General features: G+C 53.4%; 8 protein-coding genes across 8 annotated transcripts; 7 read left to right on the top strand and 1 right to left on the bottom strand.

The window, feature by feature from the left end:
* Positions 1-1,430: 1,430 nt before the first annotated feature.
* LOC113146578 (putative uncharacterized protein DDB_G0274435) lies at positions 1,431-2,480 on the top strand (the record flags this gene model as incomplete). The annotated part of the gene is given in 5 exon segments (XM_026334363.1): positions 1,431-1,434; positions 1,661-1,733; positions 1,835-1,901; positions 2,201-2,209; positions 2,253-2,480. Coding segments are annotated over 5 exon segments (381 nt in total), but the record flags the coding sequence as incomplete, so codon positions are not given.
* Positions 2,481-5,998: 3,518 nt separating this feature from the next.
* LOC34623727 lies at positions 5,999-11,156 on the top strand. The gene is made up of 6 exons (XM_026334362.1): positions 5,999-8,251; positions 8,504-8,596; positions 9,587-9,655; positions 10,015-10,234; positions 10,791-11,002; positions 11,067-11,156. The coding sequence occupies exons 1-6, from the start codon at positions 5,999-6,001 to the stop codon at positions 11,154-11,156; spliced, it is 2,937 nt and encodes a 978-aa protein (XP_026190147.1).
* A 703-nt stretch (positions 11,157-11,859) lies between these two features.
* Positions 11,860-12,519, bottom strand: LOC34623728. Its single transcript, XM_026334361.1, has 2 exons — positions 12,306-12,519; positions 11,860-12,200 (listed from the first exon to the last, which is right to left on the bottom strand). Exons 1-2 carry the CDS (start codon positions 12,517-12,519, stop codon positions 11,860-11,862), a joined length of 555 nt encoding a protein of 184 aa, XP_026190146.1.
* Positions 12,520-25,980: 13,461 nt separating this feature from the next.
* LOC113146577 (UPF0746 protein DDB_G0281095-like) lies at positions 25,981-27,702 on the top strand (the record flags this gene model as incomplete). Its single annotated transcript, XM_026334360.1, has 3 exons — positions 25,981-26,157; positions 26,278-26,457; positions 27,358-27,702. Coding segments are annotated over exons 1-3 (702 nt in total), but the record flags the coding sequence as incomplete, so codon positions are not given.
* Positions 27,703-30,392: 2,690 nt separating this feature from the next.
* LOC113146576 (uncharacterized abhydrolase domain-containing protein DDB_G0269086-like) lies at positions 30,393-35,684 on the top strand. Its single transcript, XM_026334359.1, has 10 exons — positions 30,393-30,750; positions 31,111-31,410; positions 32,161-32,330; positions 33,204-33,257; positions 33,558-34,253; positions 34,307-34,322; positions 34,555-34,609; positions 35,120-35,217; positions 35,302-35,386; positions 35,501-35,684. The coding sequence occupies exons 1-10, from the start codon at positions 30,393-30,395 to the stop codon at positions 35,682-35,684; spliced, it is 2,016 nt and encodes a 671-aa protein (XP_026190144.1).
* A 487-nt stretch (positions 35,685-36,171) lies between these two features.
* LOC113146575 lies at positions 36,172-37,789 on the top strand. The gene is made up of 4 exons (XM_026334358.1): positions 36,172-36,263; positions 36,462-37,170; positions 37,417-37,581; positions 37,748-37,789. The coding sequence occupies exons 1-4, from the start codon at positions 36,172-36,174 to the stop codon at positions 37,787-37,789; spliced, it is 1,008 nt and encodes a 335-aa protein (XP_026190143.1).
* Positions 37,790-37,836: 47 nt separating this feature from the next.
* On the top strand, positions 37,837-39,064 carry LOC34624103. The gene is made up of 4 exons (XM_026334356.1): positions 37,837-38,136; positions 38,271-38,474; positions 38,683-38,870; positions 39,022-39,064. Exons 1-4 carry the CDS (start codon positions 37,837-37,839, stop codon positions 39,062-39,064), a joined length of 735 nt encoding a protein of 244 aa, XP_026190141.1.
* A 14,424-nt stretch (positions 39,065-53,488) lies between these two features.
* LOC34624107 (mediator of RNA polymerase II transcription subunit 15) lies at positions 53,489-58,752 on the top strand. Its single transcript, XM_026334355.1, has 11 exons — positions 53,489-53,541; positions 53,607-53,700; positions 53,802-53,906; positions 54,105-54,503; positions 54,662-54,714; positions 55,003-55,803; positions 56,008-56,302; positions 56,707-56,823; positions 56,956-57,135; positions 57,312-57,415; positions 57,714-58,752. Exons 1-11 carry the CDS (start codon positions 53,489-53,491, stop codon positions 58,750-58,752), a joined length of 3,240 nt encoding a protein of 1,079 aa, XP_026190140.1.
* The last annotated feature ends 3,219 nt before the right edge of the window (positions 58,753-61,971 follow it).

The following is a 61,971-nucleotide window of genomic DNA, read 5'->3' as shown; positions in this document are numbered from 1 at the left end:
AAAAATTTTCAGGGGCAATAGAAAGCCTGACAACACACCGGCCCATACGCAGCAGACGGCAAGACGAAAGAGATATCCATACATAAACAGCCGCAGTGGTGCCGACCCCGTAATCCACTTGCTCACCTGCAGCAACAGCAGCGCGAGCAGCATGCACAAGAATTCGGCAGCAATGCAGTGAACAAACGCAAATTCGTCATTCTATACGAAGTTCTCGTATTACCAGCAGCAGCTGCCTTGTGGGGCTTGGGCGAGAAGGCGAGCTTCCTTCTTTTTCATGAAGCGTTTTGCCCCCCTCTTCCTCTTCCCCCCTTTTCCCCTCCTCCCCAACATATACCTCTAAACACGAGTTAGCGAAGGCTTACGAGGAACGGGCAGACAATACCAAATGGCATGAGGAGAGGTGCGAAGAAAGCGAGCTGCTCCTTCGAGACACCACGTTCAATAATCTTGAGCTGCGTAGCTGCATCCACTGCAGCAAAGCCTACACGAGCCGTCAGGATCACGAGCATCAGTTGCCGCACTGGGGAGAGGAATAGCAGCTGCGGAGACACCCGAAACAGATGCACACTACACTACCCATGCGCAGAGGCCGTGACGAAAGAGGCAACCGCAGAAGCTAAAATCAGAGAGAAGCTGGAGCCAGCAAACTCGCGCAGTCTTTCAAATGTAGACACGTCTACAGAGAAGAACGGCTAAAAGCGGAGGACGAAGGACAAAAAGGTTAGAGGGAGAACATGCACTGCAGAAAGCAGCTGCATGCGGCGGAATCGGCAGAATGCGCGAGCGCAGCAGCACATACACTAGAGGCAGGCACACAGATGAGCATCTTGAGACAGGAAAGGGCAAGGTGCCCCGAGAAGAAGACTGCACTGTTGCAATACCTTCCACAATAGGCGATATGACTCGAGAGCGCCTTTCGGCTCGCAGCTGCCCTCCTCTTCACACCTCGATTCCTCGTCACCCCTGGTAAAAGAAGCACACACACGTACATATACACACACATATACAGACACAGACACGCACATATACACATACACAGACACGCACATATACATACACAGACACGCACATATACAGACACACACACATACATGTATATATATGCACATACACACACATATACACATACACAGACACACATATATATATATATGCACATACACATACACATACACACACATATACACACACATATACACACACCAAGATACATACACACAGACACATCAAGATACATACACACAGACACACATACACGTACACAGACACACATGAAAGGCTGCAAAGCCTGAGAGGAAGTCATGGGTGAAGGGGGGGAATTCTTTGGTGGACACGATTGAGGGAGGGCGCAGTTACATGAACGCTGCATTTTTCCCCTTGCACACAGGCACACCCCAGCAGACATAAGCTGTGAAGGGCATGCCAGCATGGGTGCGCGATCGCGTTTCACTGAGGCGCTGCTGCATGCATGCACGACTCAACACTTTGGATCTTGCTTGGCCTTACCCAGTATCGCCTCCAGCCTGCGCGAGCACGTCGTCTGCGAAGAAATGCATTTCTTCTCTGCCGCTGATGGGACCAACATAATTTGTCGCCTCCACATGAGGGGTGTGGGGCCCCTGGGGGGCCTCCCGCCTCGGGAGTGTCTCGTTTTCAGTCTCCTTGAAAAACAATAGAACCACCGTCGTTGTCACAACAAACACCCACCCCCAGAATCTGCAACCGCAACAGCACAGCAACACGGAAGAAGAGGCAGCATCCCTGAGGCAGCGCACCTTTTGAAAAACACACGGGCAGCAGCACACACGCGCGAGACACCCCGCAGCAAGAGCACGAGGCGCGCTGAAGCCACGGCGATGGCAGCCTCCAAACCAAGAGCCAATGCAGCAACAACGCATGCGCAGTAACATCAGCTGCAGCAATGCTAGTAGCAATGGTAGTAGCAGCAGCAGCAATGGTAGTAGCAGCAGCAACGGTAGCAGCAGCAGCAATGGTAGTAGCAGCAGCAATGGTAGTAGCAGCAGCAATGCTAGCAGCGGCGGCAGCAACGGTAGCACCAGCAGCAATGGTAGTAGCAGCAGCAACGGTAGCACCAGCAGCAGTGGTAGTAGCAGCAGCAACAACAACGGTAGCAGCAGCAGCAGCAATGGTAGTAGCAGCACTGGTAGCAACAACGGTAGCAGCAATGCTAGCAGCGGCAGCAGCAGCAACAACAACGGTAGCAGCAGCAACAACAACGGTAGCAGCAGCAACAACAACGGTAGCAGCAGCAGCAACAACGGTAGCAGCAGCAACAACGGTAGCAGCAGCAACAACAACGGTAGCAGCAGCAACAACAACGGTAGCAGCAGCAACAACGACGGTAGCAGCAGCAGCAACAACGGTAGCAGCAGCAACAACAACGGTAGCAGCAGCAACAACAACGGTAGCAGCAGCAACAACAACGGTAGCAGCAGCAGCAACAACGGTAGCAGCAGCAGCAACAACGGTAGCAGCAGCAACAACGACGGTAGCAGCAGCAGCAACAACGGTGGCAGCAGCAGCAACAACGGTAGCAGCAGCAGCAACAACGGTGGCAGCAGCAGCAGACACAGCTGGACGGACGAAATAAAGGCGGGGAGGTCAACGGCACCCTTTCCGTCTGAACGCTCCATGTTGAGGAAGCGACGAGAGAAGTTGGGATCATTCAGCGCTAAAAATCCGGCGTAAGAAAAACAATACCCCAATGTCTGGCCCACAACGTTGCAAGTCGAGGCGAGGCTGAAAAACAACAGCTGTGGCACCAGAAAAATTGGAGGGGAGCGTCAGGCTATAAGGCTGTATTTGGCTCTAAGGCGATAAGGCTGTATTTGGCTATAAGGCTGTATTTGGCTATAAGGCTGTATTTGGCTATAAGGCTGTAGTTGGCTCTAAGGCTGTAGTTGGCTCTAAGGCTATAAGGCTATATGGCTGTATGGCTATAAGGCTGTATTTGGCTCTAAGGCTCTAAGGCTGTATTTGGCTATTAGGCTGTATTTGGCAATAAGGCTGTATTCGGCTCCAAGGCTATAAGGCTGTATTTGGCTATAAGGCTGTATTTGGCAATAAGGCTGTATTTGGCTTTAAGGCTGTATTTGGCTCTAAGGCTGTATTTGGCTCTAAGGCTGTTTTGGGCTTTAAGGCTGTATTTGGCTCTAAGGCTAAAAGGCTATAAGGCTGTATTTGGCTTTAAGGCTGTATTTGGCTCTAAGGCTATAAGGCTGTATTTGGCTCTAAGGCAATAAGGCTCAAAGGCTAGAATGCCGTATGGCTCTAAGGCTCTAAGGCTATAGGGCTGTCCGTTGCACTTTGGTACCCTGCTGCATCATCTGCCGGCGTCGAGAAATTACCCCAAAGAACTTAGCAGCAGCAGCAGCAGCTGCTGCTGCTGCAGCTGCACGACAAACATGCGCAGTGGGGGCGATGATGCCTTACCCTTTGTTCTCCGGACTGAGTAGCGTCAACGCCCAGCCATCGACAGCTATATCCTGCAGCAGCAAATGCACAGACATGCAGCAGCAGCAGCGAATGCAGCGGCTTTGAGATACAGCAGCAGACTGCTAAAACAGCAGCTAGGAGGGAGTACGCAAGAGCACCTGGGTGGCCATGAGGAAGTACAAGAATCCGAAAAAGATGCTCAATATGAGCACATTTGGTTCTGCAGCGCCTCCTTGGGCTTCTGCAGCAGCAGCAAAGAAAGCAATGCAAAAGGAAAGGCTGCATGTCGGCAGCCGCAGCGGTGAAGGCGCTGCTGTCGTCTGGCCGGCAGAAAGGGCAGCCAGCTGCATGCACAAGGAGGAGGATACGCAGGAGAAGAAAAAGCAACAACAGCAGCAGCGAAAAACACCACCTCCCCCCTCATATCCCCCTTCTGTCTGTTAGACACGCCGTAACAGCAGAAACAGCCCTCCTTTCCCCTCTCCAACAGCAACAGCACCAGCAGCAGTAGCAGTAGCAGCAACAGCAGCAGTAGCGGCCTCCCTATTTCACTCCCTTTTTCCCTATTTCACTCCCTTTTCCCTCCCTATTTCACTCCCTTTTCCCTCCCTATTTCACTCCCTTTTCCCTCCCTCTTTCCCCCTTTCCCCCTCCTAGGGGCCATAAAATGGTGACAAACCCCTTAACCCCTTCCAGCCCGTCGCCATCAGCACACTTGCATGCCACACACACACACACCTCCAATCCACGTCTGCAGCCTGTCTGGGCTGCTGGCTGCCCATATCATGAGGAATCCCGCAACGAATTGCAGAGGAATTAGCCACGTCCTCCTTCTGCCTAGAGACTTTATATAGCAGCCATCCACCAGGGGAGCCCACAGCAATTTCACGCTGCAGAGGCAACGGGGAAACAGCGAACAGCACATCCAACACACAGGAGTCTACGCACGGGTTCTGATCCTCCACAAAAAGTTGAGACGCGTTAGCCGTCGTAGCACACGGGCAGCACTTTCAGCAGAGGCAGTTTCCAACGCGACGCCTCTGCTGCTTTTTGCGGCAAAACGGCAGCGGCGCGTGCTGTTGTTGTTTTCCTCATGAAGGCAACTCGCAAATCTTCTACAGGAGGAGCGCTCGTACCTAAACGGGAGGGACGTGAGCGACAAGAGCGATTGCTGCTTATAAGATATCTTGTTCAGGAGAAGCAGCGGCAGGCTGCCATCCAACCCCATGGGAATGCCCTATCGACACAGACATAGATATATATAGATATATGTGCATTTACATGTGTGCATGTACATATGTGTATACATACCTATGTATACGTGTATGTACGTGTATGCAAGTGAGTAGATAAGTAGATATGCGTATAGGAAGTATCCCATGCATGTGGCACTGCCGCTGCAGAAATACTGAATAGGCACCTATGCGATCCGCCGGGTGTACATACAGCTCTCGCACGCCGTACATTAACCACCCGGCTTGCAAGAGTAAGCTCAACGACAGCTCAGGCCACAGCAAAGCGCTCGCCGCAGCAGCAGCTTGCGTACTTGTAGGGTGTATAGAAGAAGGAGAAGAGAGATGCTCCCTGAGTCTTTGGGTAGCCAGCGACGGCGAGACCCCATTCTCGCTTTTGCGGCTGACGCTGCCGTGCCTGGTGATTCTGCGCGTGTTCGAGCTGTCATTGAAGAGAGGCTAGAGATGCATCTGTCGAGAATTCTTCACTGCGGTTGCCAAGCTGCTCTGCAGCGACTCCAGCCACTCCCCTGCCTGCGTGTCCTCTGCTGCTGCAGCTTTCGCCGCGTTCGGGTGTACGTGCAGCTCCTGCTGCTGAAACGGCGGCTGATTCTGCGCGATTTAGCGGGCAGGAATCTGCTAAGACAATTCAGCGAAGCACCCTACAACGCTTGCCGCCCTCGGCGCCGTTCATGAAGTGCCGTTGCTGGCCGCATTTATGCTCGTGGGGTTGCTCTGGGTGGTGTCTGCAGCAGAAGCAATGGAAATTACACGCGAGAACGGCTGCAGCCGCCGCAGAGAGAGAAAAAAAGTACAAAGGGGAGCAGCAGTAGCCACAAAGGCACCAGCGAGCCTGCTGGTCCACCCCCCTGGTGGCTGCAGTGATGACACCCACGCGCTGCGGCGCTGCTGCATGCATCTAAGTGTTGTTGGAGATACTTTGATCTTGTAATTCAATTTCTCTCTGCTTGCCATTTCTTTCGCAGTTGCACGCGTTGACAAGAGCAGCTCTAGCCACAACAACGGTAGCGACACGCCGTACCCAAGGCTTCCGTTGGCAGACAGCATGCGGCTAGAGCTGCTCTCTGCAGCCGGAAGAAGAAGCCACCGTGGGCAAGCAGGCGCCGCGCATTGAGACAGAAACGGCATTTCACCCTCAAGAGCATCGGGGGACTGGCTGTAGCTGCGCTCTGTCTGCAAGGAGACATCGCGACTGCAGCAGGTGAACAGTACAGCCTGAGTGACACTGCCTCAAAGACTCAGCAGCAGCATTGAGAGCTAGAACGTCGGCAGGCAACAGCAACACCATGGAAGTCGAGGAGGTGTTGCTACACGATGGCGTGGCTTCCCTGTTGCAGCAGCACGCTCAGGAGTTTGCTGCTGCAGAAATCAGCAACAGCAGCAGCAGCAACAGCGGAGGCGAGGCTTGCGGCTGCACCCATTGCCGAACCTCAGCGGAGTCTACAGCCAAGGTAAGAGCTTCTCTCGGCAGGTGCTGCGTGGCTGTGCTAGCGGGAGTCATTGAAGAAGGTGCTGCGGCAGCAACAAAGCAACCTCAGAAGGCGCAGCAGAAGCTGCAGCCAGCCAAGAGAGCGACCATCGTATCGTGCTTCAAGTTGCGGGAGTTCTCCGCTGCCGTTGAGGCTGAAGTCAAGCAGGAGCACCAACATCGGGAGAAGGAATTTCCTTCGCTGCTGCTGCAGCGTCTCGCCGCTGCAGCAGCAGCGCATCACAGCCTCTTGGTGAAAGACATCCGCAGCGTTAGAGCAGCTCTCCCCTTAGGTGTAGATATCTTGGGTGTATGGACACCCGTGCCGCTGCAGCAGCAAAAACAAGAGGAGCAGCAGCAAAAACAAAAGCAAGAGGAGCAGCAACAAAAACAAAAACAAGAGGAGCAGCAACAAAAACAAAAACAAGAGGAGCAACAGGAGGACAGGCTCCGTCCATTGTATCAGCTTGCGTCTGCGCTAAATACGGCGATAGAGAATACCCTAAAGGCAGTTGATGAAGATGAAGGCATACCCGATTTTTGCAATACTGCCAGCGGCAGCAGCTGCCTCGGCAGACACGATAAGGTTTGTTTTGTCGCAGTAGCGGCTGATGCTCCAAAGGAGCCATTGCAGCATACACAGGAAGATGTACTTGCTTCCCAGTTTGCAGCGTTCGATCTTTCGCGCGCGGGATCTTCGGCAGCGGCTGCAGGAGGAGCAGCGGAGGAGGGTGCCTTAGAAGCACAGCGAATACGAGTTCAAGTGGGGGATGTGCTGGTCAAGTGGCAAAGCACCAGAGGATGGTATTTGCTGCATTCGCGGCTGCCACTGCAGCTGATGCTCTCTGCTGAAGCAGCGGCGGGGTGTCTGCAGCAGCAGCAAATCGCTGCGTGCTGTTGCAGCAAGGGGTTGCTGCTGCCCTCTCTCGCTCCTGCTGCAGCGGAGGAGCTGCTGCAGCAGCTGCAGATGCAGACGCAGCAGCTGCTGCAGGAAGATGCTCTTTTCTTTCGTTTGCCAAATGGGGAGTGGCTGGCTCCAGTGGCTGCATCGCGGGGTAGCAACTCTGGCGGCACCGCTGCGGCAGCTGCGACAGCTACGCTAGGAGCAGCCTTCTCCGCTGCAAAGAAAGCTGCAAGACAGAAGCAGTGCGAAGGCAGCAGCGCGAATAGCCGCAGCCACAGGGGGACTGTTGCCAGTGAGTGCTCCGAGTTCGCTGTACAGCAGCAGCACTTCCAGCACGCCTTCTGCCAGCAGGACGATTCTCAAGAGGAGGAGCTGCCGCTGCCTCTGAAGGAGCTGACGATGCATATTCCAGCAGCGCGCAGACTCAGCAGCTGCACAGCAGCGGCAGTCGGTGCCTCCCTAATTTGCGCTGCTGCTGCAGCACCTGCCGCAGGAGGCGATTCGGAGCAAGCCTTGATGCCTGGTTCGGCAGTCGTTTATCCTGAGGCGTCTTTACGCGGAATCGAAGAAGCAGAAAAGCAGCAGCGTGACGTGTCTGTGTCGCAGCACGCCCGGGTGGCTGAACAGCGAGCAGCCGTCACAGCTTGCGGAAGTGAGAGCACCTGCCTCATAGCGTGCGATGTGTGTTTGCTGCTGCGGAGAGACACCCAGCAACAGGCGGCAGCAGATTCGCTCCTGCATGCGCTGCTGCTGCAGCTCCGCTTCCTTGGAGGGGCCTTGTCTCAGATGGCAGCAGCAGCCGCCGCAACTGCGAATGCAGATGCTTCTGATGGTGGCGGCACGCTGAAGAAGGGGGCATATGCAACGCAGCCTTTTCTCGTGCACTCTCTGCTGCTCGCGGACTGTATGGCCCCACACTTCTCTGTCTCTTTCTGCTCCTTTCTCCCCTGCCATTATGCCCTTCCCCTCACGGCATGCAGCACTGAACTGCCAAGTACGCGATCGCAGCAGCAGCTGAGGAGGCAGAAGCGCTGTGTTTCCCGCAGAACTGCACACCTTTTAGAGAGGGCGCAACAACGAGGAGGTGTTTTGCATGCCAGATCAGGGATGGCTGTATCGGTTGTATTTCTTTGCGGGGAGGGAGTAGAAGGGGAGGGGCCTTGTGTGGTGATGTGATGCGCTGCTGCAGCTCTTCGCACCCAGTGGCTCGACTTCTGCTGCGCGCGGGAGCTGCTGCCTTTCTTTGTTGCACAGCAGCGCGTGCTGCATGGCAAGGGCAGTAGCGGCAACAGCAAACTCGTCTCGGTGCGATTTTTCAGGATTCTTTGCAGAATCGAAGAAACACTTGAATAAGACGCAATCAAAAGCCTCAAAAGCCGTTTTCTCTGACTGTCGCTGCTGCTGTTTCTGCGCTCACAGCCTCATCTTGCCCTCTCGGCAGGACCGAAGGTTTTCCGCCGCGCTCGTGTCAGCCTTGTGCGAGGCCTTTGCGATTATTACCATTACATGCAAGTACGCGAGAGTTCAGATCGGCCTGTGTGTTTGGGCTTGTCGATAGCTGTTTTTCCTTTTGGGATTTGTGTGTTTCCCGGTGGCTCGTGCCGTTCGTCGCTCATAACGCTTGCACCTCCTGCCCGGTGTGCTCAAGAGACACTTTATCTGCAAGGATTTCGCTTTTTCTGCTGTTGCTGCGTGTTCCTCTGGCTGCTATCCTTCTCCTCCTCCAACGCGCCGCCTCTCTCTTTCTCCCACTGTTGCTGGCCCTCTGCGCACGTCTGTCTCCTCGCCTGGCACTCGCTTTGCTGCGCCGCAGGACAGCATGAAAGATGAAGGGTGGGGTTGTTGTTACTGCTCCCTGCGCACGGTGTGCTCCTGGTTCTTGAGGCAAGGCTACACCACGCGAGTAAGTGGGAGCGGGGGAAGTGCTCTGGCAGCAAAAGGCAGGGAGAGTTGAACTGAACGACATTGTCGTCTGACGGAGAAGGGCTGTGGAAGAGAAGGCGGGGGAGGGGGGAAAGGGGGGTTGCGGTGGGGAGTTCACCAGAGACATGCAAGCAAGTGCATGTAGAGGCAGCGAGCGAGTGCAGAAAACAGGATATTAGGTGGGAGTTTGAAGCATGAAACGCAGAGGCGCTGCATCGAGAGAAGCGCAGGCCTTGTCTCAGACCGATGTGGGGGCAAACTGATGGGTAGGTGGGAAGGAAGGGAGGTAGGGGAGGGGGGAAGAGTGAAGCGACAAGGGGGTCAGAGAGAGTCGTAGAGCGAAAAGTGGCAAAAAGAAGCAGAGGAGATACATGCATCTGCGGTATAGCACGGGGTGCGACTAGGGTTGCATTGAAAGGAATCGGATGCATTCCTCTTAGGAAACACAAGAAAGGGCGAATCAAAAAGAGAAGGAGTTCACACAGATCTGTCGGGGTAACAGCGCATGAAAGGATGCGAGAGACAGACGGAGGGCGACAGACCATAGAAATACGTTTTTCGCTGCGCTTCTTCTTTTAGCCGGTTCCTACACACTGGGATATCCAAAAGCTTCTCAAGGATAATGATGATGCATTCAGTGATCTACAGGTTAGCTCTTGCCCCACCTTCCAGGCCCCTCATTTTGTGTTTCTTGGAGCATATGTCTTTACTCTAGTGTTGCACCTTAATCTTAGCCCTGTCCGCCTTCCTTGGACTGTTGATGACGCGGCGTGTTTAATTTCTTTTTATCTTCTGGCCGTATATCTCCGTCGTGCAATTTATAACGCTTTTTCCGTGAAAACTAGCTGACTGAGGGGCTTCCATGCCATGCGCCACATGTTACTATGGCCAGTGGTAGCCGGATTCAGGTGTACAGACAGACACCCTGTCGCGACTGCCAAGCCGCTGTGACACGGAACGGATAAATGTTGGGTTCCCCCTTGCCCCCACCTCTTTTTGCTTTGCAGGTTGGATCTCCCCGATGGATTGGTACCATAGAGGCGCAATACGTGCTCAACTGGTACTTAGAGTTCGGCTGCCGCGTGATATACCTGCAGCACATGGAGGAGATTGAGGCTTACATGGGCCTCCTTTTGGCGCACTTTGCGAGGCAACAAACTCCAGTCATTATGGGTGTCGGACAGTTCGCCTATCTCCTCCTCGGAGTTGCACAAGATTTAGACACACGTCAGACAGAGCTGATATCGGCAACGATTTTGCAGCAGCATACACAAACACACACATACACACATACACTGCAGTGGAACTGGAATGCCTTCCTTTCCAAGTTTCTCCAGACTCCTCGCTTATGCATGCGCTTAAGCTTGTCTCGGCATGCGTTTTCTCTCCTGTTGAGTGCTACGTCTATTGCGCTCCTTAGTTTCCCTGCGTCTCGTTCTTCAGCAGCCCTCTAAAGTGTGTGTGTGTGTTGGCATTACTCGTGGCACCTCTCTCTTCGTGGAGTGGGGGAGGACGCCGGTTCACCACTGCCTATCGTGGAATTTTTTCGTTTCGAGGCTGCAGTCTCTTTCCTCCGTGCGCGCTCTATCTCGTTGCTTTTCTCTTGTGGTGGAGGGATGTCTGCGTCTCACAGGAGACGTGCAGTACTTGATCATGGATCCGCATTATGTGGGGCCTGAGGACGCCAAGCTCGTTAGAGACAAGGGATGGGTTGCATGGCAAAAGGCACGCTGAACGTGACTCCTCCCTCTCCCCTGTCCTCCCCTATGTGTATCTGCAGAAGAGTTGACAGCACTCCCATGTCCTCCTCGGTGTCTCTCTGCGATCTGCTTATCTGGAAAACTCCTCTGTGCCGTTATGCTTGTGCATTTTGCCGCCGCGGGGAGGTGCAGTGGGTCTGCGCCCTCTGTCGAACTCGCTGCTCTTCGCTACTCCGAGCATTCCATGCATGCATCCCGTGCATCAACGTGGCCTCATTGCATAGCTTGCGCAGACGTGGCTTGCCGTCGCTTGTGTATGTCGTCTGCCTCTCAACCTGTCTTTTCTCCCTCTGCCGCAGATAGACTTCCTCGAGAGAGCAGCGGCGGGCAGCTTCGTGAATTTGCTGCTGCCGCACACATCCACAGAGGACGGTCGCCTCGTCTTCTGAATTTATGCTGCTACGACAGCTACCCTGGCCGTCTCTCAGCTACTAGAGGACCTTGCAAACGCAAAGACGCGTCTTCAGCAGCAAGTGCTGCACAGTCGCACCAGGTGTTGCGCGACTCTAGTCTGCAAAACTCTTAAACTCAATGCCTCGTGGCCTTTAACATTGCCTCTACTCTTCGGCAGAAAGGCCTTAACGGTGGCTGGCCCCTGCTCTGCCATCCGCCTCCTATTCGGTTCCCCGAGTAGCGCACTAGCATCTAAAGCCTCACTGCCCCTTCCTACGTATTCTGAAATTCATCTCAAACCACATGTTTAAAAAACAGATTTACAGCAAAAAGTAGTGTTTCGAGATTCGAAGCGCTGCTTGATTTGTGACAAGTGCGGTGGTGCAAGCACTCTTCCAATTCTTCGCGAGAGGTGTACGTATGCATAGACTGTATGCATACGTTAGGCCTCGTGAAGCCAGATAGCTCGAATCAGACGACCCTACTTTACATTATGACTAGCCTTTGCGAAACTGTTTTCCCTTTGGGAGCCATGCGGAGCCACCCACCATCCACAGAACTCGAAAAAGAGACCCATGCTGTTGCCCCAGAGAAAGATCTTGCTAGAAGCAGCTTCCGATCAGTGCTGAGCTCCCCTGCATGTCAACGTTTGATTTGCTGTCCTTTGCACTGAGGAGGAGGGGATGTCGCTTTTCAAGCTTACAGCCCCTTAGACTTATGCTGTTTAATCCAATCTCCTATACGCAAGCGCCTTTTTTCCGCATCTTTATTTAGCTCTTCTTTCTTCTGCTGTACGTCTGGTCTTTCCATATACTCCTTCAGAACTATCTCTCTGCGCGTTTTCTCGTCCTTGGGTCCCGCTTCTACAAGACCATGTATCCTCTGTCTGACCTGTTCGCCCCTTCCCGGAGTTCTTGGTACATTCGGCGGTCCCTCTGCTGATCGACGATCTTGCTCCCTCTGCTCTATATCTCGCACCACCGAGCCGACTAGTGGGCCTAGTGCGCGACGGCCTAAGAGTCCTACGGCAGGGGCTGGGCCTGGGGATGGAGCCGGTGGTTGCGCCGGAGCGGGCTGAGGCGCACCTCCACCCAGTCCCTCGAAGTAACTCCGTAGACTCGGAACGCTAGAGGGGGGCGTTGGACCCCCGACCGCCCCCCCTGGGGGTGTGGGAGGGCCGTTGCCATCCTCATCCGAATCAGCAGGGTTATTAGATGCCTCTACGAACGAAGACTGTGACGCATTGGGGCCCCTCAGGGGCCCCAGGAGGCCGGCGGGTTTGACGCTAATCGCTGCCGCCGGAGACAGCAACTCGAAGAGCACGGCCGCCTCGACGGCCAACAAGCAGGTGACCCGCATCATTGTGAAATTGCTTCGTGCGGCGTGTGTGAAGGATTAATCAAACTCAAATGCTTCGTGCAGCGCGCGAATGCTTAATCTGACTCAAGGCTTTCAAAACTTCTCGCAAAATAAGAAGATACGCCGCACTGCAACGGCCGCGTCCATTGACAGCGCCGCCGCGGAGGCTTTCCAGCGGGTAGGAGAAGGCTTGCCGGTCTCGCAGCTGCCCGGAGAGCCGACAGGGCGGCTCTTCTTGAGCTGTCCTCTGTAAACTTTTACTAGCAATCCTAAAGCTTTTCTGGGCCCAAGTTTTCGTGGTATTAAAAAGATTAGACGGTGCACTTCCGGAGGCGGGGAAGCTACACGGCAACCGCAGTTCCCGGACCAGAACCGCTGACGAAAAAAACCAACGCACCGAGGAGGGACGTGGATCTCCCCCTAAGTGCCGGGAAACTTGTATCGTCCTTCACCAATCAACTTATTCCAAAACCACTCACTCAATTTCAAATAACTGTACTCACTGCGCAAGGTCCTTCCATGGGCACATCTACACGGGGCATTTTCTGCCTCTGGATTCTTGTTCTTGGTAGGCGCACTGAGTGCCAAGCAGTACTCGTGATAACTGAATCAACACCTTCCTGCTATTTGCAAGAATGTCTTTTTAGGCTCAAATAATCAGCATTGTCAAGCTTCAATTTGACAATTTGTAGGAAGAACTGTGAAGAGCCTGTGGCCCTTCGAGGTCAGTAAGGAGGACGTTCCAGGTGTGACGCTGCATGGTTCGGCAAAGCTGTTATCCCCTCATCCGCTTGCTGTACACGGGGTGGAATGCTCGTAATGTTTAATCTTCAGCATGTATATACATCTTTGAATCTCGGATCAACACATACTAAATACAAAGTTTTGAGTTTTTCAAAACACTACCTGCTCACCCCTAACGGCGCCCCTCTCTGTTACCCCCATGGACAAAAGAGGGAAGGCTAGGGTGCACGTTGCTGCACGCTCTTTGAATTCCAAACATTCACACATAGTTGTTCATAGCATCTATTGCACACACACACACACACACACACACAGACACAACAAAACATTGAGTCTTCTGATTCCGAGGAAGTAGTGCTCTGCAATAAACTAGACGTACATACAGACAAGAACTTTGTCAACTCTCCACGCTTTCTTACCTGTACATACCTTACCTAGTGTAAAGGCTCGAAGTGCAGCGAATCCCGGTGCACCTCCCCTGCATTATTTCAAAGCAAATGCCCGCTTGCTTCGTACCTGTCATTGAGAACAACTGCGTGCCAGAGAGCGAGAGAGTTTCCGCCCTGTCACCACTACCCAGACACCCCAAAACAGTGCGTATCTGAATGCGAAGTGTGCGTATTCCAGTACGGAGACTTAAAAGAAGAAAAAGACTAACACACCAACCAACATGAACAAGGGAGCAAGCCAGCACGGCCTCGGCGGCGCGACAGCTCGCTGTTTTTGGAGCCCTGAAACGTGTGAGCCTCCTGCTTGAGGCAGCCGAAGGCAGGGAAAATGTGTAGAGGGAATTCAAAATCCATGCTAATACAGAATAGCCTCCGCGCCTCACCGAGAAGTCTCTGCAAGCAAGTGGAGCCAGTGAATGCAGCACAGTTCATCTCTAGTCCTGAAAAGACACATTGGGAGTATCGTTGGGCCAAGATACCTGGAAGTGCCTGGGTACAAATTTGAGAGCGGAGAACACACAGGCAGTATTTACAAATGAAGGCCGCTATATCGGGCAGAACCTCCTTCGGGGTAGGACACTTACCAAGACCTGTGGGGAACCGTCCATGGTGACTAGTGCTGTAAGCTAAACAAACAGCCTGCATTCTGCATCAGACAACAGAGCTTGTAAGGGCTCTTCTGGCAGCCACTGAGCTTGACGTTACCCACCCCACTTCACCAAAAATCCCCCTAAGGAGTCCTATAACCCGTCACATTTAGGACGCCACCCTTCCACTCCCACAGAAGTCATATGCCTGCGTGGAGAAGTCAGCAAATATCCAGGCAGTTCGGAATTTTTGTTTCGGAGGCCAATATTCATAGTTCTGTGGAACCTCCAATTTTAGGGAAAAAAAAGCCGGAAAAGAACATTGATTCGTGAGAGGATGGCATGTGGTCCTAGCCACCTGGCCACAAATATCTTTGCTTGGCGGTCTTCCGCTGCACCTTGCAGAACGTGCTGACCTACCACCACCACCAGAAGAACACACCAGGCCGACGCCTTCCGTATGTTCGTGCTAATCTCTCTTGCGCTTTGCGCAAAGATTCGCATGCACTGACCAGCTGTTTTCTGAGTCAAATAGCCATAGATGGGTGATGATCCCACACCACCAAGTGCAGCCTGGATCGGAGGGGAAATGGCCAGAGAAGACAACGGAGGGTGATAGCGGGTGGACGAGTGTGCTGTGGTATCATGAGCCCGCCGAGCACACAGAATATACCCAAACCAAGAAGTTGACTTTTGTAATCATAGAGCCGCAAGTACACTGAGTGGGCTTTGTGTGCCGTTCTGCTTCAGGGTCGTTCGCAGTGATAAAATGTTGGCCATTGTCTACTCGCCGTCATGGAGCATGCTACAATGCACATAGGAACTTCGAACGCCTGTTCATAGTAATACTTACATGATTTTCCTGGAGCTCTAAAATGCGTGTTAAGATTAATTGAGCGACTTGCTGGGACGTGAACGAACTGGAGCAGAGGATAAAATGAGCACATTTGCTGAGTCTGTCAAAACCTACATAGATGAATTCTTGACCCTTGACCTCCAGCAGTCCAAAAGTAATTTGTAGTTGGGTTAGTCAAAAGCACTTTAGGAACTAAATGGCTTTGTAGTACACCGGGGAATACTGCGCTGCATTAGCTTCTATGAATCTGCCCATGGAAGTGCTTCCTCCTCTGCTGGAAGACGCATCCTAGGCCACCAGAAGGACCTTGTTTCCCTTGTAGAGTGAACCACGCCATCGTTTCGAAATACTGAATCATGTGTTTTGCATAGAACGGCATTGCAGGGTGAAGTCAGAATGTGGAACCGATGAAGTCCTGGCGTTGTTTGAACCTCAGCAAGCCACTCTCACGTTGTTTGTGCTTCGCACTTGTACCATTATAGTTATGGATGGGGGTAGATGCATAACAGGCATGCGATTTCAGAAGCGGCCCTGGAGCCTACTACACAAGAGCGGTTGTGATGCACAGTAATGAACCCCTGAGGCATTGCGATAGCGCATTCGCGACCACATTAGTGATGCCCCTAAATGCTACGCTTCATTGCATAGATGTGCCACACCGGGCACCCAATTCAGCGAAGAGTTTTAGATTTATCAAAGCCATGGTATATTACAGACTATTGCTCAGCCCGGACAGCAAAATGGCATCCAGTTAAACAGTGGCAGCATGCTTTTTCATGTCCATCACAACGTAAAAGGTGTCTTGATTCGGCACTGAATAGCGCTGATTGGTTTCGGTGAAGCGATAAAAATTGCGAACAATAGTATGGCGTTTTTGAATCTATAGCCTGCTGAGGGGGAATAGCACCTACCGCTACGTCACTGCACCTTGTACGAAAAAATCAAGCGCACTATCGGGCGGCCCAGATGTGCCTTTGCTGCGATACTAGCCTCTTCTATAGAGCTCATAGGCTGCGATTCCAAAGCTTATTAGTCAAAGGAGCCGCGATCCAAGCAAACATATGAATGAGACGAAATTTCGGTAATAGTATGGAAGATCGCACAACATTGCACTGTCCTTGAGGGGGGCAGAGGCAATTTCTACTGATTTGCATTTCGATTCTCTCTACACATTTTCCCTGCCTTCGGCTGCCTCAAGCAGGAGGCTCACACATTTCAGGGCTCCAAAAACAGCGAGCTATCGCGCCGCCGAAGCCGTGCTGGCTTGCTCCCTTGTTCATGTTGGTTGGTGTGTTAGTCTTTTTCTTCTTTTAAGTCTCCGTACTGGAATACGCACACTTCGCATTCAGATACGCACTGTTTTGGGGTGTCTGGGTAGTGGTGACAGGGCGGAAACTCTCTCGCTCTCTGGCACGCAGTTGTTCTCAATGACAGGTACGAAGCAAGCGGGCATTTGCTTTGAAATAATGCAGGGGAGATGCACCGGGATTCGCTGCACTTCGAGCCTTTACACTAGGTAAGGTATGTACAGGTAAGAAAGCATGGAGAGTTGACAAAGTTCTTGTCTGTATGTACGTCTAGTTTATTGCAGAGCACTACTTCCTCGGAATCAGAAGACTCAATGTTTTGTTGTGTGTGTCTGTGTGTGTGTAATAGATGCTATGTACAACTATGTGTGAATATTTGGAATTCAAAGAGCGTGCAGCAACGTGCACCCTAGCCTTCCCTTTTTTGTCCATGGGGGTGACTTAGAGGGGCGCCGTTAGGGGTGAGCAGGTATTGTTTTGAAAAAGACTCCAGAACTTTCTGGTGAGTGCGTGTTGCGTGAACAGGTAGGTGACTCCCCAAAGGGACTTCTGATAGATTGTTGCAATAGTAGTGGCTTAGTTACCTACACCGAACAAAGTTGCTGTGATATGGGGTGATCCCGAGTGTTACTTCAATAGAAAATTTTTGCAGACACCAGATTCTGAGGTCAATAGTGCAATGAATCTTCATCAAGCCACCGTAGTATTGTAGCTGCTGCGGAAAGGTTTCTTGACGTGTCACAGCATTCCATAGCTTCTCTTGGTTGAGGGCTTAAAGCTCGACGAATTGCAATGACATGCGTGCGATGTGCTCACCCAAGGCGATGGCAGCTGATTTGTTGCTGGCTAGATGCAAGTGGCCATAGAAGCAGGACTCTCCTTCACACCCAATCGTCAAACAGTTTGAAAAATATTTTCCTCTGAAGAGCCACGCAAACTGTGCAGATGCCTAGCGTACCTCTGTTACATTACTCCCAAAAAAGTCAGGGACTGCATGCGAAGAAGCCCCATCCAGGAGCACTCCGCTCACTCCGCTGACCACCACCATGGCCAGAAGAGCAATGTTGGAGGCTAGATGGTCTGCTCTGGCCACAATTGCTTAAAATTCAAGGAATCCTCATCATGACTTCAACACGTCCGTCGCTCGACTGCCTCGAAGGTGTTTCGTCGATTCTCCAGAGACTCTGCTCCGCCACCCAGCCGTCGAATTCGTAGGAAATCCTGAACTTGCGAGTGAAGCGGCAAAACGTGCACGTTGTATCGTAGACATTAGGCCTAAAGTTTTGAGTGCCCCTTCCAGCTCCCCGAGAATGCAGGTTGTTTTGCCATAACCCCGCGTTTTACATGAGGGCCACCCTCTGCCGTATTGGGGGGTTCCCCCCCGCCCAAAGGGCAGCAGCTGAGCTTCGCTACAGTATCCTGGCGCGGCATGGCTGTTCAGCGTCATCTGAAGTCCGCTTCGAGGCGTTTGAACATCCTCTTAAGTATACAGTATCTGCTCCCTGTATGAGGAGGCCCTCGCCACCTTCTTTCTTCTCCGGATTCTCTAGGTTTCCGACGAATGGTGGTGCTTGTGCCCTGCGCACGCCATATTCAAACCTCCTCGGTGCTTCGCGTTGCCCCTCTTCATTTTCTCCTTCTTTTCTCCCCCGTGCCTCTCCTTGGTCCTCTGCTCTCTCTGTTGCCCAGGCAGTGCCTGGTAGGGACTGCTGGCAGCCACTGCACAGTGCGCAGAGCATCAGATGTCTCGTGGAGGTGAAATTCCGTCGGACCGGTGGCAAAGATACTTCCGGTATCCCCTTTAAGGTGAGCGTTTGTCTGAGCGGAGGCATGCCCATTAGCGGCGCGAAGATATTCGGGGTCCACAGCAGCTTTAGCTCTTCGATCGCATCTTTTTTTCTGAACTCCCTTGCCCAGGCTTTTTCTACCGGGATATATATCTCTGTGTGACTTCGCCTGTTGCTATGGGCGTATCTGCAGGTGTTGCGCACCCCATCTGGTAATTTGCCAGTTTACTCCCGCATAAGAAAACACGGAACCGCCGTAACCACGATAATCCGCCACGCAATGGGAGATATAACTGTAAGATGCCAGTCTTGCTACGGACTGCATTTTAGGGCCTCTTCCTGTGCCTTGCCTACTTCCCTCTCCAGCCTTCCGTTTGCAGTTGAGTCATCTACGCAAGATCGTTTCAAATGGATTTTCTTCAAGGCTTGATTTTGTTGGAAATCGAACCCTGAATGTGTGGATGCGCAGGCCCTGAAAAAAGATCTGATGGCTATATGCGAGGCCCCTGTCCGAGAGAGGTGCGGCACGGTGGAGGTTAAGGGTTTGCACGTGCTTAAGATCAAGCAGTGGCTTTCACATTTAGGGTTTTAGCGTAAACTGTACACTGCACTATATGCACTCTGGACGTACCGCGGCTGGACCGGTGTCAGATGCCCTCGAGCGTCCGCCGGAAGCTAGGAAAGACGCATTGAAGAGACGGTTTCGTAGAGAAGACGTGCTCGACTCTGCCTTTCTACTAACGCAAGAAAGAGACGCCTGGGCAGATGCGAGAGAGACATGGAACTTATCGGAGTCTTAGAATACATAGAGAGACTCTGGAGAAAAATGAAATGGGGGCACGTAGGCACGGAAAAAAGGAACAGCTAGACATCGAGAAGGGCCCTTTCAGAAGTGTACCCGTCATCGCATAGTAGAAGGAACCGGAGGAGCCACCCATACGGAGAACAAGGAAATAAATACACCGAAACGATAACACGCTGCATGCCGACACAGACGCCGCACACGTAAAACGCAGAGTGTAGTCACCCTGGATGTGTTGATGTCTCCCGCTAGCATGTCTGTTGCACGGTACTCCCAAGGCTCGCCTCTGAATACATCTGTGTAGGCAACTAGAGATGCAGCGTTCACAGTTAACCAACTAAGCACACGCACACCAGTCGCCCTCTCAGAAAGAAGAGCTGGGACTTTGGATAGGCGTGAATAAATGAATGCAAACCACGATAAGTGAAGGCAGCGGCCCGCAGTGCTGCATAGCAAAAACGGTGTGAAGAATACGCAAGCAGCACGGGCGTGCTGATCAACACACACATGCATACACACATACGCGCGCGCACACTTTCGCTCCTCTAGTGCCTTTTTCTGGTTGCCTTGATCTTCACTCTTTGGGTACATAGCATTGCACCTTGCCGTATGCCTCCGTTCCATCGACTCATGCATGCATGCCTTTTTCAGCTAAATATGTATGTCGACGATCTGACATGATTCCCTCGCTTATATTCCCTGTGTGCAATCGTCTTCTGAGAATTCGGCACGTTTCTGCCGGTTATGATCACTCCTCGGGTGGACGTTCTTGTGTATGCAAGTAGTTTCAAAATTTGAATGCCCCTAACTTAGGTCTTCAAGATTTCTAGGTTCCCGCCAAGACCGGAGTTTGCTGTGTTTCGTTTGCCCGTTCTTTCCCGTCCCTTGTTTTCCTTGGATGTTCTATCCTGTTCTTGTTGTCTTTTGGCGCCGCTGCCACCTATGTCGTATAGGTCCTTTGTGGCTCTGCCTTTATGAACCTCTCTCCAAAGTATGCCCTCCCATCTATCTCCGTTGTCACCATCCCTGTCTCTCGTTTTTCCAAGCTGATTCTTTTTTCTTCACACAGTTGGTGCGAGCTGTGACTCTCCTACTTCGCGGTGCCACAACAACTGACGTTCTTTCCTTTTTCCTCTACATTTCTTGTGCGCATCGCCACATCCGATGCTCTGAATAGCCGAACAAAGCCCTTAAGGTTCCCTGTTCTTCCCGACCGTGCCGCTTGCCGTATTTTTCCAGCCAGGGCGGACAGCTCCGAGATAATGTTGCTTCTCTGCATTTCCAAGTAATAACGTGCGAAAATCGGGGGCCTCCGACTGGCAAAACGGTAGTTTTTTGTTTCAAGTCGGCCACGTACGCGTCAGCGTCTACATTTTGGAGAGCCCCCGGCTCTGTGTGTTAAAATGCGAAGCAGTGCAGTTCAGCCACGGAACTTGAGCCTACACACACGCACCTATTTAGAGGGGCCTTTGCTCTCTTCTAGACTGGTGGGATGCCTGGAGGTGTGCCCCTATCCTTCGGGCCCATAGCAAGAGGCTTGAGCATAGTCGCACTCCTCATGCTCGTCACCACCAGACCTAAACCCGAACCACCAAATGCCAAATCCCAGCGCAACAAAAGCGATCCCACCTGCCACAACTCCCAGATAAGGCAACACATCTATGGACTCCTCGATGCGTTTGCAGTAGGGGCCCTCTGTTTCTGTGGCCTCAACGAGCTCTGCAGTGTCTAGACACGTGCAGTGGTAGGACCCTGAGGCAGTCCTGCTGCACTGTTTTGCGACAGTCGCTGAGTCGCAAGGACTAGATATACACGGGTCCGCTGGTGTACAGCGGAAGTTCTGTCCCACGCCTTTTTTCTGAAGTATATATCCCTCTGAGCAGGTGCACTTCACGCCTCCCTCTTCGAGATCTTCGCATGACTCAACCCGTACTGTTCCGCAAGGCTTATTCGAACAGGATTGCGTGTTGGACGCGGGCTCGCATGTTCTGGTGGTAGGGGTCCTTACCACGGCGTACCCATCAGCACAAACGCAAGTCCAGTCAGTTAGCCTTACATTAACACACTCGAGCACCCCTTCGGGTGGCGCACAAACGTTTTCTATATTCCTGTTGCAGAGTGGAATCTGCTGACAGCTCGTGCCCGTGAATTCATAACCCGATGGGCATTCACATCTTGCCTCTGCTTTCTCCTGGACGCAAAATTCCCCGGTGAACAATCTTAGGACGGGCACTTGTCCCCAAGACAGTCCACTCCACTCTCTCTCAGTCCTTCCTTGCACTTACAGTGTACGCCCCCATGTTCTGCCAGCTCCTCCACGCAGACGGCGTCTTGTGTGCACGATTTTTTGGAGCATCTGCATTTGCTGTGGGAATAGTTGCCTCTATGAAGACTCAGAGTATAGAGTTACTAGTGCATAGGCTGCCGGAAAATAACGCCGCCAAGTGAATATTGCTGCAACACTGCCTACCTAAACAATGCATGTTCGATGGAAACATCGGCACCCTCGAATTGTTGGGCCCGCAAGGCCGACCGTCCATAGAGTACATGCAGAGATAGGTTCTTTCCCTCCAGTTATTCGGGGTGTCGCCAGCCCCACCCCCTGTAAGCAAACCACCTAAGGCTCACTCCGACGGTCTATTCTTCACTGAACGCAGTGGCAGTTGCAGCGATAATGCTTCCTGCATGTTTACGCTCGCGCCGCCCCTTCAGAGTCTTGCCCAATTTACTTCGAATGCCTGCACCATCGGTGATACGGGGTTTCATAGAGCGAGACCAGGACCAGTCAGCGGGGTTTCGTACAACGTGCTGATCTGCCGACAACTCAGGAGCGGCCTTACTGTTTGTCGCTGGAGAGCCATCAGGATGGTCAATGGGGATGGCTAGGGGCCCCTCAGAACCCCCTGGCTGCAGCAAGAATTCCTAGCAACGGGAAGCTGGAGGCACGGCAGTGACACTTGACCCCCAAGATACAGCCAGAAGGCAGAAGAGGCGGCCGGGGCTCCTCATAATACTTCGGAATAAAGGCAACCCAGCGTCGTACGTGTGATGGGCTGAGGCAGAGGAATGGTATGTGCATTTGTCGCTAGAGGATTTTTCCTGTCCTCACACCACAGTGGCACTTTTCACGATCCCACTTGGAATTTACTTTAAGATCACTTCCAATGCAGCAGCGTGTGTGGCCTTTTGCATTTGCCGCCACGCGTTGTGTGAGAGTATCCCACTTTGCAGGGTCTTGGGGTTCTCAGGGGTACATGCTACAGAATAAGATTCTCAAGATTCAGTAGCAATGCAAAAAAACACTATTGCCCTCAAATCTGGTGGCGTTTGTAGTACTGGGCGCTAAATAGTGGCCGCTGCACTGAAACCCCTCGTGGCATTCCGCCAAGTCGGCTCTGGCCTCCAGCATCAGCAGCCGACCCTTGTTCGCATTGCCTCAAGGAGGGTCCGCTATAGAACCTACTTTTTTGAATGAAATATTAGCGTGCGGATTATAGGCGAAATACAGCAACACTTCAAAAACCCTCCTTGCACTCAAGTTCAGTCTAAGAAACGGGGGGGACACGTTGGGCGGAAGGCCTTGCTACAGAGCATGGTCACTGCGATATCCTACGACAATATGCCCTTCTCACACAAGCTCTAGTACTCACAGACACTCCGAAATTACTCCGAAGGCAGTAAAAGGAGGAAGCTAGTATACTCCTGTCGTGCATTCCGAGCCGTCGCAAGGCACCAGGGCCGGAGACGCTAGATTTCATTCACACAAGCAACAGCCCACACCCCAAATCCTGGGTTATCCCCGACAAAGAAGTCTTGCTCATTGCCAAGGTATTGTCGAGAGCATGCTGGTGAGCCTTTGCTTTTTCCGGGGGCTTAGCACAGAAAATGCAGACTGCACCAGAGGCGCCTTTTTCTTTCAGCACTTTTGATCGCTTCCAGCTGAGTGCCACAATGCTTTCGCTTCGCCAAATCGCACTCGGACGTAGATGCCCCAAGCAGGCTGTCTCTCTGAGCGGCGCCTTTTGGCAGCTCAAGAATTTAAAAGATTCGCTGCCCACTTCTTGCTAGTTTGCATTTTGATTAAGGCCTCGTACTGGTAAAGTGGCAAAGGGCCTCGGTAAAAGCACGCACGGCAGAAAGGCACTGTAAGGCTTCACCTAAGATCTTTGTACGGAGACATCGACCTAAGGCTTGATACGACGCTCTTCAGTTTTTCGCATGACAACTCCTCCTTCCCGCGGCAGAGGCGGCCCCAATAGGTCACGACATAAGGGGACAGAGGCAGCTAGGGTACGTGTAGCTGTACTGTCTAAGCAGTCCACACATGACAGCTAGCTGCTCATTACATCTAAAACACATGCACGCATTCATTCATACATGCATACATACCTTCGCACACACCCGAACACACACAGAACAGAGTGCCTTCTCTTGGCAACCTCAAAATACTTTGCAACAAACACCATATCCAAGAAGAAAAAACAGCTTCTCAATCCTTTGCTAACCCCGCAGTCGCCAGCGACGGGAAAACTGGACTACAGCACGCATTATTATCACAAGCTGCAATGATATGCGTTCATCCGGGCGAGGGAAGGTTTTGTCTTTCGCCATTCAATCAATGACGGTAAAAAATCCCAGAAATCGTATGTGTCTAAGTATTAAGGCTGTGATCCAAAGGGGGCTAGGGACCTGGTGCGCTTTTGGGGGCATGCCGCAAACAAATTGACCGCTATCCAGGGACGCAATCGGGGCAGCCTGTATCCAGACTGCGACAAGCCTCCTGAATTCCCTCTATGCGTAGAAAGTCAGAAGCTCTCTTCATTTTAAAAGGGAAAGCTTATGCTCTCAACGAGGATACCCATTTGGAGATTTCAGTAATCTCACAGCTGGAACAATTAGCACCAAAATCCAAGAGTAGCAAGTAGCATAATTTTATTTGCAAGTTACGATGATGGACAGCTTGGGAACAGGAGTCGGAACGGGGCAAACGTTGGAAGCCAAATACCGGTGGTCTGCCTTTGGATACTGCCTTTTTCAAGGGGAATAAACTATTCTTGCTGCTACATTGCACTCCTGCCCCTCACTGCTTGGGTTCGTGCCGGAGGGCACACTCATACCAGCCCTGTCGCCGGAAGGAACAAGCAAAGTCTTGGGAACTCCGCCATCGTTTCCCCTGCAGCGCTTTAAATTGATGGCTACTTCTCCCAACCATTCAAGTGCAGGTACTCTGTCGCGTGATTTAATTAGGAAGACTTGAAGCCTCTCTACTTAAATGAGGCCACCCAGTTTTCCTAGATCTGCATTTAGCCAGACAATTAGCAAAGTAACCTAGTAGCCAGCTAGCTGTTTGGAAAGAGCCAGCTGGTAGTGCGAGCCCTGAAGTTTACGCACTCTGAGCATCTCATGACTAGTTCAGACTACGTTCTGATGCATGTTCTGGGATCTTTTCTTATTCTTCGTTTCTACAGGGTTGAATAACGTCGTATCACGCAGGCTGTCTTACTATTTACTTGCACTGGCGAAAGCTAAAATCGCCACCTCCTTCGCCCCACCCTATAGGTCCTCCAGTCGACCTTTTGCGTGTTTGTAACTCTCCTGCCTTTCGTGCCTTAATGAGGTAGGTGTGCTTCCAAGAGCCGCGAGAGCAAACCGTGGCCTAAATGTAGCGCGTAATATACTCGCGAGCACTTTCTACCATACAAGTCATACTTTACTGGGGAACTAGTAGCGAATAGACTGCTGGGTGTGTCTGCACATGTAACCTATTTATTGCACATGACGGTTAGCTCTAAAAAGTAAGACGCATTGCTTGTTGTGTGCATTAGCTGCTATGCGCAACTAGCTATGAATATCGGAGTGCCTGTAGGGTGTAGGAGTGCGCACCCGGCCTGTATCTCTGCCCTTATGTCAAGACCTCTGCTGGTCACAGGCAGGATGAGGGGGGCAGTGCAAAGACAGCCTGATGAAGTGTGTATCAAGTTGATATTGCTTTTGGAGTTAGGCGCCTCCATACAGCAACCCTAGGCGGAGCGTTGTTCACCAAGAACACCAGCTGTAGTGGCAACCACAGTGTCAAGAGCCATGCCGGCTCGAGCTGAGAACAACCGTAGAATAGCTTTATATGGGTTCTGCAGTCTTTTGAGAGTCAGCTGGCTCTCTACCCCCTAAAGCCTATAGGCTTAGCCATGCTCTGCGCGGAGAGCTCTCCATACCCTCCTTCTGAGCCGCTGTAGCTACACCCCATTGGTTTCCTGAAAGGTCGAGGGCCAATTAGACGGGCCCTCAAAGTTACGCGTCTACTGCGCCTTTATTCTGGGTTAAAGGTAATAAGGGCTGAGTTTCAGCTAAGACCCTCGCTATTAGCCACGCTGACTCGTCTGAAGGACCACAGACGTGCAGAGCTCATCCATAACAAGGGCCCTGTTCCAGTGGATGTGTCTCAAACTAAAACCCGCAGAGAAAGCCTTCCATGTTTCATCGAAGGAAAAAACGAGCAACAACGGGTGGGGTTGTTCAAACACCCAGATCAGCCCCAGAGTCCAGCACTCTTCCATCCAGGGGGGAGGAAGGGGCCCCCCGTCTGCGCGAGGCCCCCCCTCTATAGAAGCAGATTTTGCCCTTCTTCAGCAAATTTTGGCGCGATGATGGATCTGCATGCTTTATTGCAGAAGCAGCAATAGCAGCAGCAACGGGAACGGACGATAGCTGCTTGCTGCTGCATTGAGAGAGGCTGCTGTTCTCTCTTGCGCCGGTGGTGTTGCTGTTGCTATTGCCTTTGCTGGCCTCTTGAGTCTCTTAAAGGCTATGCTGCCAAGATCTCGCATCAACAGCTCCAGCGTCTCTGGTAACGGCAGCGTCCGCTGCTGCCACGCTCGCAGCTAGTGCAGCAGCAGCAGGATGGACAGGAAGCTGCCGCAATTTCTCGTACAATGGCGCACCACCCCGACCCCTTTTTTCGTTTCTCGCCTCCGACGCCCTCTGAGGGCCTTCTAGAGCCCGACGTAGCCGCAGCTCCTGCAATTTCCTCTGCTGGAGAGGCAGCGAGAGCGCCACCCTGTGCATCCCACGCCACTGCCTATGCTCAGTGTATTACTCGCACTTTGGGGGCACTTGAACGGCTGCAGCGCCTTCTGCGTAACCCCACGGCAGCAGCCGCTGCAGCCGCTGCAGCCGCTGCTGCAGCTGCAAATGGAGGTTCCGATCTGCTGAATAGGCCCCAGCAGCAGCAGCAGCAGCAGCAGCAGCAGCAGCAGCAGCAGCAGCAGCCCCTAGAGCAGCAGCAGCAGCAAGTGCGGGAGCAGCAACTCAGACTTGAAAAGCAGCAAAACCAGGTATGTGCGGAGACGTTGCAGCTTCTCGAGCAGCAGCAGCAGAAGGAGGGACGGCAGCAGCAGCAGCAGCAGCAGGTTATTGTACAGCACTTATTTGGGGGGGAGCTGCATGTCTTGGTGTCTACGGCAGCAGATCTTCGCGATCCTGCTGTGCAGCAGGTGCTGCAGGATGCGGCAGCGTGTGCTAGGGAGGATTTTTCGCTGCTTGAGGAGGAGGAGAAGCAGCAGCAGCAGAAGCAGCCCATCGCAGAAGCAGCAGCTCAGTCAGCATCCGAAGGAGTGCGAGACACACTGCTAGCCGTTCTAACGCCCTCTGTCCTGTGTAGCGTCAGCAACCAGCTGCTGCTGCCTCCTTCTCTGCTGCAAAGCCTTTGTTTTCTTTCTCTCTGCGGATTGGGGCTGCGTTCTCTTCCCCCTCTGGCTATGGCTACCCCTCTGTTGCAGCAGTTGCTGCTCAGCGGCAACAAGCTCACTGACGGCTCGCTTGACGCGCTAGAAGCGCTGCAGCACCTCAAGGTGTTGTGTCTGGACAGCAACTGTCTTGTTTTGCCGGGCACGCGCTCCGCCAGGGATCTCCTGACTGCGCCGGCGGAGGATGCTGATGCGCGAACGCAACAGCTACAGCCTGAGCCGCCTTTTGCTGCCCGCGCATGCGTAGCCGCAGGTGCAGCTGCAGCCTCAGCAGAAAGCAGCTTCGGCCGCAGCAGCAGGGAGCCCTACGGTGTCTGCACTCTGCTGCTATCGCTGCCACAGCTGCTGCTGCTGGATGTCAGCTGCAACAGTCTTTGCGGCTTGGGGGAACAGCTGGAGAGTCGCTCGTTGCAGCAGCTGCTCTGCACCCGAAACAACCTCCGCGAACTTCTGCTGCTGCAGCCACTGCCACAGCTGCTGCTGCTAGATGCTCGAAAAAACCCCCTAGAGATCGTTGGAGGCTTCGAGGTCGCGCCAAAGTTGCAGCATCTGCTGCTGTCAGAGCAGCAGAGGCAACTGCAGGCGGCATCCGATGATTTCGAAGTGTGCCACGAATCTCTAGAGCAACTTACTGTAGAATTGCTGCCAAGTCCGTGGCAGCAAATACAGCAGCAGCAAATGCAGCAGCAAATACAGCAGCAAATGCAGCAGCAAATACAGCAGCAGCAAATGCAGCAGCAAATGCAGCAGCAAATACAGCAGCAAATACAGCAGCAGCAAATACAGCAGCAAATGCAGCAGCAAATACAGCAGCAAATACAGCAGCAGCAAATACAGCAGCAGCAAATGCAGCAGCAGCAAATACAGCAGCAAATGCAGCAAATGCAGCAGCAGCAGCAAATGCAACACCAGCAGCAAATGCAGCATCAACAGGAGCCCTTAGAGCGATGTTCGACAACAACTAGTGCTCAAAATGGCAGTTTTAGTCTTGGCAACGTCAGTCGAGACACTAGAAGCAGTCTACCTGCCTGCTGCTGGCCTTCTGTTATGAGGTGGCGAATACCACGACTGCAGCGCCTCTGCATCAGCAATGGCAAGACAGCTGCCTCTCTGCTTCACCTTTCCGAATCCTTTACACAGTACTGCGAGGACGAAAGCAGCACTAACAGCAGCAGCACTAACAGCAGCAGCACTAACAGCAGCAGCACTAACAGCAGCAGCACATTGGTGCCTCTGTCCTCTCCTTGCCTCTTCCCTTGCCTCTCTTTTCTCTCGATCACCGGATGCTGCTGGCCTCTCGAGGCGTTGCATGCGTTTGGCAGAACCCCGCTGCCGCTTCTGCAGTTTCTGGATCTGCGCGGGGGAAATCTGTCGGTGCTTCCCCCCGGCATTTTCGAGGGAAAGGAGAACCTTCGCGTGTTGTTGCTGGATGGCAATCCTTTGACGTCTCTCGAAGCGGTTCTAGTCGCTCTTAAGCCGCTTGTACGTTGCCGCCAAAAGACTGCTTATCCTGTGGTTGCTCCTGCTGCTGCCTCTGCTGTTGCTCCTGCTGCTGCCTCTGCTGTTGCTTTATACGCTGTGCTGCTCCTGCACCATCTCCCCCTGTGATAAATCTGCACTTGGCGATTCTGCTGCAGGCCAAAACTCTGCAGCATCTTTCCCTCCGAGACACCCCAATCTGTCATGGCATGTACCCGCAGCAGCAGGAGCAGCAATCGCCACACGAGCTTGCCCAGCAGGCAGCTTTTGCATCATCAGCGGCGATCGCAATGCGCAGACCGCTTCAGGAGCATGACGTTTTGCGTGGGCATGAGCAGCAGCAGGAGCAAGAAGAGGAGCAGAGGCGGCGAGTGCCTCTCGCTAGCCGAATCGCTACTGGCTCTAGATGGCCGCTTACTACAGCCACGGCAGCGATGGCTGGTGCCGACGCGACGCTGGTATCAGGAGCAGAAAGCGATACCAAAAAAACGCATTCTGACGATGCAACGCGTCTACATTATAGGTATATGCATGCACCCCCCTTTTCTCCCCCTTTTGTTCGTTTTACTCCTTGGTTTGCCCTTGTTGCTGCGCTATTGCGCCTCGAAGATTTTTGCCGGTTGTAAGCAGCGCGCTTTGTCGGACGGCTCCTCTTCGGGGGTGGACGCTCTCTGCCTTCCAGCTTTTTCGCTGCGCCTGGTTTTCTTTTGTTCTGGCTTTTTTGTCGCAGACAGACCGTTGCTGCGGCATGCGGTGCTCTGGTTTCTTTGGACGGAGTGTTGGTTTCGCGACAGGAGGCCACCTCCATGGCGAATACGGCTGCCGCTGCGCTTGCGGCTGCTGTTGCCGCAGCTGTTTTGCCGTTCAGCACGACTCCGACTGCAGCGACGGCTGCTGCCGCATCGACCGATGCCACTGCTGATGCAGGCATGATGACTTCAGAAGGGATACTTTCGTCTGCTGCGCTACTGCCTCCGTGTAGAGACACCTCCTGGGGAGTCTCTCCCCAGCAGCAGCCGCTCATTCCACAGCCGCAGCAACCACGTTCAGCGCGTTTCCGCAGCAGTAGCAGCGTCGTTTTGCATGCAGTCAGGAGTCGCAGCGCCTCTCCCTTTGCTTCTTCGGTGCTCTGCGCAAGAAGGGGGAGGCTACTCAGACGATCGACGCTTGGTGCCGGTGTGATGAGGGGCCTTAGCAGCCTCAGAGGCGGTGGCAACAACAGCGGCGCTGAGGTTGAAGCGTTGAGTCTCTGCGCAGCAGCACTGCACTGCGGGGGGGATCCGGCAACAGCAAGCGGAGAGTCGTCAGAGGCTACAAAAAAAAGCGCTGCTGTTTCCAGCAGCAGACTGCAGTGGCTAGCGGGAGTCATGGGGAGACTGGTGCCTGGCCCTCTGATGAGAAATCCTTTTGCGAAGCAGCAGCAGCAGCAGCAGCAGCAGTTGGACGGGAGTGCAGATGCATGCCAAGAGGCCTTAGCTGCGGCGGGGGTGTCTGCGTGGGAGGAGGGGAGGGAGAGGAACTGCCCTGTGTTCTCCAGTGTCGATACGCCTCCTCCTGGGAAGGCTGGTTCTCCTACTGGCAGCATCGGTGCGTTATCTCTGGATGCGTCTCTCGCTTTGACAGACTCTCCGGCTGTAACAGATCCAGTCCCCCTTCCGGAGGTGACGCGTTCAACTGCGCATTTTGCAGAGGCAGTGTACGGACGCCGCAGACGTTGGACGAGGCCTCACACTGTGCCTCCTTTAGGGCTGAAAAGCAGCAGGAGCAGCCGCAGCAGCGCTGTGCTCTCGTCCTCGCCGCAGTCGCGAAGACAGCTCTCGTTGTGTTGCGAATCGAGGGGTGGGGGGATTGCAGATCGACAGGCATTCCCCAAGAGCGAGCATGGGGAGCTGCGACGCTGCCTCCAGCAGAAGGACGAAAAAGCGCAACAAGGTGCTTTTCTTGAGCCCTCTGATTGCAGGAGCTTCTCTCTCAGCACAGGCAGAAGCGGGAGGAGGCGCGGCGGCAGCAGCAGCGACGGGGAAGCCTTTTTTGACAACAGCTGTACGGCGGCGGCAGGGGCCTCCTCCGAGAGCTCCTTCCTTTGGCATTCTCTGGAAGCGCTTGAATCCAGCGGGCATATGACGGACGCCCTTGGCGCTTCCGTCGCTTTCTCAGCAGCTTTTTCTCCTTCCTCGCCCGCTGTGCTGGACGGGTTGCATCACACGCCGTCCTTCTTGCTTCCTACGGAGGCAAAAGCTGCTCCAGAGGCAGCAGCAGCAGCGTCGTGGAATGAGGGGCTTTGCAGCCATAGGAACTTAGACGAGTGGGGGGAGTGGATTGCAGCTGACGCAGATCTCGCAGAAGGCGTGGCAGCAGAAGCTGCTGCCGCAGACTCCGCTGCTCGAGACGAAGAGAACGCAGAAGCAGTGAAGGCAGCGGCCCTTCAGGCACACAGCGGCCCCACCGCAGCAGCGGAGGCAAGTGCTGCTCAAGACGGCATTTCCCAGAGAAGCTGCCAAAATGCCAGCGCCGCAGCAGCAGCAGAAGAAGAAATTGCAGCAGCAGCAGAAGAAGAAGTTACACCAGTAGCAGAAGAAGAAGTTGCAGCAGCAGCAGAAGAAGAAGTTGCAGCAGCAGCAGAAGAAGTTGCAGCAGCAGCAGCAGAAGAAGTTGCAGCAGCAGCAGAAGTTGCACCAGCAGCAGAAGAAGTTGCAGCAGCAGCAGAAGAAGAAGTTGCAGCAGCAGAAGAAGAAGTTGCAGCAGCAGCAGCAGTAGGGGGGGTGATGGTGGCAGCAGAGGCCGTTGCTGCTGTAGGGGGCTTTTGCGAGAGGCAGAAAGAAACTTTGACAACCCCAGTGACACTGGCAGCAGCTCTTGAGCCACCGCGCTCGCTGCATGCACTGGACGCATCGCAGACGTCGCCAGTGCATGCAGCGTTCACGCAAGCATACAACTCTCCAACGGCTGCTGCCTTGCATGCCTCAAGCAGCAAGGGTCATGAGGACGAAGGCGCAGCAGGGGTGGCCACTTTAGAGGCAGCAACCGCAGCAGCGGGAACGCGCTACTTCGACAAAAGTTTGACAAAGGAGCTCCTAATCGAGGAAGCGAGCACTTTTCTTGTGGAGGGCAGCAACAGCAGCAACAGCGAGGACAGCCGTCTGGGAACGCCGTCGGCAGGGAGCTCCCTACTGCCGCTCGAACAGGAGGTGCTTGCGGCAGGAGCTGCAAAGCTAGCTGAGGCTGCAGAAGCTGCAAAGCTGGCTGAGGCTGCAGAAGCTGCAAAGCTAGCTGAGGCTGCAGAAGCTGCAAAGCTGGCTGAGGCTGCAGAAGCTGCAAAGCTGGCTGAGGCTGCAGAAGCTGCAAAGCTGGCTGAGGCTGCAGGAGCTGCAAAGCTGGCTGAGGCTGCAGAAGCTGCAAAGCTGGCTGAGGCTGCAGAAACTGCAAAGCTGGCTGAGGCTGCAGAAGCTGCAAAGCTGGCTGAGGCTGCAGAAGCTGCAAAGCTAGCTGAGGCTGCAGAAGCTGCAAAGCTGGCTGAGGCTGCAGAAGCTGCAAAGCTAGCTGAGGCTGCAGAAGCTGCAAAGCTAGCTGAGGCTGCAGAAGCTGCAAAGCTGGCTGAGGCTGCAGAAGCTGTGGCAGCTGCAAAAGAAGCAGTAGCGTGGGAACTCAGCGATGCAGCAGCGCAGGCAGAAGCCGCCGCTGCTGCTGCAGAGCATGCTGCTGTTGCAGCGCAAAGGGACTGTCTGTGGGCAGAAGATGCTCTGTCTCAGCGCGTGCATGCCTCTACCGTAGCAGGAGCTGCTGCAGCCGCAGCTGCTGCAGGAAGCACAGCAGCGCAGCATGCGGCAGCAGCGGCAAGTGCGCGGTCTGTGCTAGCCACTCGTGATGCAAGCGAAGCTCGCAGCGCAGCGGCAGCAGCGCAGGCAGCACTTGCCACGGCGGAAGAAGAGTTGCAACGGGCATCCGCCGCTGCATCCGCTGCTGTTATCACTGCGAGCAGAGGTGTCGCACAACAACGTCTTGCTGCCAAGGCAGCTGCAGCAGCGGAGATGGACGCTATAGCAGCAGAAGACGAAGCTGCAGCGGCGATGCAGGAGGCTGAGGTTTGCCTCTTCGCTGCAGAGGAAGCTGCCGCTCATGCAGCAAGGGCCGCTCTGGCAGAAGCAGAAGCGGTAGCTGCAAGCACCGCAGCAGCAGAAGCTGCTGCACGAATAACCACAAACGCGAGAAGAAGATCTTCACTCGATACGCCAGCCAGAGATTTGAAATCAGGAGCAGCAGCACTGCAGGAAGTCGTCGCTACAACAGCAGTGCAAGAAGTCGTTGCTACAACAGCTGCTGTGGCGGAGACGGCAGCAGCTACAGCAACAGCTACAGCAGCAGCAGCTAGAGCAGCAGCAGCTACAGCAGCAGATGAAGTGGATGCAGCGGCCGTTGCAGCTGTTGATGTTGCGTTAGCTGAGGCGGCGTGTGAAGACGCCCCCGCCTTCGAAGCAGCAGAATGTGAGACAGCGACAGCGGATGTCATCGCACCAACGTTGCAACCAGCACAAACTCCTGCGCTTGCAGCCGACAGCACAGCAGTGGCAGCAGAGGCTGCGGCGGAAGCAGATGCAGCAGCAGCAGCAGCAACAGCAGCAGCAACAGCAGCAGCAACACAGATGGCAAGACAAGTGGATGCAGCAGCCACCTCAGCGGAGACAGCCTCCAAAGGAGCTACAGCAGCGGTAGAGGCTGACGCTGCATTGGCGCATGCAGAAGGAACTGAAGCAAGGGCAGCTGCTCTTGCAGTCAAGACGAAATCAGCTGAAGCGGCAGTGGCAGTAGCAGCAGGAGCAGAAACAGTCGCAGCATCTGCAGAGATGATGGCAGCATCTGCAGAGATGATGGCAGCAGCAGCAGAAACATCAGGAGCAGAAACAGCCACAGCATCTGGAGAGAGGATAGCAGCAGCAGCAGAAACATCAGAAGGAGAAATAGCCGCAGCATCTGCAGAGATGATAGCAGCATCTGCAGAGATGATAGCAGTAGGAGCAGAAACAGCAGGAGCAGAAATAGCCGGAGCATCTGCAGAGATGATAGCAGCAGCAGCAGGAGCAGAAAGAGTTGCAGCATCTGCAGAGATGGTAGCAGCAGCGGCATATGATGATGATAATGATGTTAATGATGAAAGCGGAGAAGCACGATTGGCAGCAGCGGCAGAAATGACTGTGGCGTCCCCGATCTTGGAAGTATGTGCGGCTCGTGAGTTATCGCATGCATGCGATACGGTAGCCAGCGCGCTAGTGAATCATTCCATTGATGAGATTACAGCAGGGGATTTGCCTCGAATCTCAGCATCAGCAGCAGCAGCAGAAACGTCTGCTGCCCAGTCCGCAGCCGTTCCCTTAGCAGCGCATTTTGCAACAGCAGAGGCGACTGCAGAGGCTGTGGTGTGGCAGTCTGAGGCGGATACCATGCTTGGAGCTTATGATGTAGCTGCAAGGAAAGGAACAGGGGTGTCAGCAGGAGATTTAGCTGCAGCTTTTCGACCATCAGCAGCGTCGGCGATCTTCGAAGAGGGGGAGGCTGCGCCCTTGGCAACGGAAGCTTTCGCGAAAGCAGCTACGCCGAGTATAGCAGAAGGAGCGGCGCTGCAAGACAGCTACACGGCTGTCAACCCTGTTGATGAGCGACTTGCTGAGGGCTCTTCCGTCTCAGCAGCAGCGAAAGCAGCGGAAGTGGATATTCCTAGCGCCGGAAGAATATCCCCGTCCACGCGAAGCTCACGAGCGATAAATGATAGGCAAGACGAGGAGTGCATGCAGCAGCAGCGGCAGCTGCAGCTGCACACACCGACGCTTGAAGGCAGCGTGGAGCAGCGCGAGACGCAACAACCCCCGCAGGGGTGTGAGACGGAGGATCTGTTGGAGGGAGACGGCCTTGTTTCCGTGAATGGCGGAACGCAAAGCAGTCTCTCCCGCAGCAGCAGTATCCTTGAGCACCGCGACGACGGCAAAAGTGCTGGCAGCCTGCTGCGTGTCGATACACTCTCCACGCGCTGCACAACGACAAGCAGCAGCAGCAGCAGCAGCTGTGAAGGGGCAGACGCTTTTCCGCCCTTTCCAGCGTCCGCTGGTGCTGCAGATGGCAGTGTCGCCGTGGGTGCTTCGCGGCAGCAGCAGAGGCAGCACCAAGGCAGCCATCAGGAGCAGCAGCAGCAGCGTCTACTGAGCCTTTCTGGAGCAGCTGGCGGCTGCACAAGCGACTTGCTGCCTCGCATCCGCCTACTGCTTTTGCAGTCCGTAGCGCGTGACCGACGGAAACGGCAGCAGCAGATGCAGCAGCAGCAGATGCAGCAGCAGCAGATGCAGCAGCAGCAGCTGCTGCACCGACGCCCTCACCGCAGGCTCCCCCCGCAGCAGCAACACCAATGCGTGCATGCGGAGGATGCGCCGATGCCTCTGCGTATATTGCTGCAGACGTTCGCCAACGCGGCGGAGTCAATCGTGCGCATGCAGCGAGAGCAACAGCAGCAGATGCAGCAGGAGCTGCAGCAGGAGCTGCAGACTGGCCCTCCAAGACCAACTTGGCTAAGACTCCACTCGGATGCTCTTGCATGCGCAGTCGACCGTGTACATAAGACGTATGCGACGGCAGCAGCGGCAGCAGCTGCAGAGGCAGCAGGAGCCGCAGGCGAAGCACCTCCAGCAACTTCCCGAAAAGGAGATGCTTTGGCAGGTAAGCGAAAGGGGGAGTTGGATGCAGGGGCTTTTTTTCAAGTCGCAGTCTTAGCAGTCCGTGCTTCCTTGCTGCATTTGCGCATTCCTCCTTTGCGGTGTATGCGCAGTGGAGCCCATGCTGCCGTTTGAGGCGGCCTTGCAAATAGCGTCTGCCTTTTGGAGTGCCCTCAGCAACGCTGTGCAGATGTCGTCGTTGCAGCAGGAGCAGGAGCAGCAGCAACAGCAGCAGAGGCGGGAGTGTGCTGTGATTCACGAGGATAGCAGCGATGCTGGCATGGTAGGAGCTGCTGCCTTTGCGTCTGAGGCTCCAGCGCAGGAACGTGTACAGCTGCAGCAGTTCGGGGTAAATGCGCAGCACATGGAGGGGCAGCAAAAAACGCAAGAAAAACAGCCATCCCCGCCGAAGCAGCAGCGTGAGGGAGACCTTAGCTGCGGTGTACGGAAGTCGGCGCCGTGCGAATCAGCAGCAGCTGCCGCTCCATCGGTAATGGTGTTTCACTCCAAAACATTTGCGCTTCTCGTTGTAGAACAGAGACGGGAGCGTCGACAGCAGCCGCAGTCTCAGGAGAAAGGAGACGTTCCCCCGAGCGAAGGCGAGAAAAGGATGACTCTGCAAGAATGCTGGCTAACACGCTGCACGCAATCCAGACTTCGAGCAGCGCGGCGGCAGCAGCCGCCGCGGAAGCGATGCGGCCTCTATGCTGGCAGTAAAAAGGAGTTTTTTCGCAGCCGCAACAGCTTGCGCACAGGCAGCAGCTCATCGGCAGTCTTGTCTCGGGGCCAGTCGCTGTTGCAGCCGCTGATTTCTTCCGCTTCTTCTGCGAGACGTGTTTCTGCTACAGGGAGTGCTGCTTCTCCAGCGCCTTGCAAGGCACTGCCCCTGGGGGGAGCACTGACTGCGAGGCATATGCCTGCCAGCAGTAACTCCCGCTCTGTTCGTCGTTACTCTCTGCAGCGGCGTTCCTCAGCACCATCGGCAGCAGAAGCAGCTGCTGCTATTGCCCAGGTTGCTGCAGCAACGGCTGCAGCCGAAGAGGCGGCAGCGCTTGCTGAGGCTGAGAAGGCTGCTGCCGAGTTAGCGGCAGCAGCAGCCGCTGCCGCCGCTGCTGCTACAGCGGGGGAAGCAACTGCATTCTCTGCCCTTCGCGGTGCATGTGCTACCTCCTTCTCCTTAACGCTCAGCTCCGACAGCTCGGTCATGTCTCCCTCTTCCGTTGCCTCTGCGCAGAGTAATCTCCCTCCTCCAGCAGCCGCTGCGGCTCCTGCTGCCGGTGCGACAAGCGAAGACGCGTGCTGCCCCGCAGCAACAGCAGCAACAGCAGCAGCAGCAACAGCAGCAGCAGCAACAGCAGCACCAGCAACAGCAGCACCAGCTGCAGCAGCTGCAGCAACAGCAGCACCAGCTGCAGCAGCTGCTGCTGCTGCAGGGGTCTCCACGCGCCGTTTTCCGAAGCCGCAGACGCTTTGCTCCCCGTCACCCACGACAAGGGCAGCACCGCATGCAACAGGCATCGTCTCGGCTGCTGCAGCGCCACACGACCTCTGTGCAAAAACGACAAGAGCGGCAGATTACTCCCCCCCTGCATGCCCTTCTGCAAAACAGGAGGTGTTGCGTGCCCGTAGAACAGCGCGGCAGTCTCAGCAGAAGCACCAGCCTTTCCAGCCAAAGCTCGAACGCTCGCCATCGCGCATCTGCACATGCAGCAGGGGCGGCAAGCACGCCGCTGCTTCGGATGGTCTTTCTGAAACTCCGACTGCAAATCCCACCATTTCGGAGACAGGGCATGGCGCTGCTGTGCTGCAGAAGAGGCGTTATCCAGCGGCATCACCAGCAGCAGCATCACCAGCAGCAGCGCTCTGCATCCGAGGGTCAAGGCAGCAGGAGCCGTCGCAAGCTTCGACATGCCGCTCTGGGTGTAATTGTGCAGTGCAGAGGCCTGTAGCAGCCACGAAGGGGGAGCTGCCCAGCTTGAGCAAGAGAAGCGGCAGCTGCAGCCTGCAGAGCAACAGCGGTGCCAGACATTCAAGGTGCTGCTGTTGTCGTCAGCCTGTGCCAGCGGGTTCAGCGCCGCACGCAAGCATGCAGCAGGGTGTCTCTAAAGCTGCGATGAGAACATATCTCGATGCAAATGCTGTATGGGCGCAAACTCACTCACTAGACAAGCCGTGTCTCGCTCCTTCCTCTGGAGGAGGCCAGGCGCGTGCCTGCTGCTCAGCAAAGCAACAGCAGCTTCAGCTGCAAGAAGGGCAACTTTCGAAGCCGCAACGCTACCCCCCTCAGCAAGCGTTCTTCTCTGTGCAGCAACACGAGCAGCAGTGGTGCAGCTGGCAGCAGCAGCAGCCGCTCCAGCGGCACAAGGTGCATCGTCCGCAACAGCAGAATCCCCTTCGTTCCCACCAGTATTTTGCCGCAACAACAACGGCTCCTGCGCCGACTTTGGAGTTTGCCTCACCACTGCCAACGGGAGCTGCTAATCCTGCAGACACCCCTTGCCACCTAATCGGTCTTCAGAGATCGATGACGAACTCAGTCGTAAAGCAACAGCCGACCGTTCTGGCACTGGCAGAAGCCGCACCCCCAGCAGACTGCCCTTCTGCGCCGTTGCATGCGCTGCAGCACGACGGCTACCCCAGCTGTGTAAAGGGCACTCCTCTGCAGCTACTCATGCAGCAGCAAGAGCAGCACCAGCAGCAGCAGCATGACCACCATCACCCAATGACTGCAATCGCCGCACTCCCTCCACGCCTGCCCGTTCCCCGCACCCTTGACGAAGCTCGACTCCCGTGCTCGTGGGTGGCACCGAGTGGCGTCTTAGCAGCTTCGGAAGCAACAGCCGCTGCCGCAGCAGCGGCTGTTGCCGCAATGCCTGGTCGCTCACTACACAGCGTAGAACCCATCGCAGCAGCGGCAGCCGCTGACGGTTTCTCTAGTCGCTTCCTCGCCGACACCCCCAGCAGCGTGTCAACATCCCCCCCAGCTGCCCTCTTCTTCTTTGCATGCGCGGACTCGCAGTTGCTGCGGGCTGCTGCCGAGCCAGGAGGGTTGCAGCAAGCAGCCTTACAAGCAGCTGCCCTAATGCCTTCTCCGCCATCGCAGCAGCTGCTCGTAACAGCGGTCATCTTAGGCGGCACTATTCCTGCGGTGAGGCTCGCTGCAGAAATAGTCTGCACGACGCCCCACCTTTCTGCTTCTTGTTTTGCAACTTTTGCGCAACGGTCCTTTCAGATGCGGTTTCAACAAAGAAAGCTTGCCGCAAAAGAAACCTGTGGATGTGCTGCTCTCTGTCTGATATGCAGGCGGAGGCAGCCATGGGCCCACCAGCACCGACAACGCCACACTCTGCAACGACAACAACCTCTTCCTCCGCCTCACGTTTCGCTGCAGCACCTTCTCCCGTTTTCTCGCAGCACGGGCACCAACACCAGCAGCAACTCTCCGCAGCTCTCCTGTGTGCTGTTTCTCCAGGACCTTGCCGGGTGGAAGCTAACTTGCTGCTGCAGGTGTGCTGCTCTTCCTCGCTGCCGTTCGTGCCTGCCCTGCAGCGACTCCGTGCGTCTGCTGGTACTTCGTGGCTTCTGCTCCTCGCAGTCACGGATCGCTCTGCCTGCCTGCAGGGCGGTATTAGACTGCGGGGGTTCGTGGGCTGGAGGTGCTGTCATAATTCGGGTAGTGTCTCTCTGCCGCGGGTGTGCACGATGCTGCTTCCAGGAAGTTCAGCCTCGCATGCTAATCTGCGGGCGACCAGCTGCAGAAGACAGCGGAGCGGCAACTGCCGAAACAGCAGTGGCGAAGGATCGACCTAAGCTAGTGACTCCCCTAATGCTCCTGCCCGCTTCTTTTTTCGGCGGCTGCGATTCGGTGCTGCTGCAGCGGCAGGATCTCATAGCTGTGGCCGCGTAAGTTGCAGCTCGCTGAGGCTGAGAGTTTCCGAGCTTTTTCATTGTTGTTCGTCTGCGATAAGCCTCTTGCCGTTTCCACAGCAGCCTTCTTTGCAGCGGCTCGCTGCAGCGCCGGCATGTAGTGTGTTGGCTATGGTGGTGTGTGCAGGACGGAGAGGGTCCTGCCCCTCTTTAGACTGACTTACAGTTAGTGCTGTGGGCGACGCGTGAGTTGGACGGAGCGTCTTCAGCCGCAGCGACATTTTTCTGAAGCACTCGTGACCGTTGCTAGTGTGTGCTCGCAGCAGCAGCGGCAGCAGGTGCTGCCGCGCATGTGTGTTTCTCTCAAGTCGTGCAGAGAAGTTAGCGGCCGTTCGCTGCAAAAATAGGAAAGACGCCACGAGTGCCCTCCATGAGTGGCTTGCAACATTTATTGCTGCTGTTTGGGCAGTGCTGTTGTCTGATCGCCCCCATTTTGTGTTGCCCTTTGCATTTTGACATCTGCTCGGGGTGGGTCGGGGCGGTAGTCGCACCAGAAATAACCGCATGAAGGGTTGCGATTTGTTACGACGCACAGGACTCTATTTAAAATATAGCCTCACGTATTTAGGGTGTACAGAGAACACTTTCTTCCTTAGCTTTGCGTCTTCGATCCTTCCCCCAGAATCCAGCTGCCGGTGCCGCGACAGCATTGGTTCTTTGGGCAGAAAGCGAAAAAGCGGAAGGAGTAGTCAGAAATAACTAGACGTAGAGCGAGGCTAATTGATCGATGGACACAGAAGATGAGGCAGATTTCAATCCGTGCAATGCTTCTTGACTACGAAAGCCTTTGCAGTGGATCGGCTTTTTTGTCGTACTATTCCCCTGTTGCTCACGCCCCTCCCGATTCTTGGAAAGCTGCACTAAGCGAGGATTTCTCTAGGAAGGGACTTATAAGAACACCGAATCATCTTGAAGCCGTCAGCATATGTGCGACGCTGCCCATGGGTGCGTATCCCTAATAGACTGCGCGTTTTGAGCCTGGATAGTTGCGAGGAGCAGGGGGAGCGCTTCAGCTTGGAAGCAATAGCCCGCTGAAGCTGTGTTCGGGGCACGAAAGAAGCAGAGCTGGGCAGAAAGGCAGATGATAGAGTCGCAATGCTCAGGCGGAACAATCCTTAGGAGGGGCAACCTTATTTTGAGAAAGCCCATAGTGTGGGAGTGTGTCGAACGGTGCTTTGGACACCCGCGTCGCATTGTTTGTTCAAGGAAGCTGGGGCACTTCCAGGGTAATTTTATAGGCCTTAGAAGCAAACCCCGACTGCTGAACCTCGCATTGGGTGCCGTTAAAAGCACATTTCCTTTACGCCCCATTGCTGCCCGCATTAGTGGGCTGACCGTGAGAGACGCTTACGGAAGACCGCAGCAAGAAGGGAGCCTTTTAAACCACAAGCTACACGCATTTGATGTGTCTACAGCGTTTACAACCTCTTAATTCGATTTGTTGATGGCACAGTTCACCCCATTCGTAGGTAAGCGCAGGTCGCTTGGAAAGCATACTGCCTTTCGCCATCATCCCTACGCCGAAGTCCACTAACACGTGCGCGGGCTTTAGGTTGTTTGAAGGCTTTGCACAGCTACAGCAAAGATTCAACGCTGCATTAGTGGCGGCTAAGGGTGCGTCTATAATGGGCGAAACAGCTGCTGTCTAGAGGAAAGGTTCTGTGTCGTTCCTGAAGAGCGCCGTAGGGTGCCCCTGCCCTGTTTGGTGATCCACGCCATGAAGGTACGAAGAGCAGTTGGTGTGCATCAAGTGGCGCACGCCCTAGGTAGTCCGAGCATTTATGAAGGGGTTTTGGGGAGCTTAGGACGCAGGCAACAGCAACACATTTGTCGATTGTGGGTAGCACTGCTAAACAAAAAGAACAACATACAGGTCGAATGTGCCGTTCCTTCTTACTTGAGCTCAGACCAAATGTAAAGTACCCTAGCGATAGCTGGATGAGCAAAGCAAAAACAAACATCAGCGCTTCGCTTAGAGTCTCACGGGGAGACGCTTCCTAGTTTCCTGCATAGGGGCTTGGGGTTTCAAATAAGGTCGTAGCTTTCCCGATGAGCTCCTCCCCACTCTCTCCCTTAGCCTACAGGGCTGCGGCATCAGGGGGAAGTTAACACTACGGCACGTGCTGCTGCACCAGGTACACATTCTGAATATTCGCACCAGGCTACACAGAGCAACAAGCGCAGGGGCGCACATGGCTGACCCTCAGTCAACGGCAAATAGTGTGGGCGAACATCCAAACGAAATCTTCATCCCTAAACTGTAGCTAGTGTAGTAGGAAGTGCCTAGTTGTACATCTTTGCATGCCATAGCCACAGTAGCAGCCTACTTCAATACCGCAGCGGCAGCAGCAAGCAAGGGGAAAACACATCTTAGCCCTGTTGCGCCGCTTTCCTCCACTGCAAGCAGAGTAAGCGTTGCGTACTTTATTGCTTTCATGTATCGTTGCTTTTGAACTGCCTTTCCTAGGGTCTGAACACTTAAGGTGGAAAGCATGTACCTGCGGTAATTCTGTTCTTGCACGTGGCGAGTGGCACAAGAGCTACTTTTGGCGGTTGTCACAGCAGCGTGTATCTTATGTTAAAGGATATGGTGCTTAGTTATCTTGTGAGGAGCAGACGTGCCAGTTGTTAGCTAGGATTAACAGACAGCCCGCAGGTCCGGTCACACCACCAGTTGGGCGCTGCCGCCTTAGGGGTTAGGGCAAGTACATATTGCAGTTTTAGGAGCAGAATATGGTCCTTAAGGACGCAAAAAGTTAGTTATTGGATTAATGACAACAGGCATTGAGGACCTAAGGGGGGCTAGGCCAAGAACAAGAAAACCCCTGCTGGTCCTCACCGCTGACTCGCCGCCGTGGTTGGTGGGGTTGATCGGCGATGCACAGTGGAGAGCCTCTAAGGTAAAATCGATCGACTCTCTCATTTTTCTTATTGAATTAGCTACTGTAAGCGAATCAATGAAGGTTAACTCAATAAAAGTACACGGTATTTCACAACGAAGGCCTCCGCCAAAAGCCTAGCTGGCCGTTGGAGCCCAACCACGGTGAAGCCAGTCGTGCCGCATAGAGCTGCTCTATTTTCTCCAAGGGCATGCGTGATAGAATCACAAAATTACTCTCAGTCGTATCAAAACAAGCTTTCGTTCCTTCTCACAGCGCGCAGCCTTGTCGATTTCCGTCAACGCGCCCTCTGCATCGAAGCCAACGCACCCGCATTTGTGTCCTCGCCCGTAACCACCTTTCTCCGGTAAGCCCTGCATCTTTCCTCTTTCTGAAAAGCACGAGGGAGTTAGAGTGGGGGCCGACGTAGCGGGGCACTGGGGTCTCGAGGCTCCAGAGGAGCACAGCAACTGTCGGATCTGCTACGCAAGACATCCCTACAGTGCCGAATCGCCGAGCTCTAGGCCCCAAAGTTAGAAATTGTACACTGATCCAATGCAAAAGGGGCTTTTAGCCAGTGACTGCGCTGAAACAGGCGTCCCTTTTGCTCTGCTACCTCGCATCTCTGCCTTTGTGTTGCACACAGAGCGTCGGCGGCTCACCTTGCCACACAGCAAACGGCTCCGCACCATGAGCATCTAGCAGCGATGGGGTATGCTGGATTCTACGTGGAGACCCCGCGCATGCGGCGCCTGCCTGGCGGTCACTACCAGCGCTTGGCAGAGGGCAACCAGTTACCTCTTTATGAGCTGCTCTGTTGCAGCTGCTGCCAACCGGCGCGAGAATATGAGTTGGTTCAAGAAACCCCAAGAGCCGCAGTGCTGCACCGCCCTTTTGTCAAGGGTAGGAGCACGAGGGAAGTCGTAAAGCAGAAGAGCCGCAAGGCCAAGGGAGACAGTTTCCCAGGGGAGCCAGAGGAGCAGCCGCTGCAGCGGACACTGAGCTGGGCAGACACCCGAGGCAGCAGTGCAATCAGCATGGACGCACCTACAGAAGCGGGTGGGAGCCATGGGAGCCGAAGAGGCCATCAACACAGCAGAAGCAGCAGTAGTGTTTTCGACACCCCTGCCCAGTCGCCCCCTCACCCCAGCCCTTCAGTAACGCCTGTGGAAGCGACCCCAAGAATGGGGCAAATAATCCGGCAGAGCGAGCCTCAAACAGTGCCTCAAATACAGCCGTTGGGGAGTAGGCGGCAGGCTGCGAAATTGGAGCCGCAAGGGGCAGGGAGGGAAGAGGACAACAGCACCATGCCACAACCAGACGTAGGCGCCACCAGTACTGAAGGAGAGAGACACAGTACCTTATTGGAACCCCCTCTTGGGAGAGGAAGCAGCAGGATGGTAGATGCACTCGAGAGAGGAAGCAGCAGGGCGGTAGGTGCACCCGAGAGAGGAACCAGCAGGATATCTGAAAATGGGAAGCCAGCAAGAAGGAGCAGTAGCATGCAAACGCTTGATAGGGAGAGTAGCGGCTCTAAAAGCAGGGGATCTGAGGGAGGCGACTCACAAGCGTCCATTGAAAAGCAACCTGATGGACTTGCAAAGCAGCAGTCAGAGATGCAGCCGGCGGAAAGTGCGACTCCAGACGTTCCTGTGGCTAAAAAGATTAGGGTGGATGTGTCGAGCATCACGTAAGCCAGAGAGCCTAATGGCTGCGCTTGTAGGAGCACTAGGGTAGAAGATTCTAGTCATTACGGTGACTCTAGCAATTTCGAGCTGAAGTTCAACGACTTAGGCTTCATGAAGGTACGAAACAACGTGTGAGTGTGCACCTCAGAGGGCAGCTTAATATACCCGGTGAACGGCCGGAGATCTTTCTCCTATGCGGATACATAAGCGACAGTCTCATCGACGTAAGTGCGCCAAGAAGAAAGCGACCAAGATTTTGTGTTCAGTTGTTTATCCCGTTTGAGCGTTGCGTTAAAGCTGTGCGAGTGTCTCTATGTCACAGCTGCTGAACCACACACGCCATCGTTCGCCACCTATGGCCCTCTCCCCGTCGGCGAAAGCCGGTGAATACAGCGTGGATATCCCAGTGGCGCACTCGGTAAGGCTTCTTGTCTTTCTTCCCATTCGTCGTGAGCTATCCCTTGCTATTTTCCTGATGCATGGAGCACGGGACTGCGACGACTCGCGTATACAGCTGGTTCTTCAAGAGTTTGTCTCCTTGAGCCAGGGTTCTCTGTATATGTCCACCCCTGGCTGCTGTGCAGCTTTGCTGCTGCGGATTGACATCTAAAGCCTCGCTTAATGGTGTATTTTTTCTGTTTCTCTTTCATGCAGTTTATCATCCCGCTCAAGGAGGAGGCCGTCGGCGTGCGCGTAACGCTGGTATTGGCCCAGGAATTGGAGGAAACAGTCAAGGGGAGAAGGAAGATGTCATGGAGGCTCAACGATATCGGCTCAGTCACGATTTCCGCAACAGAGTTGCGCCAGCCGAAGGTGAGATGGGCAAAAACAAGCAAGCCTTCATGCAAATAAAGAAACACACGTATCTGCTTCGAGCGAAGGATCCACCTCGCGGTTTGTCAGCGTTTTTGCTTCCGGCTGCCTTTCAGGCTGTGGCGGCCCTCCCACGTTCAGGTGTACTGACTGCTTGTGGCTTGATGTGGTCCGCCTGCCCTCTGCGCTTATTGGCGAAGGAGCCCCGCTACAGGGCGTGTACTGGATCTCCCTCTACCAAATGTGTTTCCTTTGTCTGTTTTTTCTCAGTCCCTGGACTGGGCTGTATACCCCGTCACACTGGTTGCAAACTTTGCGCAATCCTGTACGTTGCAACAAACCGTTAAGGCCTGAAGCCCCAACCCTAGCCCATCTCGGCCGTTCCCCACTGCTAGCAGAGCTTGTACAGCCTTCATTGTTCTTTTTTTCAGTGCTGTAAAGGCGATCACAACTCTAGGCTAGCTTTTGTCCGCCTTCCCAATCTCCCTCCCGCCGCGGGGCAGTCGTATGAGTCCCACTGGCCATTGTTCAGAATACAATTGGTTAGGTCATACAAACAGCGCCTGAGGATATCGATGATGTATATAGAGGGTTCTGATAGGCATATGTGCGTTTGCTGTGTCACATGCCACTGTGGCCGGGTCTGCAGTTCTCTGCTGCGAACCCCCAAGAGCTAATTCTTTACCGTTTTGCGAGCTGAATTTTTCGCCTTCTCTCCCTTCTGGGTGCCTCTTCCTTTGTTTCAGGCAGTGCCTCAATGAAGTGCAAGTTTTCGTCCTTCCTCGGCAATGAAGGACCCTCGTTACCCGACGACTTAATTGAGCCGTGAGACTTGTTAATGCCTTGCGAGTCTGTGCGGCGTGGCGTGCATGCAGTGTAGGCAGTTGAAGCCGCTTGCGATGTCTGATTGACATTGGTTTTATGATTTTAAAAGGTTATTCCTTCATATTTCCGATGCTTCTTGAAGCTTCCTCTCTCCTTGTCGAGGCTTAAGTGTTGCTCTTCTCCAGCCACGCCCTAGGGTATTCATGTTCAGAAGCAGAGTGGTTTTACAAAGGCTTCGCCCGCTTTCTAGCTGTTTACTGTGGAGCTGTGCTATCTTCCATTTTGTCCTGCAGCTACAAGCCTCCCCGAAGTATCAGTAAAATCCGCAATTTGCGGGACGAGGCGCAGCATGAAGCGGCAGCTCCTATGGTTGAATACAGGAAGGCGCGGCTGGGCATGAGCCCCGAAAGCAGCAGCATAAGCAGCTCGGAGTTTTTCTATGATATGCAACACTCTTACAGCAGCGACCTTTGCAGTATTGCACCCTCCACTCTGCCATCTCTCCAGATAAACGGTAGCCCTGTGCCTAAGGAGCCCAGGAGCTTCCTGAAGCTCAACCTCGCAGAAATGCGTCCCCTCTACAGCAAACCCTCCAGCAATTACCGCTTGGAAGATGCACAAGACAAAACAGGTGCTGCTGCAGTGTATGCATCAGAAGATGGACATGTGGTAGATTGCAGGGGGCTCCTAAAAAAGACTTTGTCCCTTGACTGCTCGGTGACACCCTCAGGGAAGCTCGTGCACAAGTGGCAGTTGCAGCACCGTCAGGCATCTCTAATTCTAAAGCAACTCTTACAGCATGACAGTGAGAAGCAGCAGCAGCTGCAAGTGACCACTGGGGCTGGAAATGAGAGGAGTTCTTTGGACCGCACCGCGAGGTATTCCAACAAACAGGCTTCGCCTTTGCCGCCTATACCGAAAAGAAATGACACAGCATATGGGGGCTTCAGAAGAAACACAACAGCGCCCGATAGAGATGATGGTGCAAGCAGAATAAAATCCAAGCGCGTGGTATTCATTGCCCCTAGCTGCAATGCGTCTCCCCCTTGGAGTGGTGTTTGTAGCACCACAAGCAACAGCAGCAACAACAGCCCACGAAGCGTTGCGGCCACACCTCGCAGCAGGAAATCGCTGATATACACTTACCAAGAGGCGGACTCACACAAAACATGCATTAGCGGCTACGATGTGGGGGAAATTACCGCCAAAGGCAACAGCGCATTGCCGAAAGCCATCAGCCCCCCTCTAAAGAAAGCACCACCACAAATGATGCCGCGGATCAGCGAGCAACAACAACAGCCGCAGGAACCTCCACAGAACTCCATAACCGGAGACGGAAGTGTCCAGCACCTATCTGCAGTCATCAGTGATCTCATTCAAGAAGTGAATACCAATACCGCGAGACTGCAGCTGCGGATGCAGCAAGAGGGGCAATGCCTACGGTACCAGCGGAAGCAGAAGCTGCAGCTACAAAGGGATCTACCGGCCGTTCCCAAAGCAAATAAGAGCTGAACACGAAGACCAGCAGCTCTTCCTAAGGACTAGCCACTCGTCTGGCTCACCGTCCGCGATTGTGCGTGTATGCAGAGTGACACCGCAATACGTTCTTCTTCAGGTTTTACAGCATTTTCTGATCGCTTTAATTCCCCATTCACCTGGCCACTCTCCGTGCAAAACGAAATAAAATGCATATTTTCCCTGACTGCACCGTTACCGGACGCCCCGCCTCGTTGGACTGTCTCATAGACAGTGACCCGCCGCCTTCCGGCTCTGCAGTGAGGAGGCTCCTTCACTTTTTTGTATAGGTGTGTGTATCCACGTCGTTCGCAGTTGAAAAGGTTCACGCTTAGGTATTACACAGAGTTTCATGTTTCTTGTTGATTTGGGCATTTTCCCTAGCGTCACGATCAACCCGAAAAATAGCAGCGCCAGTGGCACCAGCCGCAGCAGTCTTCGTGTCTTGGCAAGTCGATTGTAGTGGTTGAGAGGCCGGCAGGGGTTTTGTTTTCCTGCACCCCTCGCCCGCCTGACCTGCCTCCACACCAGCAGATATGGACGAACGTGGAAAACACGGCTGGTCTGCCCTTTTTCGGCTTTGTAACAGGGAAACTGCAAGCACTCATGTTCAAGTTGTTAGCCTCACGTTTCCACCCCCTTTTCTTATCCTGGTGAATGATAAGAGCAATAATCTACCTAAGTTAGGGGAAAGTATTACCTAAGCATATATCAAAGCAAGGCGGAAACCTGATATGGAAAAAATACAATCTTGCAATACATAAGCAGGGCTGCTTTGCCCTGCCCTCGTGCTAGTGGCAGAGTGGGCCCGCAGGTGCGTAGGGCCTGTATGAGGACAGAAAGATGAAAGATAAGGCAGCCACAATAAAGAATCCGGCGGCGTGTGGACGGCCAAGCTCCAAGCAAATACTTTCTACTACAGTAGTTATTATACAAACATTCTGGAGTTTGGATTGGACAGTAAAACAAAGCTGGTTGATGCGGCAGAGGCCGGCGCGCAAGCAGATGTAAACCCAGTAGCTCCACAGGTGTTAGAAAGCCATGCTTTCGCAACTGGTAAAACTGCGATGACGTTCTGCAGACCAGGAAGTATGAAGTCTGATTGGATGTACAAGTATTCAAAGATTCAATCGGCTGGTTGGACATGTGCCTCGCTTTGTACCTCAATATGAAGATAATCGAGTGCTCCTGAAGGCATTCTTATTGAAGGCTGATGTACTTCAATTGTGCCTCTGTTCGTCTATTCTGAAGTCGCCAGCTGCAGAAATTAGTGGAGTTCAGGCACTCGCACAACCCCTGACTCATCGGCTTATGCCGGAATCCGGCTAACAGCAGGGAGAATTGAGGAAGTAAATACGAAAATATATCAATAGATCGGTGCAGAGGAAAGTCCAAAACTTTGGTGTGCAAAAACCACAACGTAAACGGACGGCTGCTTTTTTTGATTTAGCTCAAGTCTACTAAGTGTCTAATGCGCGATGTTCTCAGTCTGGGCAGCGGGACAAAGATCAAACTACTCATCGCTAGGGCTTGCGCAAATGATGAGCGCCTTAGAAGTTTAGGAGCGAATGCGCACAAATACTCCGTATTAAGCAGAGGAAGAAGAGATAAAGCAGGTTTAGAACATGTGAACTATCGAGACTGTGCGAACCGGTGGTAGTCTGCGATCTAAGTTGAACGAGCTAAAGCGTCAATGAGGGACTAGTTTTAAAGTACTTTCAGACAACTCCCAACTACGTGCATGTTTCTACTGTAGAAAACTACATTGTATGATCCGGAACTGCGAGCGCATACAAATAGACCCAGAACTTGAAGAAGGGGACTGAATTCAGCGGAAGCAGCTTTCCTGTCGAGCGAAGAAGTCACGTCAGGGAAAAGGAAGCATCCACCCAGGCAACAGCGGTGAAGAGAGCTGCAGAATATAGATCCGTGGCTGAGGACCTACCACATATCGATTCTGCGTCGATATGAGTCCATTTTAATGATCGAGAAATGCTGGCGTTATTTGACAGGGGTGTACCGGCTATCTGAGAAGACAGCGCAAATGTGTAATATGCGTTTTTACTTGTTAGTCAGTCCATACGACTCAGCTTTGTTGACGGGCGGCAAACAGCAACGAGTGGCTAGGAAGCAGCACTTACGTGCAACTTGTAGGCAAAAGTTTCTCTTCTCAGCGCCGCCCATGAATTTAAAACTGGGTTCGTAGAGTGACACGTAATTTTATGTTTGCGATGGGCAGTCCAATGAAAGGCAAGCATGCGATCACGGCCGCGTGCTGGAAAGATTTCTGTCGGGAAGCGCTAGAAAGACACATCTCCTGGTCTACTCAACAATGGTTGTGTGGGTATGGTCCGCCAGTTAGGGTCAGTACCTCAGAAGGGTAAGGTAGATTGTTTATGCAGGCGGCTCAGCAGAGCGTTAAGAGAAGAGGGGTGTGAGGAGGCATTCTCTTAGTGGCTCTACAGCTGGTTCTTTGCTATGGAACTCAACTGAAATTTTGGTCAAAGAATAGCAACAGTTAGCAAAAAAGAGTTGCTGATCTGTCAAATACGAATAAGCTGCCAGCAGGCGGGCCCTTTCTGGTCGTCCAGGGCACTAGTCTGAGCTAATCCCGGACACAGTCTCAAGCTATATTCTGCGGCGTCAGGAGCCTTCACAGCACAAAGCGAAGTCTGAGCAGCAGGCGGGGTATTGAATGAAAATGGCAACTTGCCAAACTCGACTAGGGCTTTAGGGCATAATTAGCTGTTGGAACCAAAAAGGGACGGAAGATAGGCCATGTGGGCTAATGTTGAGCCCTTGACCACACCTTCTGTGAAGCAGAAGAATGAGATGCCTCATAACAGCGAACTGCCTAACATATCACACGGATCAACAATCTACTCGATATTTGATTTCACAGACGCCCTCATGCACATGTAAGCGCACCCTCATGAAACGCACGAAATCAAGTTCCACATTCGCACTCGCACACCCGAGTATATCTTTGTGCCGTTTAGAGTTGTTATAGCCCCAGCTAAGCTGCAATGACAAGTTTATCGCCTTTTATTTGAGCGTATCAAGTAAAAGTGTATGGCCGTGTACATGGACAACGTCGTAACATCTAGCCAGAGCACTCAGCACCTACAGCGCCAATTGCGTGCACCACGGCTGTAGCCATGTGTGCTACAACACATGCACGTGCTCGTTTTTATGAGAACAACATAGTGCCTGGTATACAATATTTCGGCTGCAGATATTGGACCGATTCTGCCAAAAACTTTAAGCAAGCATGGCGTGGCCTGCACTGATGTCCACTCGGATGCACTATGCGCAGGTCTGACATGCGCATCGTATTACCCGAATTTGATTTTTGGGATCGCTCGTATCTTTGCTACCTTGACTGATATGCTTCAACAGACCCAGTCCGTGACCTGGCGAGCGGAGGCTGATGCTGTAGCAAAGGCGTCCACCGGACATTTTTCAACTCCCCCTGTACTTGCGTTGCGCTAGCAGGAGAGGCATATATTCTGCACAGCCAAAGCCAGAGACAATCGCTTTTCTCCTCTAACATGCTACTGGTTCTGCAAAATGCCATGCAAATGCTTGCTATTTTCATCGCTTCTCTGAAGCTGAGCAGCGCTATCTACCGCCGGAAAAAGATATTTCTTGTGGTGATAGAGAACGCACAAGTGGCGGAACTATTCATAGGGGTGTCATATTTGTGTCCAAACTGACCATCAGCCCTAAACGAACCTCACCTATAGTATTCAAGAATTTGGTAACGCTAGGACCCTTCATTGGATTAGGCACACCTTGCTAACCAAACAAATAATATAAGATTTGACTAGGTTTCACTGAGGGATTCGCTGACGCGCTCTCGAGACGCCCCAGCAGTTCAACATTGTGCAGCGCAATCACTGTTGCCTGCACTAGTTCAAGGACGTTCTTCACATTCCATGCTTCAGGTGCTTTTAACACCCATGCATCAATTCTTATCCCCGCAGTCCGAAATGGCAAAAGAGTGGCCTTGAGAAAATGATTTCAAAGGAATATGCACTGTGAAGCTCAAATCTTCAGCATCTGAAGCGGCGCCATTCCCCCAAATTTGGCCTTTTGCAGGGCCATATGGTTGTTGAAAAACTTTGTATCGACATGATCGTCGAGTATAACGCCACAGGGCACAGACCAGGATATCATTTACGATTCCGTCCACAGACTTAGCAAATGACCTGATTTTATTTCTTGCTCAGGCTCTGTCACGGCTCAGCACGCGCGATTACGCTCGAACACCGTTTAGAAGCTCCACAGACTCTCCAGGACTAGCATTTGCATTACGGATAGGAATATAAAGTTTGTCAGTCCATTATGGCGCGCCTTCTTGAGCCTCCTACACGTTGACCATAATGTGAGCACTACATGTCACCCTGAAGCATATCGAGAGACGGAGTGCACTAAGGCCACACTTCCAGTTACAACTCTATGCTCAAAAATCCAATTGCTTGGCGGTATCATATGCACGGTGTTATATATATTGTAATGAGATAGCACAGTCGCCTACTCGTTACCCTCCTGCATTCCTGGTCTACGCAGAGGAACCTCTCGGGTCCAAGGTTAGATCTAGGGGTTTGGTGACCGCAGTCACCTTTATCTGCGGATGAACTCAGATGACAGCTGGCTAGTGCACGCTAATATATGTGGAATACCCACGTCAGAGTAGCATACAACTGTGTTCAGCGGCTTTTTCTTCTACACCCTGGAGACTTGGTCCCCATGGACGTGCAGGCTTTTCGAGGTGCATAAGACGGGAATCGTACAAAAAGGGCTGCGATCAGGTGGCAAGGACGCTTTGCGATTTTCTCATGAATTAGTGCACTTCTCATAGTCTGTTGGATTTCCTAGTAATTGGAGGCACCACAGATCTCTTATTATTGGCTACCTACAAATGTTTTAAAGCCCCCCCGGATTCTTCGTGGGCTTTGCCGCGCAAGCGTGTGTATTAATGTAGAGGCGAGGGATCCCTAGGGACCTCTGGTCAGTGCTGAATCCTGGGACTAACGAGCGTCGAGGACACACAAGAAGGGAGCTTTCAGTGAAATGAATGCGGGAACGCCAATCTCAGTGGCGGTCGGAGGAGCAGCTGTGGCCTATGTTGCTACGGAGAATGTTTTTCAAACAATGCTAGTGGCCCTTTGCGTTTCTTTGTAAATGTCCACCCTCTGCTTGATATTACTCCAACCTTGTGCAATTGCGCTTTAGTAGTCCCCTTTTGTTAAGGTTAGTTTGTTTTGTTTCCTGCATTCTGACTTATCCGTAGACACTCTCTGGTATGTTGTCTCGATATTTTTCTCATAGCTCTTAGCATGCTTACAAATCGACCATGCTGCACACACTGGCTGTGTTGGCATGCAGACACTAATTTGTAATGCAAGGAATAACTGCTGAACTAGCATGTACTATGATTTCCCTTTACGGACGCCTTCTTGACGTATGTTGGCTCGCAGCGGGATGCTCACATATTTCAGCGCTCCAACGACGACGCGCCATCGCGTTGCCGCATTCGTGTTGGCTGTGTCTCTTATTTGTTTTTGGCAAGTGCAAGTGCCTTTCTTTTAGTCAACGATGCACACATCACACTTGCTTTTCTCATTTCAAGTGTTTTTCGCGTTTCGGCCTGCCTGTGGAGTGGAAGCTAGGACGAAAATTGTTTCGGTGCCCTGCAAATATTTGATTTCAACGAACAGGTACGGAAGGCGATGGCATATCTCTTGAAATGAGGAGGTATGAGAAGCGGGGCGGGGAGGGACGGAGGGGAGACAATGTAGCGTAGGCAGCTACAAGGCACTTTCAACTACACTAGTTATATTCATAGAAGAGTAAAGAATTGACGAATCGTTTTGTATGCTCATGTATCTCAATTATTGCAGAGTAGTGTTATCTCTTTAAGAAGACGCAATGTGTGTGTGTGAGCTAACAGCCATAGCTGTGAAGGCTCAAAGTGCTAAGAGGGTGAAACTGCGTTCACGCTTGCCATTCCTCCTCCCTTATTTCCTGACAATATTCTAATGAGCCTGGAGGATGGTGCCCCATTATGAAGACATTAGATACAGTATCACACTAACTTTAGAGAACGTTCTTCTTTGGTCTGCAGGTGAGCTCCTCCGCCCTTGCGGAGACCCTAAATGGAGCAGTATAGCAGCAGGCCCTTATAACAGCGCTGCCTCTTCTGCACTGCTTGGCATGCTCCTTTACACCACAGCACAGCACGAGGAGCAACTGTAGCATTACCAGATGCTCCGCACCTGAGGAACCATATGCGGTAGCGCGCGTGTGGCGCGATGAAACCGTTTCATTCAGACCAACGGTGGCACTAAAAGCACACTACATACTACTACAAGCATCAGCTGTATTATTGACGCCAGCAGGAGTTACAGCTTTGGCATCAATGGTAGGACTAGCAGTATAAGCGCTTAAGGCAGGGCTCGCAGCACGTGCATCAACAGCAGCATTAGAAGCCGTACACCAGGCAAAAACCCACTCTCACCAGTCTGGACAGGCAATGGGATGGATTATAAATTCAGATCAAGGAAGTCACTGTATCGGTTTGCCGAGTACAGCCTCTACCAACTCCTGGGTTTTCCGGACCCTTGGCGGCGGCCTATGTGTGCCTCAAGCCGGGGGAATGCTGAAGCTAACGCGCTCCGCTTGAGGTATTTTATCCATAATTAATATTGGCAAAAGCCTAGATACACCGCATTCTGCTGCTGCATGCCAGAGGTCCTTGACCTTGCCCATTTTGCATAGAGAGCGGGGTCCGCAGCCCCGAAGGCCGGAGCGTTGCTCCTGTACAGAAGCGAGGGGAAAGTTTCCGCCGGATTTGTGATTTCGAATTATGATGCTGGCTGAAAGTTCGGAGCAGCAGCAGCAACAACAAGAGACGTGCTTGCGGTGAGCCAGCAAAGTGCCGCCTTACGGCAAACGGCTGGGGTTGTGGGAAACCCTGGTGTGTACAGGGAACTCAGCGCTGCAGTTGCAGCTGCAGCTCATCAAAAGGCTGCGGAGGCACTCTGTCTGCTGGCACCGATGGGCTCCCAGCCATGCAGCAGGGCATACCTCAGCAGCAGCCGCTGCTGCACAAGCAGCAGCAGCAGCAGCCTATTCCAGGGGGTCTAAAGTCTGACACGGCCTCACCGGCGCCTTCGCTGCAGCAGCAGCTGCAGCAATCTCGGGGGGGAGCTCAGAGGAATGTGGAGCCAAAGCATGTGCTGCTACTGCTGCAACGCATGGCAGAGGCGGACCCTACACGCTTCCAGGTGAGTCCTCTGCCCATGTTTTGAACGCTTACTTTTAAGAACTTCCATCCTACGGCGCGTGCATGCGTGTATGATAAATGTTTAACGGAAGCCTTCATCACCCCCCCTACAGCGTTGCTCGGTCTTCACCCTTCAGCGTAAGTAAGTCTCTTCTCAAGGCCTACTGACTTCTCAACTCATTCCGGCATTTGTTCACAGGGCGTTGAGCTTCCCCAGAGCGGCGGAAAATCCCTCAACAGTTTGCTGCACACTTTGGAGCAGCGGGGGATCGTCCGTGTACAAGACGTGCTGAAAAACGCGTATGAGCTCGCCAAGCAGCAGCAGCAACAGCAGCAACAGCAACAACAGCAACAGGAGCAGGTGCAGCAGCTCTCTCAGCAACAGCCACCAAAGTCATCCGTGAAGCAGCAGCTGCTACAGCAACCGGAGCGTCAGCTGCCCTTAACGCAGCCCCAACAGGTGCAGCGGGTGGCGCAACACGACACAGCAGCAGCAGCAGCAAGTCTTACGCGACTTCCTACTCAGGCGACTGCTACTGCTACTCCTGGTTTTCCCGATACACCGGAAAATGCCGCCGCTGTACAGACGCAGTCACCCGTGAGCCAAGTAATTTCTAGCACTCATACCAGTGTCAGTGTAGACGGCCAGAGGACTAGCGGTGTCTCAGTGGGAGCGCCTGCTGGCATTTTTTCGCAATATTAGAGCTGCCAGTCGGTGGAAAGGGGTCAGTTCTCTTGTGTGGGTGGATAACGCAGCTGCTGATCGACCCGCAGACCATCGCCAAAATCGTCTCCTATCCTCGGGAAAGGTGTGCAGCTGCGTTTGCCTTGGACGCTGGGGTTGCTTGGGAATGTGGCCCTAAAGGATGGCGCATGCAGTAGCCGCAGCCGTCAATTCTTGGGCTGTTTCTTATAGGCAGTCTCCAATATCGTCTCGCTGGGTGGGGTCTGTGTGTCAGCTGCTCTGCGTGCGTCACGGGAGGCGGCTGTTCGAAGGGTCAGCGCTTTGAATGCTTCTGAGAGAAACACGTGCCTCTTGCTTGTGCGGCTCTCTTCACTGCGAATGCTCCACTTGCTGGTGCCACGATGTGCTGCAGGCAAGTAGACCTCATTGCGCGACTGCTGCAGAAGCCTCGGGGTTCCCAGGTGGTGCAGCAGCTGCAGATGGCTGGCCACGTCTCTGCCGACATTTGTGCTGAGGCCATAAGTAGCTGCAGTAACATGCAGCAACAGCGACGGCAACAGCAGCAGCAACAGCAGCAGCAGCAATTCCTGCAGCGACAGGTGCAGCAACAACAGTCTCTGCAGCAGCAACAACGGCTGCAGCAGGCGGGGTCCCATGTACAGGTGCCACAAAGCCCTGCTGCAAAGCGTTTACGTGTGATGAATCCAAATGAAGACAACAACACTAACAGCGGTGGTAGCAACAATTTTTTGATCAAGGCGGACTATGGTACACAGGGAGAGAGGCGCTTCTTTAGGCCGCAGCTTCTGCGGCAGCGTCCAAAGTTTATTACCGTTATAAGGAAGCACTTGCCGATGGCAGGAGAGGAAGAGCAGAAGCAGCAGCAGCAACAGCGGGGGTGGTCGTGGGTTCCTAACAGTCCCGCTACCGAGATACTGCAGCAGCAGCAGAAGCTGCGTCAATTGCTGAAGCAGCAGCTCCAGCAGCAGCACATCCTGAGACCTCTGGCACCTTCTTCCGCTGCTCAGCCGCAGCAGCAGCCGCAAGCGATGCCTCATGAGCTTCAGCAGCACTTCACGCTGCGCCTGTACATGAAGCGAAAGCTGCAGCAGACGCTCCGGCGCATGGGCCTCTTAACGGGAATGTCGCTCGTGGCTGCTGACGAGGGAGCCATTGTCGAGAGGCTGCTCGACGCGATACAGTTGAGGCTCATGTAAGTCATGCAGTTGCTGCGTTTTTGTTGCCCTTGCAGAATTGCAGAATTGGATGCGGTTAGAGCTGCTTGCTTGCTGGCGACGCCCACGTGCGGTATCTTCCGCGGCTTCGCTGCATGGGGCCTTTGTGGCTGCAGCGATAACTGGGGTTTCTTCAGGAAAGTGGGGAATGCTGGTTTTGGGGTGTTTTGCTGCTGCTGCAGGCTGCTCTCCCCTTGTCTACAGGCGATATCGTGTTACCGCGTCGATCGCATGTTCTCTCGGCTGCTGCAGTGCGGCAGCAGTAGCAGCAACGCAGGAGAGACAGCGGCATCGGCACATGGACACGTCAAAGATGTTGCTGGAGGTGGATTTGCTGAAGCAGCAACTACGACTTCGCCGCTTCAGGTGGACCAGAAGGAGCCGCAGCAGCACCAGGGAGCTACGGGCCTAAGGGCCAAGTCAAATTATGGCCTGTTAGCTGAGTTTTTACTACGGCGAGAAAGTGATCAACAAATTGTGAGATTCAACACATCTCCCTAGTCTCAATGCGCACATTAGTTGGAGCGTCTGTGCTCACTCGCCTTTTGTCTCGTGGCTGCACTCCTCTATGCAAAGCTTTTGCTGGCCTTTTTTCCTAGTCATCCTGCTACTACCGTCAGCGGCCCCTGCTGTCTCAGCTGCCTGGAGGCTTCCGCTTTGCGCATCACGCTGCTTGTTCGTGTTCTGTCATTTTCGAGTTTCGTACATGCAAAGTCGCATAGCCTGGCTTCCGCCGAGCGCTCCAGCCTCTCCAGCTGCTCCTGCGACTCACTTTTGGTGCATTCGATTGCTGCTGCAGTGGCCGCTGACTGTCTGTGGTGACGGTGTGTGTGCCTCTTCACGACCCCTTTCCTCGACAGTCTCTGTCTGTCGTGCTGCAGGCAGAGAGACTCCATCGGCTCAACGAAGGCCGTCGCCGCGTGAAGCACCGACTCAAGGCTCGCAGCATCGGGGGAGCGAACCAGACAGCCAAGACTGATGAGGTCCTGCTGGCTGCTGTGCTTGCTGTTGTTGAGAGCTGCCATTGTTGTCTTGAGCGCGGAAAGCTTGCCATGGAAGTAGGCGTCTGCCGCTCATTCCACCCTGTATTCACACCCATACTGGTACACCGGCTGCTGTTTCTGCTTCAGAACCATGAAGCGTCCATGCACATTGCGGCATCCGCTGCATCCGCAGCAGGCGCAGCAGACGCTGCTGCGTCTGGGGTCGGTAGTGGCGGCTCCACAGGCTTCGGAGAAGTGCAGCAACACGCGCAGCAGGGAGCGCATCCAGAGGAAGTGGCTGTCGAAAAAGCTCAAGAATTTGCTGAGGTTCGTTGTTGCAACCCTCTTTGCTGGTTCAGCGGAGCCCGTAACGCGGCAGCTTGTTGTGGAGCCTGTCCCTCTGTACTTCCCTACGTGCAGCACTGCCGCAGGAAGAACATGTGGCTTCAGACATGACATCTTTGTAGCCATTTGCAACATCTCTGTGCTTTTTGCTTCTGCAGGTAGCCCACAGCCAGAGGCTGCTGCTGCTCCGTCTCACTGCTTTGGACTTTCGGGCGCTGTTGCAGGTTCCTGCTGCAGAAGCCTTGACGCCGCTTTCCTTCAGGTAAATACGAGGGAAGCAGTTGGAATGTCGAGATTCGAGGGGTGGCAGGCAACAGAAAGCAGGACCCCACCGCCTTTTCCCCCCCCCTAAACTCCTCCTCCCGAAGTAGGAGCAGCCGCAAAAGCGGTAGACGCGCGGGTAGCCCCAGCAACGCTGCAGCCTCGGGTAGCAGCTGCAACAAGCCACACACGGGTGCTGCCCTTGGCTCTGCAAGGGGTTGGAGCCAGCGGGAAGGCTTGCTAACCGCAGTGAAGCTAGTGCGCACATAAGATTTTCTGCTGGTATTGCTTCCCTTCAGGACCCGTCTACTGCAGTTTTTGGAGCTGCTGCATTTCGATCTGCAGTCCGAACCTCCTCGGCTGCCTCTGGCTGCTGTGCGTCTTGCTGCTGCACCCGTCGCCGCCCCCCCCGTAACTCCACCCCCGCTGCAGCAACAGCATTACCACCAGCAGTATCAACAACATCACCCGCATCTCCACTCCTCTCCGACTCCCAACAAACCTCAAACCACGGTTCCTGTAGCTAATGCTACAGCAGCAAGTGCCCCGCCCGCCGCTCCGCAGGCCCCTACAGCGGCAGCAACCGGCCTTGCGGCTGCTGCTGCAGCGGCTGCTCAGACTGCCAACGATGGTGCAGCAAAGGGAAAAGATACAGTCGCGGCTCCTGCCACAGGCTCTGCGGCTTCTGCTGCCACTCTACTTGAAGCAACTCCCGCAGCGGCAGCCGGCTCTGCTGGCGATACCCAGCAGGCTGAAGGAGGCCCCTCAGGTGCCTTTCAAACAGAGACAAAGCGGAGGGGCGGAGGTGTGGCAACGAAGAATCGCAACAGAAAAAAGGCGGCGGCTGCTGCCGCTGTTGCGGCCATTGTCTTGGAAGCTGAAGATAAGAAACGTGCTGCTATGCTCCAGCAGCAGCACGACCAATACATGCAGCAGCACGGGGTGCCACCTCCCTTGCCACCCCCGCACTTGCTTGGGCAGCCGTTTGGCCTTCATACACCAGAGCAGCTCCTGCAGCAGCAGCAACAGCAACAGGAGCAGCTGCACCAGCTGCAGCAGCACTTGCTGCGTGGATGTAGCGCCAGTACCCACGCGCTGCATCAGCACCAGCTGCAGCAGCAGCGTACAGCTGAAGAGGCTCAGCGGCACCGTGCTGCTACTGCAGCGGCCAGTGTTGCTACTCCAGCGCAGCATCAGATGCGCGTTGGTGCGCAAGCAGGCTCGAGAGACAAACGACACCGAGACTCGCTGCCAAGGGTTGCTGACGCGATTGAAGGAGGCGCCGGAAAGGTCTCAGAGCTTCTTATCCCTGAGGTTGACGAAGAAGACTTCTTATAGCAATTTACTGTAAAAGCAAATCAAGTTTTACCTGCAACAACTGTTGTCGCAGTCGAATCACGGGCAGCAGTAGTAGGGTCTGCTGTTGACAGCAACTGCCCTGTAGCAACACCCTTTGCTGCTTGAAGATTCCTCCCTTGCTCCTTGGATAAGACAAACAACGCTCCGTTGCACCTTCTAGCGAGGTCTGCAGTGTATTTTCCTGTATAAATGCGCATCGACTGTTTTCTTTCTTTGGTCTCAAAACTACTTTCTTGCCATGTTTTTAAGTTCAAATGGCTGTGCCTGAAAGTTTTTCCCGTCCCTCTCCGTTTCTCTTTATCTACCTTTTGATTCGTACGAGTCTATCGCTCCCCCTCTCCTGCCCCACTTCCCGCCTAGAAACTTCGTGTTCGCTCTTGAGCCTTCCAGACCGAGCTATGTCAGGCAACCACCCCAAACACATTGCCATAAGCACAGGGGCGAGTACGGGAGAGCAAGGGACAGCGGGGCAGGCAGGGGAGAAGCACTAGTTAGGAGCTGCTGGAGGAGAGACGGGATGTAGGGAAGGCAAAATGACAAAGAGAGGAACGATAGGAAAAAGAAAAAGACCGCCAGCGAGGCAGTAAAGTCGGGGAATCTCCATACGACAAAGTCACAAGAACTCAGCCAGCAAGCGGGAAGCAAGACCAAAGAGCGAAGTATCGGGCAGGCTAAAAATTTCTTTTGAAATGGAAAAGGCCACGTTTGCCTACGTTTTTTTTTCTCAATGTTCGTACTTTTCTTTTTCCCGGGCGATCCACGTACCAGCCCAACTAGGGTCCTTGTAAATCAATGCTTAACTCCAGACCCAGGTACAATCTGAACAAAGAGCCCTTCAGTGCTTCTCATGAGAGCTCTCCCCATTCCCTCTTCACACACAAATCACGTTCTACTCGCGCACGAAAGAGTATACCAATATGCCATTTGGAGTTGTTATACCCCCAGCTGAAATGCAGTAGCAAGTTTATCGAAATTTATGAGCGTTTGGCCGAAACCCCCAATTGATTGGCGTGATTTTTTGCCCTATACTAAATGGATTGTAATGCGCTAGTACAGCCGCCTACCCGTTCCCCTCCTGCATTCCTGGTCTAGACGGAGGAACCTCTCGAGTCCAAGGTTGACCTAGAGGTTTGGTGACCTCAGCCGCCTTTATCTGCGGAAGAACCCAAATAAAAGCTGGCTAGTGCGCGTGAATGTATATGGACACCTCAGGAGAGAGCAGCATGGAAAAAATATGATAAGCAGGCGGCTGCTATTCGTGTGTTTGGAGCCTGAAGATTTAGTCATAGTACCTCGGCGTACATGAAGAGGTGCATCAGAGGTTGTCACATGACGAAGTTTGTAGCGAGGTGAATAGGACCGTTCGCGACTCGCCGGTAATCAAAAGACTCTCTTTCTCTATTGGATTTACTAATAGTTCGAGGTACCACAGAGCTCCTATTGTTGGCTGCCTAAAAGCATTTTAAAGCTTTTTGAATTTTTCGTGGACATTTTCGTGCAAGCTACTAATGTAGAGGCGGGGGATCCACAGAAGCCTCTGACAGTGCTTGACCTTGGGAGTAACGCCCGCCAAGGACACACTACACAAGGATTTCTAGTGAAGTGTCTGTGGGAACGCCATCCTTGATAATGGACGAAGGGGCAGCTGTAGGCTTAGCGGCATGCAGGAGAATATGCGGCTCTGTCTTTTTAGCATCGCGAGTCCTCATGGACAGTATTCCTTGCACTTCTTGGGTATTGTCGTTCCTCAGCGAATCCTGTGCCTGAAGATAGCTACCTTTATTAGTGGATAGTGCTTGAAAAGCATCAATTTATCATTATCAAGGTCTCTTTTACAATCAGTTTTATGTGCAGGGTTCTTCAGTAATGTAAATCTCAAAATTTGGTCCATATGCATCCTTCAAGGATGAGGAATGAACTTCACTGCACGCACCGAGAGCAGACACTACTCTATGCGGCACAAAGGTACTGATGAACTAAAGGTTTCTAAGTTCCCTTTTCACCCCTTTTACTTGCATGCCAACTGCGCGTAGGAGGAGGCGCACACTTTCATCACTCTAATGGCAGCCAGGCACTAGGCCCCGCGGTCGCACCAGCGTGGTCCCTCGTTCGCTTTCGTGATTGGTGGTATGTATAGCCTTTCAGCCAATTTCTCTTATGCGTTAGATGCACGTTTTGCTCTCTGATTTGCACTGCTTTCCGTGTTTCTACCTAACTGGGGAGCGGCAATAGGGCAGAAACTTTTCCGCTCTCTTCCACGCATTTAGTGTCTCCAGACAAGGACGGCACGCGAGAGCGCAGATGAAAATGGAAGGAAAGACGTGGCAAGCTGGAAAATAGGCGCGCCTAATTAGCGATTCGTCAAGATCTGACGAATCAGTTTCTCTGTTCGCAGTTCCTATTTACTGCAGTGTACTGCCAGCGCTGAATAAGGATACACAATGCTGTGATTGTGTATGCCTTGGATGCTATATGCAATTGACTTGGAACGCTTTGAGTACTTAGAGGACAGGGCCAGGCACACCCCATCCTAGGGCTGTCCGACGGGCGCTTTCAGAGGAGGGAGCTCTATATGCAAGCACTCGAGAACGTTTTAATATATTTGTATTGACTTTGAAGTTAGGTGTTTCGTCACGGAGAACTTAGTTGAAGCTTTACAGACACTTCACTCCAAACTCAGGACAAACTTTATAGAAAGTCATGCCGTTTCAGAAAGGCTACATTTTAACCTACCAGCGTCCTTTAAAGTGTCTCGTATGAGAGGAGATAGACAACAAGGTTGCACGTAATTCGATACTTTCAGGCTGTGGGAACATTCACAGTTAGTAGCGCATAGAATCCAAGGCACACACACACACACACATTGCGCCTGCTCATACGGAGCTAACTGACCGAAAAAGAAATGCGAAAATTGCATATGTAGCTACCAATCAACTGCTGGTTTTAACTTGTGTAGTTGAACCTGCTTCTCTGTAGCAGAGCCCGCTGCAGTTCTCGCCCTCTGTCCTGTCCAATACCCTGCCGGGGAGCATCATGTGCAGGTATTCACTCGCCCCACACCGCATCCCTTTCGCAAAGCAGTGCCAACTGAAGCAGCATCTATAGCTGTTTTTTCTGCTGTTACTGCTCGTGCTGCTGGTGCTCGGTCCTGGCTGAGATATACTGACTAGAGTTGTGCACTATCCGGCTTAAATGCAG

Source organism: Cyclospora cayetanensis, unplaced genomic scaffold (assembly GCF_002999335.1).
Source record: "Cyclospora cayetanensis isolate NF1_C8 unplaced genomic scaffold, CcayRef3 CcayRef3_contig_40, whole genome shotgun sequence".
Lineage (NCBI taxonomy): Eukaryota > Apicomplexa > Conoidasida > Eucoccidiorida > Eimeriidae > Cyclospora > Cyclospora cayetanensis.
Note: the sequence above shows the minus strand (reverse complement) of the source record. Positions and strands in the feature narration are given on the sequence as shown.

What these genes read in the sequence shown, in the direction of transcription:
- LOC34623727 (XM_026334362.1), top strand. Translation starts at nt 5,999, where the DNA reads ATGGAAGTCGAGGAGGTGTTGCTACACGATGGCGTGGCTTCCCTGTTG. An exon ending in ATGCATTCAGTGATCTACAG is followed by an intron (nt 9,656 to 10,014) that starts GTTAGCTCTTGC and finishes TTTGCTTTGCAG; the next exon opens with GTTGGATCTCCCCGATGGAT. An exon ending in TGCACAAGATTTAGACACAC is followed by an intron (nt 10,235 to 10,790) that starts GTCAGACAGAGC and finishes TATCTGCAGAAG; the next exon opens with AGTTGACAGCACTCCCATGT.
- LOC34623728 (XM_026334361.1), bottom strand. Translation starts at nt 12,519, where the DNA reads ATGCGGGTCACCTGCTTGTTGGCCGTCGAGGCGGCCGTGCTCTTCGAG. An exon ending in CCCAGGGGGGGCGGTCGGGG is followed by an intron (nt 12,201 to 12,305) that starts GTCCAACGCCCC and finishes CTCCATCCCCAG; the next exon opens with GCCCAGCCCCTGCCGTAGGA.
- LOC113146576 (XM_026334359.1), top strand. Translation starts at nt 30,393, where the DNA reads ATGACGGACGCCCTTGGCGCTTCCGTCGCTTTCTCAGCAGCTTTTTCT. An exon ending in TAGCAGCAGAAGACGAAGCT is followed by an intron (nt 32,331 to 33,203) that starts GCAGCGGCGATG and finishes AGGATAGCAGCA; the next exon opens with GCAGCAGAAACATCAGAAGG. An exon ending in CAGCAGCAGATGCAGCAGCA is followed by an intron (nt 34,610 to 35,119) that starts GCAGCTGCTGCA and finishes CCTTGCAAATAG; the next exon opens with CGTCTGCCTTTTGGAGTGCC.
- LOC113146575 (XM_026334358.1), top strand. Translation starts at nt 36,172, where the DNA reads ATGTCTCCCTCTTCCGTTGCCTCTGCGCAGAGTAATCTCCCTCCTCCA. An exon ending in CTTCCTCTGGAGGAGGCCAG is followed by an intron (nt 37,171 to 37,416) that starts GCGCGTGCCTGC and finishes CCGACTTTGGAG; the next exon opens with TTTGCCTCACCACTGCCAAC. An exon ending in GCCCTTCTGCGCCGTTGCAT is followed by an intron (nt 37,582 to 37,747) that starts GCGCTGCAGCAC and finishes CCCTTGACGAAG; the next exon opens with CTCGACTCCCGTGCTCGTGG.
- LOC34624103 (XM_026334356.1), top strand. Translation starts at nt 37,837, where the DNA reads ATGCCTGGTCGCTCACTACACAGCGTAGAACCCATCGCAGCAGCGGCA. An exon ending in AAGCTAACTTGCTGCTGCAG is followed by an intron (nt 38,475 to 38,682) that starts GTGTGCTGCTCT and finishes TGCTGCTTCCAG; the next exon opens with GAAGTTCAGCCTCGCATGCT. An exon ending in GATCTCATAGCTGTGGCCGC is followed by an intron (nt 38,871 to 39,021) that starts GTAAGTTGCAGC and finishes TGGTGTGTGCAG; the next exon opens with GACGGAGAGGGTCCTGCCCC.
- LOC34624107 (XM_026334355.1), top strand. Translation starts at nt 53,489, where the DNA reads ATGCTGGCTGAAAGTTCGGAGCAGCAGCAGCAACAACAAGAGACGTGC. An exon ending in GCTCCCAGCCATGCAGCAGG is followed by an intron (nt 53,701 to 53,801) that starts GCATACCTCAGC and finishes CCTTCGCTGCAG; the next exon opens with CAGCAGCTGCAGCAATCTCG. An exon ending in GCGATACAGTTGAGGCTCAT is followed by an intron (nt 55,804 to 56,007) that starts GTAAGTCATGCA and finishes CTGCTGCTGCAG; the next exon opens with GCTGCTCTCCCCTTGTCTAC.